The sequence below is a fragment of the Salmo salar genome, chromosome 21 (assembly GCF_965601325.2).
Source record: "Salmo salar chromosome 21, fSalSal1, whole genome shotgun sequence".
In the NCBI taxonomy this organism is placed as follows: domain Eukaryota; kingdom Metazoa; phylum Chordata; class Actinopteri; order Salmoniformes; family Salmonidae; genus Salmo; species Salmo salar.
In genome coordinates, this window is record NC_138311.1 from 19832781 (window position 1) to 19904869 (window position 72089).

Genomic DNA, 72089 nt, shown 5'->3' on the forward strand with positions numbered 1-72089 from the left:
AACCAAAACATGAATGTACTGTTGTTGTGGTGAATATCAGTTGTAAAGACAAAACAAACTTTATTTGTTTGTCCAAGTGATTGACCTGATGCATTTTTTTGGCACATGTCAAGGCTGACCTTGGGCTGATTTAAATGTGTTAAGGTACAGCCATTACCAGTAGGTTAATCTAGATCGTTAACAGGTATGCCAGTCCATCATTGTTTACATTGTCTTTGTTTGTATTTTATTTCACACTGGAAGCAAACAAACATCTGAGGTAGTATCCCAGTAAAATCATGTTTTTATTTATTTATTTTATTTTAATTTCACCTTTATTTAACCAGGTAGGCAAGTTGAGAACAAGTTCTCATTTACAATTGCGACCTGGCCAAGATAAAGCAAAGCAGTTCGACAACATACAAAAACAGAGTTACACATGGAGTAAAACAACATACAATCAATGATACAGTAGAAAAAAATAAGACTATATACAATGTGAGCAAATGATGTGAGATAAGGGAGGTAAAGGCAAAAAAGGCCATGGTGGCAGAGTAAATAAAGTATAGCAAGTAAAACACTGGAATGGTAGATTTGTTATTTGAAGAAAGTTCAAAGTTAAAATATAAATAATATGGTGCAATGGAGCAAAATAAATAAAATAAATAAATAAATACAGTAGGGGAAGAGGTAGTAGTTTGGCCTAAATTATAGATGGGCTATGTACTGGTGCAGTGATCTGGGAGCTGCTCTGATAGCTGGTGCTTAAAGCTAGTGAGGGAGATAAGTGTTTCCAGTTTCATAGATTTTTGTAGTTCGTTCCAGTCATTGGCAGCAGAGAACTGGAAGGAGAGATGACCAAAGGAGGAGTTGGCTTTAGGGGTGACCAGAGAGATATACCTGCTGGAGCGTGTACTACAGGTGGGTGCTGCTATGGTGACCAGTGAGCGGAGATAAGGGGGGACTTTACCTAGCAGGGTCTTGTAGATGACCTGGAGCCAATGTGTTTGGCGACGATTATGAAGCGAAGGCCAGCCAACGAGAGCGTACAGGTCGCAGTGGTGGGATGTTGCTAGAGGTTTCAGAGGAAGGCCCTAAAAGAATTGTCAAAGACCCCAGCCAACCCAGTCATAGACTGTTCTCTCTACTACCGCATGGCAAGCGGTACCGGAGTGCCAAGTCTAGGACAAAAAGGCTTCTCAACAGTTTTTACCCCCAAGCCATAAGACTTCTGAACAGGTAATCAAATGGCTACCTGGACTATTTGCATTGTGTGCCCCCCCCCCCCCCCCAACCCCTCTTTTTACGCTGCTGCTACTCTCTGTTTATCATATATGCATAGTCACTTTAACTATACATTCATGTACATACTACCTCAATTGGGCCGACTAACCAGTGCTCCCGCACATTGGCTAACCGGGCTATCTGCATTGTGTCCCACCCACCACCCGCCAACCCCTCTTTTTACGCTACTGCTACTCTCTGTTCATCATATATCCATAGTCACTTTAACCATATCTACATGTACATACTACCTCAATCAGCCTGACTAACCGGTGTCTGTATGTAGCCTCGCTACTTTTATAGCCTCGCTACTGTATATAGCCTGTCTTTTTACTGTTGTTTTATTTCTTTACTTACCTATTGTTCACCTAATACCTTTTTTGCCCTATTGGTTAGAGCCTGTAAGTAAGCATTTCACTGTAAGGTCTACACCTGTTGTATTCAGCGTACATGACAAATAAACTTTGAATTGATTTGATTTATAGTACTCAAATTATGCATACCTTCCAACGATTTTCATAAACCCACCCTGGTCACAATCAATCCATATAGGTTTCCCTCTTGGACTTTGGGTTTTGGACTAATTCATGGATCATAACCCATCTCTCCAAATGGTAATTTGTGAGAAAATACAAGCGATGTATTATTTGGACTTTGTCTTATTAGAAACTTCAATGTTTAGCATTCCACAAAACATAACAAGCATGCTAGACATTATTTTCCGGCAAATTATTACAAAGGGAGAAGCACCACACACATTCAGTAAATGTGCAACAGTACAATTTGGACCAGCACTCCAGATATTCTTGTATTTTATGTTTCTTGTGTAAGGTCAAAAGACACCAATGTAATATAAAACCCTGTATCCCCATCTCGCTTTATTGATCTCCAGCAGTTGGCAATGAGAGGTTGACCTAGTGACTGAGTAATCTGTCATTCAGGGGTAAACTCCAAAAAAGGACATTGGGCACAGCTTATATTTTACTCTCGAGATTCTCTATAGAGATCATCTCTACACTCTTAGGGGGGGAAAAAAAGGTGCTATCTAGAACCTTTTTGGTTCCATGCAGAACCCTTTACGCCCACCTGCCTACTCCATCCCCTGATACCTCCTCCCTCCGGGTTCTACCTGGATCCCAAAAAGGGTTCTACCTGGAACCCAAAAGGGTTGTTCTATGGGGACAGCCGAAGAACCCTTTTGAAACCCTTTTTTCTAAGAGTGTATAGAATCTACAAACATTGACACAGCAGGAGTTATATATTTTTATGAGTTATGTAATGATGGCCTTTACAGAATATCTACCAGTGAGCAAGTACAGTCCTGTGAGTCAGATTCAAACATTGATATTACTCCATTTCATTATTTTCCCAATCATCTTGAGGGTAAATAAAGCCTTTCCTGTTTTCACATTTCTGAAGAAAACATCCTCTTTCACAGAATCGTAGAAAGAGGATGTTTACTGGTAGAAGATTACTCAAAGCTGCACTATGTAACTCTTGGAAGACCTGACCAAATTCACATAGAAATGTGACAGATCTGTCATTCTCATTGAAAGCAAGTCTAACATGCTGACCACACTGCTCGCGTGTTGCAAAATAAATGTACGTATACATGTTATTCAATCATTGCACCCACACTGCTCGCGTGTGTCAACGAGCGTCTGCATAGCCAAGCGCTAAAATAGAACTTAGTTCTATTTGTGATGCTTGACATGCAGCAAGTCCCGCCTCTCCCATCTCCTCATTGGTTTTTAGGCACATAAACCCATGAGCGGTGTGGTCAGCATGTAAGCGGTAGATCTGTTCCATGTATGCTATTTCTATGCTTCCTTTTCTAAAGTTTTGTTTTTGCAACTTTTACTTTTGGGCACCAGCATCAAACAACATTTTGGGGTTATGGAAAATATATTTCACAGTGGTTTAAATGGTAGAATGATTCTCTACACTATACTTTCTTGTTTTGTCACAAACTGAAATTAGGTGAACTATTACAATTATAGCAACCAGGAAATGGCGGAGAGATTTCTGCATAGTGCAGCTTTAAAGCAAACCGTATGAGTCCAAATCAGCAAAGTAATTTCACAGTTGGATGCAGTGAAAACAGGACAGACTTCACAACCATTGCTTCAGAGACTTCAAAACGGCAATGTGTGATATTATAGAATCATTTGTGAAGGAAATGCTACCTGTAAATGTACTAGCCACTGATCTCCTCCACATTTACAGTTTATGCTCTCAAAATTGCAGTCAGTGCAAGAAAGTCATCTATAGCCAGGGTTAAAAAAATGAATATTTGAACCAAGTCATATTTCTGAAAGAGGCATCAAAGAATTCACTTCACTACAAGCATCCCACATACTGCTAAACTTGATTGAAAAGCAACACATAGAGGCTTATTACTTATGATTAATGTTTTCCATTCTTGTTCTGAAAATTTTATTAAACTGTGTAATGTTAGACTTGTAGCCTTGTTTTCTCTTGTAATACAGTGAGAGCTCAAAAATTCAAGCCCGCTGGTGTGCTGCCATAGAGTTACACTAGAAGTGCACATCCAAGAAGGCTCAAGGTCATTGGCCACAGATAAAATGTGTCAAATCACTTTTTATCTACCGTAGCTTTGATTGGACTGATCAAGTCAACATCATACTTTCAAAATCTTAGCTAGCAAGCTAGCAGTCCTCATTATGAATGAAGTCGACATTCTACTGGCAAGTTCTTTTCAAATTTTGTCACATGAAAATAAATTATAGATTCATATAATTATAGAGAAATGATACATAAAATGTATCGGTGCTCATCGGCCATTGGACATAAACATTTGCACAACAAGTTGGAAATCACAAATTCAACAATGAGTAGTTTGGAAGGAATCAGTGGCTAACTGCAAGCGTTGCAAAGCAATCAGTAGCCTGCTATTCAGTGGAGTGGGTGTGTGGTCCAAGTCTGGGTTTAAGGGTCGCTTTTCAAAGCTTAAAACGATAAACCTTCAACATTGGCCATGCTGTCAATCCACCATGACTTCTGCCGCTTTCAAAACAACTGGATACTCAGAACTGGGAAGTCTCAGTGAGTTCAAGACAACTGGGAACTCAGGAAAAAACGAGCTCCGAACGGTCATCCGACTCAGAATTCCAAGTCAGGAACTCGGGCCTCTTTCTAGAGCTCCAACCTGAAGATCCCTGACGTCATGATTCAACCTTGTTTTTTCTGAGTTCCCAGTTCTCTTGAAAGCATCATAAATCCAGAGAATGCCAGACTTTGATGACAAAATTTGATGACAAAGTTTTCCCACGAAGAACCGCCGCACCATCTTCCTGTTCATGTGAGAACAGCACAACAAGGTGAGTCCAAAAATGTCTTGTATGCTGCTGCATAAATTCTGTAATATGCCAGGGAGATAATGTATACTGTAGCTAAGAAAGTAATACAAATTGTATGTTGTGTAGTAAGCTGTTAGCTGTTGGTGGTGCACATGTAGCCTATAGCCTGTTTTAAAGAAACGTCATCATTGAATATTGTAAGAGCTTTCATTGTCTGCTTATGCCCCCTTTATTTATCCTACGGTTTTGACTTGGTGTACAGGGAGAATACTGTAAGAACGGCCCATGTTCTGAATTCTGTCGCTGTACATTTCAAAAGTGCTGAACAAATAGTTATATTGACTATGTCCTAATCGAAATTGTCTTAATCGAAATTACGGATTGCCTCTTATCCGCTTGTCGTCCCCTTATGCCATAGTTTGTACATCTCAATTGTCAGTAGAAACCACATTTGTTTAAGCAAGTCAGCCATATCACCTATGTTTTTTAAAAAGACAGTAAATGAGGCTGAATTAACTGTTTCGCTGCAAAGGTTCACAAGATTCTGCTGATAGCCAGATGTAGCAGTGGTAAGGATTCACTCCATGGTGAAAAGAAAGCTCTGCTGTTGGGACAGCTTTATGAAAGCCCTAAAAGATTGACGGGCACCGTTTGTCACCGTTATCGTGCAATGAATGTATTGTTTAGTGTTGTGTAGTGGCTTTGCTGGCATGCATCCCACATTTTTATTTTTTATTTTTTTTACCAAGATTTACATGCTAAAATCGCCTTTTGTTGTTGTGTGTATCAATTTCAGGCACAGGGATCGTACCAGGTCATTTAAAGCTGTGTTGATGAAAATGTACGAACTAGTCTCCCTCCAAAACTAACCACATTTGGTTAGAAGAGACCCTACTGAGTATTTCCCACCCCACTTTAGCTGAGACAGATAGAAAAGTTATTTCTACAAGCCAATATGTATCCCATGCACAGTCTATAACAGTGTATTGCATTGGGCGCTATAAAGAGGGCAGAGTGAAAAGCCATCAGCAGGCCATGTGACACAGTCCCCCTCCAAAACTACACATATTTGGTTAGTAGAGAACCTACTGAGTATTTCCCACCCCACTAGCTGAGACGGGTAGAATAGTTCTCTACAAGCCAACTTCAATTTGCTTACCGCCCCCAATAGATCCACAGACAATGCAATCGCCATCGCAAAGATCATCAAGGACAACAACCACCCGAGCTACTGCCTGTTCACCCCGTTATCATCCAGAAGGCGAGGTCAGTACAGGTGCATCAAAGCTGGGACCGAGAGACTGAAAAACAGCTTCTATCTCAAGGCCATCAGACTGTTAAGTAAACATCACTAGGTGGTTTCCACCAGGTTACGTAACCCTGCACCTTAGAGGCTGCTACCCCATATACTTAGACTTGAAATCACAGGCAATTTTAATAAAGGAACATTAGTCACTTTAATAATGTTTACATATTTTCCTTTACTCATCTCATATGTATATACTGTATTCTATTCTACTGTATTTAGTCTATGCCCCTCTGACATTGCTCATCCTAATATTTATATATTCCATTCCATTATTTTCCTTTTAGGTTGTGTGTATTGTTGTGAATTGCTAGATATTACTGCACGTTGGAGCTAGAAACACAAGCATTTCACAATACCGTGTATGTGAGAATTAAATTTGATTTGATTTTAAGTATCCCATATACCGTGTATTGTATTGCAGTGAATGGAGTGGGTGGAGTAAGAAGTCATTACTCTGTATTAAACCCCTTGCCCAGCACAAGAGACTAATTTAGGTCTTGCAGTAAGTCTTGAGTAATTCCAATAACATATATTAGTATTGTATTAAAAGTGTATTAATTTAAATATAGCCTACACAATAGCTTTCAACATACCAGTATTTGTGTGAACTTTTTATTTTTTTCAAAGGTGGTCGCAATGCTGTGAAAAACAGCTGTACTACATTAGTGTTAAAAAAAAAAAGATATTCCCAAAGTTTAGCGTGTTTTTGCAGTGAGACTCTTATTTTGAAGAAAACAAATCTGCCATGTGTTGCCAGCATAATATCCTGCTGCTGGAAGAACGGTAAAGTAGACCTAGGCAGCAATCACAACAACTGGTGAAATGAACGATTTGTGAAGGCAGCTTGAGCAAACGTACGGTTGGATTCCTTGCTAAATAATAATTATTCATCATGAACGTGGGTTTTGCTCTCGTTCTCATCTGGTCTCTCACAATAACCAATGGTAAGTAGCTAGCTAATGCTTGCTCCATATTGTCGTGTCTTGCTTTCTAATAGGTAACGTTAGCTAGCTATAGTAGCTAAATATTCCGTTTTGGTGATGGCGTGAACTATTATGTAGTGGAAACCAAGACTGGTTTTAGGGCAGTTATGGACAATTTTAGCTAACCCTTTAGCTAACTTTAACCTAATTCTCGTAACCTGCCACGAAAAGTCACTTCTGCTTGTCAAAACCGACAGACCTGCCCTGAGAGCAGTGTAAGTATCCACTAATGTGATACAGCACTAGCTAGGCCTTTTTTTTATTTATTTTTTTAACATAAAAAAAATTAAAGAAATCAGTATACATACAAGAAGTATACAAACAGACAATGATAACATATGCTAGGGGGTACACCAAATTACAGATTATACAAAGATCTTAAAAGATGCACACATATTGATTGTTTTAACAGCTTTCTTATTAGAAGAATGCAGAATGGTCTTAATATATTGCTCGAATTCCTTATAGAAAACACAAGTGTTTTTTTATTAGCGAACATACATTTATGAATATGACATTTTGCCGTTAGCACAATCAGATTTATGGAGGTAAAATTGTTTTTCTTTATGGTTAAGGAAACCGAGCAGCACATTCTCCCATAAAAAACAAAAGTCATCAAGAATATTAACAATTGTGAATATCTTTCCAAAATTGTTTTACGTGTAGACAATGCCAAAATAAATGTGAAACGATTTCTGGATGCTCAACACAAAAAGTACAATCAATGTTAATGTATTTTTTGAGTTTCTTCAGGTAATGATTTGCAGGGTAATACTTATGGATCATTCTGAAAGAGACCTCTTTGACCTTGTTAAGAAGCAAGTATTTGTGTGGTAATAACCAGACTTTTTTCCAACAGATATTAGTGACCAATGTATTCCAGTAACTTGTGACATAAGGAATGGATACAATATCCCTTTGAAATAAAGCATGTATAGATCTGTTGTTCTGAGGGACCAAGGAGAAACATATTTTCCCTATTGGAGAGTCAACTGGATTATGCGAGGGTAGGTCAAGAAGGTGAGGTCTGGCTACACCTCTAAATAACATACATGAGAGTTCCAGATGAAATAGCATCAAAGACTATGGCGAACTCTCTAGGTGTTACAGGGATATTGTAACGAGATAAAAATTCCTCATAATTGAGTAACAATCCTTCTGCATTTAAAAAGTTGACTCACCAGTAGGATATGATTATTGAACCAGTTCTTAAAAAATAAAGACTTGTTTCTATACAAAATGTCCTTATTGTTCCAAGTGAAATACCTATGCGGGGAAAAATTATGTTTATATATTAACGACCACGCTAAGAATACTTGTCTATGAAAAGCAGATCATTTTGCAGGAATCTTATCAATGTTATAGTTAGTTACAAAGTAACAAAATTGAGGCCACCAAAACAGAAGATATGAGGGAGGAAATTCCAAATTGAAGTAGGATTCTTTAAAAAATGTTTAGTCCAATTTATCTTAAGTATTATTCAAAGTAGGAAAATCCAAAAAAAGAAAATTGAGACCACCATATTCATATGAGTTCATAACGACAGATGTCCTAATATAATGTGTACGATTTTTCCAGATGAAGTTGAAAAGCACCTGGTCAACCGCTTTACCTATTTTGTTGTCAAGATATATCTTGACAACAAAATGGGTAAAGCGGTTGACCAGGTGCTTTTCAACTTCATCTGGAAAAATCGTGGGCTGCATAAGTAGGCCAGGAGATACCTTCAGCTTTAGAAAGCAATACTCGACCTTTCAAGGATAAATCCCTCTGCAACCAATGGTTCAACTTCTCTTTGTTTTTTTCAATAATAGGTATAACATTTAATGAGCATCTTTCCTTAGATATGGTAATCCCAAGGTATGTTACTTTTTTCTTGACTGGAATATTGCATATAGAGGGTATCACACGGTCTTTAACAGCAAACAATGTACACTTATTAAGGTTCAGGCAAAGACCAGATTGCTTTGGAAAATATATTTATCACATCGACTGCTCTAGGAATCTGGTCAGCATCTTTCAAAAAGAGGGTTGTGTCATCTGCAAGCTGACTTATGATATCTCTGTCAGCAATAGAGATCCTTTTTATATCACTAGATTTAACAGAACTTGTAAGAAGTTGGGTTGCAAGCAAGAAGACGTAATGTGAAATTGGGCAACCTTGCCTAATTCCTCTTTTCAAATCAAATCTAGAAGTGCCATGCTTTAATTTAATAGTACTACAAAATAATTCCCCAAAAACAAATTTCTCAAGGGAGAGAAATAGAAACTCATGTTCCACTGTATCGAAGTTTTGTCTTCTGTTAAAGTTACGACAGTTCGTTTCTGGTATCAGAACAAAATAGTCAGCACATAGTAACTTCTGATTTATTTGTACTTTAATTAATGCAAACACGTGTGTAGTAAATGGGTGGTTCGTATATATACGGTCTCGCTGTTTTACCTCGCAGGGCAAACAGAGAAGAGAGCGTCACATTCTATTGTTCTCTCTTTTATACTCTGACAGAGATAGTTCCCGCTCAATGCTGGCCTGTCAGAGGGAGGAGGAGCGTAGTTTAAACTTGCTCCTCCTAACGTCGGCGTGCAGGCTGGTCCCAGCGTCGTGACGCACTTCCTGTTGCCGGTTGTAGTTCTTCTTGTCTTCAGCAGTTGATTTATCCATAGTTTATATACTTAACATTGTAGCATAGCTTCCCCAGTATATTATATAAGTTATGCATACAAATAGCCAGTTCAACCCTAACACTTCTTAGGCTTTTATAAAAGTCTATCTTCGAAGATTAAATCAGAATAGTCAATAAGGTCTAACACCAGTCATTGTAAATAATAATGTGTTCTTAACTGACTTAACTAGTTAAATAAAATAAAAAAAGAAGCTGTGTCAACTTCAGTCTAGCTAAATGAGGAGGAGCTAACATTAAAAAAATAAATATGTCAACAAAATGTATTACAGTACTTGACTATCTGAGGTGGAAGCTAGCTACAGTAACTACCTAATAACAGGGGTACACGGAGAAACTGTGTTGCAATTTTAGTTGCAGTTGAGTTGCTTGCTGGTGTTATTTGCTGGGGGTGTTACACAATTAGCTAGTTACCTTGAACTTGAGTTGCAACATAGTTGTTAAGTGTCTAATGCTAGCCTAGTCAACAACAGTCATGACCGGTTAGCGTTACCTCAGGCTCCATTGCATTGACTCGCGTTGCCTCCTCCGTTCAGTCGTTCTTACGATGTTGATGATGGTCGGTCGGTAACCCCTACACCATAACCCTCAATGTCAAATGGAGGCGCAAGAAGAGGGCTTCAACGTAGGCCTATGACTCGTTTCCATTCGGAAACTCCCAGTCTGCCTCCGCGAAGTGCTGTCTGCAGATCCTACTAGCTCGAGCTGGCACGTCCTTCTACATTTACATTTAAGTCATTTAGCAGACGCTCTTATCCAGAGCGACTTACAAATTGGTGGATTCACCTTATGATATCCAGTGGAGCTTCTAAAGGACGTGGAGCCACTTCTTCAAAAGTTGTGCATCCTTGGGCATCCGATGGATTTTTTTGGGAGCCAATTCATACAGCCTGGCGCTATACAGTTCATGTTTGAATTACTGCTTGTTGCCATCTTCGTTGTCCACACTTGACCTCACTCTCTTCGATTCACTGTCTGCGCGAAAACTCAATACCACAGACAATTTGCTGATTCCAGCCAGTGACGCACTGGCGTCAGTCGTTACTATGGCATTTTAAAATGGCGCTGACCAAACCTCCAAATAAACCTTGTCGACGATCAAAATACAAAATATAGATGTTGTGTTAAATACACGTTTAGTATTAGTGGCTTGAATACATCTCTTTGCTTAGCTTTACTTACTAAAGTGTATCCCTTTTAAAGCCATGAAGTTTAGGCTTATACAGTAATACCAGATAGCCTAAAATAATGAAAGTAAAACCTCAATGTAGCCTAAATTGCACAATGATCCATTTATGGATTTATTTTAAAGGTATTATTTCTCTTTATTCAACAATATTTAATAACCCTGAACCCGTCCACCGTGTGGTTATCCGCAGAGACTGTGGGTTATGGGTCAACCCGCATATCACTAGTGTGTGTGCCTGCCACCATCAGGAGGTTGGGGTAATTGTGTTCAGCTGGATCAAAGCCCTCCCAATCTAGAAAGAGGGCTAGACATTCTGAGTCACGACTGAGAAAGAGAGTGGAAAAAGAGCGAGATGAACAGATTGAATCATAGGGAAATATTGTGTAATGACCCTTTCAAATCGCAGCCCCATGGGTGCACTGAAGTTTAGCAGACACACACACACAGCTGTTAAGGGAATCATTCTCTAATCTGATAGTTCCTGTTGTGGTATTGTGAGGTCTGAGTCACATGGCAGGCTAAAAACTCTCATCTAGGATTAGTTCTACAGGGTTTTTCCTATTCAAAATGGCTGTGGACAATTGGTATAAAAGCACTGGCTAGCTAGTGAGGTCAATGTCATCGTGGCTAGCCTATTCTTTCTTTCTTTTCTCACCACTGATGTTTTTGCTTCTTTGGTCTTTAGAGTTATTTATATTGGAATTTTAGCCAAAAAAAATTCTGCTAAATATTTCATATTGTAAATAGATGTGAATTTGTGGTTGGCTGTGAAGTAGCGATGAAATACGTAGCCTAATTTATGGAAATATATACCACGTAAACTCTCACTTTTGTACATCGCCTTGGTCCGTACAATTTACCTTATTTTAGCACCTCAAAAACGTAATACTTCCAGATCAACTGTAATGTCAATACCATTGTAAATCACAATTTCTCCCCTTTCCAACAAAATCAATGACATGAGCTCCACGCTGCCCGTTTCTGCATAATTCAACAAGGCAATGAGCTACATCGGGTCTTTTGTAAAAATGGCGGGTGGGGTAGCGAAACTAATGCGTGATAGTGAAAAGGACATATGTCGTGTGGGAAAACTGCTTTTTTTTCACTCGATCTGTCCAACTTATCACCTTATCGCCTCTAAAATGTAAATAAAACACTATAAAGAGTTTATATAATGTATCATTACATACCTATTTGAAGGTTTGTGTTGAATTTGAATTGGGTTTTTAGGGCGGTGCTAAAGTGATCTTCAGAAGTAAACAGCGGCTTTGAGAGTCATGATCGCATGCAGTGATGATGTAAAAAATGACTAGGTATCCCCCCTTACCCCCGTCACTGTCCATTTCTTGTTTTTAAATGATGAGAGAAGTGCTACACCTGGTGGAGAGAGATTGTAAGACAGAAATAGTTGCTTTATGCGTGCTGTACGTTACGGCATGACACGTCACGATGTAACGGAGGGTCCGTTTTTTTCAACTTTTCTCCAATACTATAGAGCCATTACCATGTCGATCAACCCTTGAATAGAAACGTAGTTCACACCCCAGATTTTGAAGTCAACAAAGTTGCTACAGTCCCATTAGTTTTCTTTGCAACCTCGTTTGAATGTCGCGGTTGCACACATTTGTACGGAATGGGGTGAGTTTACATTAGGCTACTTTTAACTTCAATGGATTGGTGCCTAATCTGTTGATTATCCAACTCAGGTCTGAGCAAGGGCAATTCCATGGTATTGAAGTTACGCTGAGACTCAGGTTTTTCACTTTAAAATGTATTCCAAACAAAAACCATGAATTTCAAAGTTTAGCTAACCATACAACTCTGGACTACTTTGAACAATTTACACACATTTCACAAAAACACATTTACTGGAAGAACTGTGCAGATGAAATGTTTGGTAACAGAAATATAGTAATCTGTTTTTTTTATGCGACCATGTTTTCTTAAAACTCTGAAATATCTGCTCTGAATTATGATTCAAAGATGCCTGCAGACGGAATGGGGTGTCGCCTATGACATGACACCTTGAGTTTGAAAAAATCTATTTTTGATATTGAACTACAGTAAGTGAAGTGGATTTACACCCGGTAACATAATTAAGGTAACGGAATTACATCAGAGGTCCATGATCTGTACTAAACAGAAATGCATTAATTATGGATATGAATATCATTCTCTTCATGGTGATGTATCCTGAATATCATCATTTGCATACGTTACATTTAGAAAGTTTTCAGACTGCTTGACTTTTTCCACATTTTGTTACGTTACGGTCTTATTCAAAATAAATTAAATCATTTTTCCCTCATCGATCTACATACAATACCCCATAATGACAAAGCAAAAACAGGTTTTTAGAATGTTTTGCAAATTCATTTTGAAAGAAAATATGAAAAAAAGATCACATTTTACATACAGTCGCTTGTGAAAGTATTCCCCCCTTGGCATTTTTCCTATTTTGTTGCCTTACAACCTGGAATTAAAATATATTTTTGGGGGTGTTGTATCATTTGATTTACACAACATGCCTACCACTTTGAAGATGCAAAATATTTTATATTGTGAAAGAAATAAGACAAAAAAACGACTTGAGTGTGCGTAACTTCACCCCCCCAAGTCAATACTTTGTTGAGCCACCTTTTGCAGCAATTACAGCTGCAAGTCTCTTGGGGTATGTCTCCATAAGCTTGACACATCTAGCCATTGGAACTTTTGCCCATTCTTGAAGGCAAAACTGCTCCAGCTCCTTCAAGTTGGATGGGTTCCGTTGGTGTACCGCAATCTTTAAGTCATACCACAGATTCTCAATTGGATTGAGGTCTTGGCTTTGACTAGGCCATTCCAAGCCATTTAAATGTTTCCCCTTAAACCACTTGAGTGTTGCTTCAACAGTATGCTTAGTGTCATTGTCCTGCTGGAAGGTGAACCTCCGTCCCAGTCTCAAATCTCTGGAAAACTGAAACAGGTTTCCCTCAAGATTTTCCCTGTATTTAGCACCATCCGTCATTCCTTCAATTCGGACCAGTTTCCCAGTCCCTGTCGATGGAAAAACATCCTCACAGCATGATGCTGCCACCACCATGCTACACTGTGGGGATTGTGTTCTCGGGGTGATAAGAGGTGTTGGGTTTGTGCCAGACATAGCGTTTTCCATGATGGCCAAAAAGCTACATTTTAGTCTTATCTGACCAGAGTACCTTCTTCCATATGTTTGGGGAGTCTCCCACATGCCTTTTGGTGAACACCAAATGTGTTTACTTATTTTTTTCTTTAAGCAATGGCTTTTTTTCTGGCCACTCTTCCGTAAAGCCCAGCTCTGTGGAGTGTATGGCTTAGTGGACAGATGCTCCAATCTCAGCTGAGGAGCTTTGCAGCTCCTTCAAGGTTATCTTTGGTCTCTTTGATCCCTCTGATTTATTCCTTCCTTGCCTGGTCCATGAGTTTTAGTGGGTGGCCCTCTCTTGGCAGGTTTGTTGTGGTGCCATATTCTTAAATTTTTTTTTATAATGGAGCTCTGTGGGATGTTCAAAGTTTCTGATATTTTTTTATAACCCAACCCTGATCTGTACTTCGCCACAACTTTGTCCCTGACCTTTTTATAGAGATCCTTGGTCTTCATGGTGCTGTTTACTTGATGCTTCCCATTGCTTAGTGGTGTTGCAGACTCTGGGGCCTTTCAGAACAGGTGTGTGTGTGGTGTGTGTGTGTGTGTGTGTGTGTGTGTGTACTGAAATCATGTGACACTTAGATTGCACACAGGTGGACTTAATTAATTCATTCATGTGAATTCTGAAGGTAATTTGTTTTACCAGATCTTATTTAGCGGCTTCATAGCAAAGGCGGTGAATACATATGCACAAACCACTTTTCTGTTATTTATTATTTTTGATTTTTTGAAACAAGTTATTTTTTTTATTTTTTTCACTTCACCAATTTGGACTATTTTGTGTATGTCCATTACATGAAATCCAAATAAAAATTAATTTAAATTACAGGTTGTAATGCAACAAAATAGGAAAAACGCCAAGGGGAATGAATAATTTTGCAGGGGACTGTAAGTATTCAGACCCTTTACGCAGTACTTTGTTGGGCCTTTGGCAGCGATTACAGCCTCAAGTCTTCTTGGGTATAACGCTACAAGTTTGGCACACCTGTATTTGGGGAGTTTCTTCCATTCTTCTCTGCTGATCCCCTCAAGCTCTGCCAGGTAGGATGGAGAGCGGCGCTGCACAGCTACTTTCAGCCCTCTCCAGAGATGTTCGATCTGGTTCAAGTCCGGGCTTTGGCTGGGCCACTCAAGGACATTTGGAGACTTGTCCCAAAGTCACTCCTGTGTTGTCTTGGCTGTGTGCTTAGGGTCGTTGTCCTGTTAGAAGGTGAACCTTCACCCCTGTCTGAGGTCCTGAGCACTCTGGAGCAGGTTTTCATCAAGGATCTCTGTTTTTTGCTCTGTTCATCTTTCTCTCGATCCTGACTAGCCTCCCAGTCCCTGCCGCTGAAAAGCATCCCCACACCATGATGCTGCCACCACCATGCTTCACCATGGGGGTGGTGCCAGGTTTCCTCCAGACATGACACTTGGCATTCAGGCCAAAGAGTTCAATCTTGGTTTCGTCAGACCAGAGAATCTTGTTTCTCATGGACTGAGAGTCCTTTGGGTGTCTTTTGGCAAACTCCAAGCGGGTTGTCATGTTCCTTTTACTGAGTGGCTTCCGTCTGGCCACTCTACAATAAAGCCCTGCTTGGTGGAGTGCTGTAGAAATGTTGGTCCTTCTGGAAGGTTCTCCCAACTCCACAGAGTAACTTTGGAGCTCAGTCAGAGTGACCATCGGGTTCTTGGTCACCTCCCTGACCAAGGGCTTTCTCCCCCGATGTCTCAGTTTGGCTGGGCGGCCAGCTCTAGGAAGAGTCTCTTGGTGGTTCCAAACTTCTTCTATTTAAGAATGATGGAGGCCACTGTGTTCTTGGGGACCTTCAATGCTCCCGAATGGCGCAGCGGTCTAAGGCACTGCATCTCAGTGCTAGAGGCGTCACTAGACACCCTGGTTCGAATCCAGGCTGTATCACAACCGGCCGTGATTGGGAGGCCCATAGGGCGCGCACAATTGGCCCAGTGTCGTCTGGGTTTGGCTGATGTAGGCCGTCATTGTAAATAAGAATTTGTTCTTAACTGACTTCCCTAGTTAAATAAAGGTTTAAAAAACAAAACAATGCTGTAGACATTTTTTGGTACCCTTCCCCAGATCTGTGCCTCGACACAATCCTGTCTTGGGGATCTATGGACAATTCCTTCGACCTCATGGCTTGGTTTTTGCTCTGACATGCACTGTCAAATCTGGGACCTTTTTATATAGACCGGTGTGTACCTTTCCAAATCAAATTTTATTTGTCACATGCGCCGAATACAACAGGTGTAGACCTTACAGTGAAATGCTTACTTATAAGCCCTTATACAACAGTTAACTGCATTGTTGGTTTCGGCGCATGTGACAAATAAAATTTACCTGCCATATCAGTTTTGTTATACTCACAGACATTATTTTAACAGTTTTAGAAACTTTAGAGTGTTTTCTATCCCAATCTACCAATTATATGCATATCCTAGCTTCTGGGCCTGAGTAACAGGCAGTTTACTTTGGGCACAGTTTTCATCCGGATGTGAAAATAAGTGATAAGTAAAAAATAACAAATAATTTAAGAGCAGCAGTAAAATCACAGTAGCGAGGCTATATACAGGGGGCACAGGTCGTGTCCAATCAATTGAATTTACCACAGATGGACTCCCAAGTTGTAGAAACATCTCAAGGATGATCAATGGAAACAGGATGCACCTGAGCTCAATTTTGAGTCTCATAGCAAAGGGTCTGAATACTTATGTAAATACGTTTTTTTCTGTTATACATTTTAGCAAATTTATTTAAAAAAAATAGGTTTTTGCTTTGTCATTATGGGGTATTGTGTGTAGATTGCTGAGGATTTTTTTTTAATCCCTTTTACAATAAGGCTATAACGTAACAAAATGTGTAAAAAGTCAAGGTGTCTGAATACTTTGCGAAGGCACTGTATGTTCTCAATTTAAAATGATACCAGTAGATAATGTATATGCGGCTAACCCATAAACCAGAAATATTTCCTACATTATTTTTGTGACATGAAATTGTTTAGTACAAATTAAACTCTTGTATTGTAGGTACAGTAATGTTAATCAAAATAAGGAGTTGGCAATTATTAGGCTAATAAAAAAAAATGTCAAAAAGGAAAATAGGTTTGGGGAGCGTTGTAATTCTACATTTTTTTTAAATTTGCTGAACATGATTTTTACAATACAGAGACAACCAAGAAGGTCATAGAGGATTGCAGACATTGGTGATGGGTGAAGAGAGATCTGCACAACAATGTTTGCAAGTCAAAGCCACTATTGCCTTTACCCAAAGTACACATTCATGTGCATTTTATATGTAGCCCTATGTGTTTTACAGGAAGTGAGCTATAATCAGGTCCCGTGTGGCTCAGTTGGTAGAGCATGGTGTTTGCAACGCCAGGGTTGTGGGTTCGATTCCCACGGGGGACCAGTACGGAGAAAAAAAATGTATGAAATGTATGCATTCACTACTGTAAATCGCTCTGGATAAGAGCGTCTGCTAAATGACTAAAAATGTAAAATCATAAATGTCACGACACAGGTATAATGAAAGAGCCATAAGCTGTAATATATGAGAATCATAATGTTAAGATACCATTTGTTAAGTGATATTGGCAATAAACTGTTTCTTCTCCCCTAATGTGACATGACCTGACCTCGACCCCCTTCATCACTAATCCACAGCTCTCTACCCATATCAGTGCCTGCCACATGTGATCGTCTTCCCTGCACTCAGTACATTCCAAGCTTAATTGCATACACCATATACATTCCTCCTACAGATAACCATTAACTTCTGGTGTAAACCCTAGAATATGGCACCCCTCATTTCTCTAGCATAACTATGAATTCATAATATTCAAAGTTTAGAACCCATCACCATAATCCAATTGGTAGCATGTTACATGGGAAATTCATGTTTCGTTTACAATGTAATAGTGTGTGTTACTGGCGACTTCTATCCTTTGGTGGGTGAATTTCACAATTTAATTTAGTCAGCACATTCACAAATGGTAGCTTTGTCACAGTTTTGAGGTTTAGGTTGATTGTGGTTCATAGCTAGCTTGTAGTGATGGGAAGTTTCGGCTATTTTTACTGACTGAGAATGAATTGCTGGCAGCCAGCAAGTCAAACGAATGACTAAAATGAACAAGTCACTGAGGGAAAAAAAGAGTTGTTCAGAAATAACAAATCTTTCGCAATACTGCACATCACTACTGTCGCAGCACAAGCAAACATTGTTGTGTAAATTTCTCTTCATCATCAAAAATCTCTGCAATCCTCCTCCATGCCATTGGCCTTCTGATTTTGTCTCTGTATTCTAGCAAAGCGACCTCATATAGAGTTGGAAAACCAGACACAGCAATGATTGATTTGCTGTCCTCCATCATACTTTGTTTTTATTTGCCCGGCACTAATGACAGGCAGAACTGTGTTTCATGAACGGATGATTTTCAATCAAATATTTGCTCCTTACCTGATTGGTTAACGACAGTGGTGGCCACGTGCAATTTGCATAAAGTAGAGCAGAGCTAGAACTCCACTAGCAGGGTTCTCACCACTCACCTTCCCACAATCCCCTGCGCATTGCTCCGCTTACCCCTGTTGAAAATGAATGGGAGCAGAACTTTATCTGACTAGTTCGGAAGTGGTGAAAAGGTTTCTAATGGAGATTTTCATATTTGTCACATGGAACCGCTCACATTGTTCAGTTTAGAACTGTTTTTCCCTGTGAATTGCATTTTGGCAAATGTTTGAATTGTTTTATTGTTTTATTAGTTGCTTCATTACAGGAGTTACATGTTCAATAATGATCTATAGCCTTTTGAACTGTAAGACGATATAATAGGCTTGCTATGTTACCACGAAGCTCTTAATGAAAAACGGCCATTCCATATATGCATACGTAGTGTTTTCTGTTGGTCACGTCATTTTACTGTTTGGAAAAAATGGAACCGTTTGTTGACCGGTTAGTGAGGGTCGGTTAGTCGGCAGCAAAATCGATCGAAATTTGAATCCCTAGTATTGTACTCTACTTTGCTGTGCTGTCCAAATTTGTAAAACCATAGATGTCTGTGATTTGGTCCGGTCACTAATCATGGACGTATATGTTTGGCCCAAATCATGGCCAGTCTGGACCGGACCAAAAACCAATGTCTGTAGATGTTGGAATCAAGGCAGTGTACGGCCCAAAAAACGACATCTGTGTACATTTAAATCAGGGCCATGGCGGACTGACCAAATTTGAACTACTTTTCGACGTCTGATGTTGGTCTGTGCTCAGGGGGTGTGGATGCTGGTTACAGTAAATAGAAAGAGGGGGCTCATGGGTAGGTGTCAGTAAGAGCTGGGAGAGGTGACAGAGAGAGGGAGGGGTTGTCCAGACTGTTTTCACACTCTTGCTTTGACCATGTGACAAAGAGAAATAAAACATTGAGGATGAACATAACTGTATGTCAGTGGAAGGGAGGACAGTAGCAGGAGACACTATGAGCTGAACATAACTGTATGCCAGTGGAAGGGAGGACAGTAGCAGGAGACACTATGAGCTGAACATAACTGTATGCCAGTGGAAGGGAGGACAGTAGCAGGAGACACTATGAGCTGAACATAACTGTATGCCAGTGGAAGGGAGGACAGTAGCAGGAGACACTATGAGCTGAACATAACTGTATACCAGTGGAAGGGAGGACAGTAGCAGGAGACACTATGAGCTGAACATAACTGTATACCAGTGGAAGGGAGGACAGTAGCAGGAGACACTATGAGCTGAACATAACTGTATACCAGTGGAAGGGAGGACAGTAGCAGGAGACACTATGAGCTGAACATAACTGTATACCAGTGGAAGGGAGGACAGTAGCAGGAGACACTATGAGCTGAACATAACTGTATACCAGTGGAAGGGAGGACAGTAGCAGGAGACACTATGAGCTGAACATAACTGTATGCCAGTGGAAGGGAGGACAGTAGCAGGAGACACTATGAGCTGAACATAACTGTATACCAGTGGAAGGGAGGACAGTAGCAGGAGACACTATGAGCTGAACATAACTGTATACCAGTGGAAGGGAGGACAGTAGCAGGAGACACTATGAGCTGAACATAACTGTATGCCAGTGGAAGGGAGGACAGTAGCAGGAGACACTATGAGCTGAACATAACTGTATACCAGTGGAAGGGAGGACAGTAGCAGGAGACACTATGAGCTGAACATAACTGTATACCAGTGGAAGGGAGGACAGTAGCAGGAGACACTATGAGCTGAACATAACTGTATACCAGTGGAAGGGAGGACAGTAGCAGGAGACACTATGAGCTGAACATAACTGTATACCAGTGGAAGGGAGGACAGTAGCAGGAGACACTATGAGCTGAACATAACTGTATACCAGTGGAAGGGAGGACAGTAGCAGGAGACACTATGAGCTGAACATAACTGTATGCCAGTGGAAGGGAGGACAGTAGCAGGTGACCCAACCGTAGTTTGTGACTACTGTCTTCCTATTGCAGTCAGTTAAATACATAATGGATGTGTTGTAATTGTTTGGTAACAGAATTATGAGTTTTAATCACTTAATAATTCATAAACAAAAATGTATTTAAGTAAAAACAATAATTGGTAGGTCTACCTTGTTACTTCTGTGAACTTTAATTATACTACCTCATGAGGGAGAGAAATTGGAGAATATGTGTGATGTGGGTTTACAAGGCAATGTTTCTTAAACTTACAGAAGGCAAATAATTTATCCAAATGCTAAATGTGGTTATTAGTTGGCAGGGGTCTGTTTTGATGTACACTGCTCAAAAAAATAAAGGGAACACTTAAACAACACAATGTAACTCCAAGTCAATCACACTTCTGTGAAATCAAACTGTTCACTTAGGAAGCAACACTGACTGACAATACATTTCACATGCTGTTGTGCAAATGGAATAGACAACAGGTGGAAATGATAGGCAATTAGCAAGACAACCCCAATAAAGGAGTGGTTCTGCAGGTGGGGACCACAGACCACTACTCAGTTCCTATGCTTCCTGGCTGATGTTTTGGTCACTTTTGAATGCTGGCGGTGCTTTCACTCTAGTGGTAGCATGAGACGGAGTCTACAACCCACACAAGTGGCTCAGGTAGTGCAGCTCATCCAGGATGGCACATCAATGCGAGCTGTGGCAAGAAGGTTTGCTGTGTCTGTCAGCGTAGTGTCCAGAGCATGTAGGCGCTACCAGGAGACAGGCCAGTACATCAGGAGACGTGGAGGAGGCCGTAGGAGGGCAACAACCCAGCAGCAGGACCGCTACCTCCGCCTTTGTGCAAGGAGAAGCACTGCCAGAGCCCTGCAAAATGACCTCCAGCAGGCCACAAATGTGCATGTGTCTGCTCAAACGGTCAGAAACAGACTCCATGAGGGTGGTATGAGGGCCCGACGTCCACAGGTGGGGGTTGTGCTTACAGCCCAACACCGTGCAGGACGTTTGGCATTTGCCAGAGAACACCAAGATTGGCAAATTCGCCACTGGTGCCCTGTGCTCTTCACAGATGAAAGCAGCTTCACACTGAGCATGTGACAGACGTGACAGAGTCTGGAGACGCCGTGGAGAACGTTCTGCTGCCTGCAACTTCCTCCAGCATGACCGGTTTGGCGGTGGGTCAGTCATGGTGTGGGGTGGCATTTCTTTGGGGGGCCGCACAGCCCTCCATGTGCTCGCCAGAGGTAGCCTGACTGCCATTAGGTACCAAGATGAGATCCTCAGACCCCTTGTGAGACCATATGCTGGTGCGGTTGGCCCTGGGTTCCTCCTAATGCAAGACAATGCTAGACCTCATGTGGCTGGAGTGTGTCAGCAGTTCCTGCAAGAGGAAGGCATTGATGCTATGGACTGGCCTGCCCGTTCCCCAGACCTGAATCCAATTGAGCACATCTGGGACATCATGTCTCGCTCCATCCACCAACGCCACGTTGCACCACAGACTGTCCAGGAGTTGGCGGATGCTTTAGTCCAGGTCTGGGAGGAGATCCCTCAGGAGACCATCCGCCACCTCATCAGGAGCATGCCCAGGCGTTGTAGGGAGGTCATACAGGCACGTGGAGGCCACACACACTACTGAGCCTCATTTTGACTTGCTTTAAGGACATTACATCAAAGTTGGATCAGCCTGTAGTGTGGTTTTCCACTTTAATTTTGAGTGTGACTCCAAATCCAGACCTCCATGGGTTGATAAATTGGATTTCCATTGATTATTTTTGTGTGATTTTGTTGTCAACACATTCAACTATGTAAAGAAAAAAGTATTTAATAAGATTATTTCTTTCATTCAGATCTAGGATGTGTTGTTTAAGTGTTCCCTTTATTTTTTTGAGCAGTATATTTCTAATACCTTTCACAATTTTTCTGGAAGATGTTTTCTAAAATCTGTTTGACCAGAAATCAAAGGTGTACTTGTGCCAAATTTGTAAGATGTAAAATGTATCGATCCTGTCATCCCAAAAATATAATCTCTTTGCTTTCGTTTGGCACCCAATTTGATATTCTCCTATGAACTTCACATGTTGGTGCTCATGGATCCTTTTACATGGAAGTGACCCCAATTCACATCCTATAGCATACCATACCAAATGAGGACAATCGTGAATAATGAAATCAGTCCTAAGCTCTCTTGGGTATGTGGGACACACTATTCAACAGCCAGTGAAATAGCAGGGCGCCAAATTCAAAACACAAAATCTCATAATTCAAATTTCTCAAACATACAACTATTATATCCCATTTTAAAGATAAGATTCTCGTTAATCCAACCACATTGTCCGATTTCAAAAAGGCTTTACGGCGAAATCATAGCATTAGATTATGTTAGCACATCACCTTGACAAGAAAAACCACACAGCCATTTTCCAAGCAAGGAGAGGCGTCACAAAAACCAGAAATACAGCTAAAATGAATCACTAACCTTTGATGATCTTCATCAGATGGCACTCATAGGACTTCATGTTACACAATACATGTATGTTTTGCTCGATAAAGTTCATATTTATATATATAAAAAAAAAAAAAAATTTTACATTGGCGTGTAATGTTCAGAAATGTTTTGCCTCCCAAAACTTCCGGTGAATGAGCACATCAATTTACAGAAATACTCATCATAAACGTTGATAAAATATTAAACTGTTATTCAAAGAATTATAGATACACCTCTCCTTAATGCAATCGCTGTGTCAGATTTCAAAAAAACTTTACAGCGAAAGCACACTTTGCAATAATCTGAGTACAGCGTTCAGACACGAAACCAAACCCGCCATTTTGTGCAGGCAATAAGACTCAGAAATAATATTATAAATATTCACTTACCTTTGATCTTCATCAGAATGCACTTCCAGGAATCCCAGGTCCACAATAAATGTTTGTTTTGTTCGATAAAGTCCATAATTTATGTCCAAATACCTCCCTTTTGTTCGCGCGTTCAGTCCACTACTCCAAATGCAGGAAGCGTGCAAAAATGTCACGACAAAAAGTCAAAAAAAGTTATATTTACATTCGTAGAAATATGTCAAACGATGTATAGCATCAATCTTTAGCATGTTTTTAACATAAATCTTCAGTAATATTCCAACCATACAATTCCAATGTCTTCAGAAAAGAAAAGGAACACAGCTCACACTCATGTGAGCGCGCACCTCTGAGCTCATGTCATTTCCTCACTCATCTGACTCCAGGCCCTCTCGTTCGCTCAATATTCACAGTAAAAGTCTGTAACAACGTTCTAAAGACTGACATGTAGTGGAAGCCTTAGGAAGTGCAAAACGAACCCTAAGTCACTGTGTAGGCAATCACTTGAAAAAACTACAACCCTCAGATTTCCCACTTCCTGGTTGGATTTTTCTCAGGTTTTTGCCTGCCATATGAGTTGTGTTATACTCAGACATCATTCAAACAGTTTTAGAAACTTCAGAGTGTTTTCCATCCAAATCTACTAATAATATGCATATCCCACCTTCTGAGCCTGAGTAGCAGGCAGTTTAATTTGGGCACGCCTTTCATCCTGACGTTCAAAATACTGCCCCCTACCCTAGAGAAGCTCTGCAAGACATATGCCAAGACCCTTTAATAACCCTGTCTTCCTTTGTGTGTTTCAGTGCTTGCAGAGCTGCCTGTACCTCAGAACCTGACTCTGATCACCTTGAACACAGAGTACCTACTAACATGGGACTGGGACCGGGACCAGATGACCACAGGCAACACTGTTACCTTCACTGCAGAGTACATGGGGTAAGTCACCACACACACACACACACACACACACACACAGTATCACACTCTAGGACACATCCTCCACCCCTACAATGTCACATTATAATACATCTCACATGCTACAGTACACCCAAACTGTGGCTGGTCTAATTTTTCTTGCGGTACAATATGAGTATCATGATCTGGTATTTGGCCAAGACTGCCTCTCATCAGTAGCAGGTAGCCTAGCAGTTGAGCACATTGGGCCAGTAACCAAAAGGTTGCTGGTTAGAATCCCAGAGTCGACTAGGTGAAAAATCTGTCTGTGCCCTTGAGCTAGGCGGTTAACCCTAATTACTCTTATCCAGAGCAATGTCTGCTAAAGGACTAAAATGTAAATCAGTGACCCTCTCTCTCCCCGATAGGAAGTATGCGTTGAAGAGGAAGAAGAAGAACTGGAGCCGTGTATGTGAGAGGACCATACATACCCACTGTAACTTCACAGGCTCTGATCTGCACTACCTGGGCATGTATGTGCTCAGGGTCCGAGCCAGTGCAGACGGACTGAACTCAGACTGGGTCCTTAAAGACTTCTGCCCCGATAAAGACGGTGAGAGAGAGGAAATGGGGAAGCCTGACTTTGGCACCGATTTAAAAACAAACTAAAGAGCTGTAAATTTGAGAAGATAACAAAATAATAAACACAGTTGCAAAAAGGCAGTTACGTATCTGAGCACAACCACACACCAACATACATTATCAGTCAAAAGTTTGGACACCTACTCATTCTAGGATTTTTCTTTTATTTTTACTCTTTTCTACATTGTAGAATAATAGTGACGACATCAAAACTATGAAATAACACATGGTATCATGTAGTAACCAAAAAAGTGTTAAGCAAATCAAAATATATTTCAGATTCTTCAAAGTAACCACCCTTTGCACACTCTTGCCATTCTCTCAACCAGCTTCACCTGGAATGCTTTTCAACAGTCTTGAATCAGTTCCCACATACACTACCGTTCAAAAGTTTGGGGTCACTTAGAAATGTCCTTGTTTTTGAAAGAAAAGCAAAAAAAATGTGTCCATTAAAATAACATCAAATTGATCAGTAATACAGTGTAGACATTGTTCATTTTGTAAATGACTTTTGTAGCTGGAAACGGCAGATTTTTTATGGAATATCTACATAGGTATACAGAGGCCCATTATCAGCAACCATCACTCCTGTGTTCCAATGGGACGTTGTGTTAGCTAATCCAAGTTTATAATTTTAAAAGGCTAATTGATCATTAGAAAACCCTTTTGCAATTGTTAGCACAGCTTAAAACTGTTGTTCTGATTTAAAGAAGTAATAAAACTGGCCTTCTTTAGACTAGTTGAGTATCTGGAGCATCAGCATTTGTGGGTTTGATTACAGGCTCAAAATGGCCAGAAACAAAACTTTCTTCTGAAACTCGTCAGTCTATTCTTGTTCTGAGAAGGCTATTCCATGCGATACATTTTCAAGAAACTGTAGATCTCGTGCAATGCTGTGTACTACTCCCTTCACAGAACAGAGCAAACTGACACTCACCAGAATAGAAAGAGGGGTGGGAGGCCCCGGTGCACAACTGAGCAAGAGGACAAGTACATTAGTGTCTAGTTTGAGAAACGGACCCCTCACAAGTCCTTAACCTCTATGGGCTAGGTGGGACGCTAGCGTGCCACCCGTGGTGCACTCCATCAACAGCAGGTGCATTTCAAGAGCGGCAAATCTGAATCCAAATAAATGTCAAAATTCAAATTTTTCAAACATACAACTATTTTACACCCTTTGAAAGATAAACATCTCCTTAATCTAACCACGTTTTACGATTTCAAAAAGGTTTTACGGCGAAAGCATAAATTTAGAGTATGTTAGGACAGTACATTTACAAGAGTTGTGTGTAATGTTTTGTCAAGTCAAAGACAGGGTCACCAAAACCATAAAACCAGCTAAAATGATGCACTAACCTTTTACAATCTCCATCAGATGACACTCCTAGGACATTATGTTAGACAATGCATGCATTTTTAGTTCTATCAAGTTCATATTTATATCCAAAAACAGCGTTTTACTATGGCATTGATGTTGAGGAAATCGTTTCCCTCCAATAACCGGCAGTCAAGTCAGCGTCACAAATTAAATAATTAAAATTAGAAAACATTGGTAAAATATTATATTGTCATTTAAAGAATTATAGATTTACATCTCTTGAACGCAATCAACTTGCCAGATTTAAAAATAACCTTACTGGGAAATCACACTTTGCAATAATCTGAGCACTGCGCCCAGAAAAATACGCGTTGCGATACAGACTAGACGTCATGTTGGGGAGATCTAAAATCGAAAATACTATGTAAATAATCCATTACCTTTGATTCTCTTCATCAGATGTCACTTCCAGGTATCACAGGTCCATAACGAATGTAGTTTTGTTCAAAAAAGCTAATCATTTATGTCCAAAAATCTCCGTCTTGTTAGCACATGATCTAAGCCAGCCGGACTTCTCGTCATGAACGAGGGGAAAAAATATATTTACGTTCGTTCAAACATGTCAAACGTTGTATAGCATAAATCATTAGGGCCTTTTTTAACCAGAACATGAATAATATTCAAGGTGGACGAATGCATACTCTTTTATAACGTATTGGAACGAGGGTACCCAACATGAACTCGCGCGCCAGGTGTCTAATGGGACATCATCGTTCCATGGCTCTTGTTCGGTCAGATCTCCCTCCAGAAGACTCAAAACACTTTGTAAAGGCTGGTGACATCTAGTGGAAGCAATAGGAAGTGCCAAAATATTCCTCAGCCCCTGTGCTTTTCAATGGGATAGGTTTAAAGGTAATACAACACATCAGGTATCCACTTCCTGTCAGAAAATGTCTCAGGGTTTTGCCTGCCAAATGAGTTCTGTTATACTCACAGACACCATTCAAACAGTTTTAGAAACTTTAGAGTGTTTTCTATCCATATATAATAAGTATATGCATATTCTAGTTACTGGGTAGGATTAGTAACCAGATTAAATCGGGTACATTTTTTTTACCCAGACGTGCAAATGCTGCCCCCTAGCCCTAACAGGTTAACTGGCAGCTTCATAAAATAGTACCCGCAAAACACCAGTCTCAACGTCAACAGTGAAGAGGCGACTCCGGGATGCTGGCCTTCTAGGCAGAGTTGCAAAGAAAAATACATATCTCAAACTGGCCAATAAAAAGAAAAGATTAAGATGGGCAAAATAACACTGGACAGAGGAACTCTGCCTAGAAGGCCAGCATCCCGGAGTTGCCTCTTCACTGTTGACATTGAGACTGGTATTTTGCGGGTAGTCTTTAATGAAGCTGCCAGTTGAGGACTTGTGAAACATCTGTTTCTCAAATGTCTGGAATATGTTCCAGGATTCATCCAATGGCATTGAGGAGTATACCACCTCCGTCATCGGCTTCATCAATAAGTGCATTGACGACGTCATCCCCACAGTTACCGTACATACATATCCCAACCAGAAGCCATGGACTACAGGCAACATCCGCATCGAGCTAAAGGCTAGAGCTGCCGCTTACATGGAGTGGGACACTAATCCGGACGCTTATAAGAAATCCCGCTACACCCTCAGTCGAACCATTTAAACAGGCAAAGTGTCAATACAGGATTAAGATTGAATCTTACTACACCGGCTTTGACGCTCATCGGATGTGGCAGGGCTTGAAAACTATTACAGAGTACAAAGGGAAATCCAGCCGCGAGCTGCCCAGTGACGTAAATGCCTTTCATGCTCGCTTCGAGGCAAGTAACACTGAAGCATGCATGAGCTCACCAGTTGTTACGGCCGACTGTGTGATAACGCTCTCGGTAGCCGATGTGAGCAAGACCTTTTAAGCAGGTCAACATTCACAAAGCCACGGGGCCGGACGGATTACCAGGACGTGTACTCAAATCATGCGCGGACCAACTGGAAAGTGTCTTCACTGACATTTTCAACCTCTCCCTGACTGAGTCTGTAAACCGAAATGTTTCAAGCAGACCTGCCTAAAATGATTACCGCCCCGTAGCACTCACGTCAGTAGCCATGAAGTGCTCACATCAGCAGCATCATCCCGGATACACTAGACCAGGTATTCTCAAACAAAATGCCGTCGGGGGTACGCCTAATAAAACTGTGATTCACGTTTAAAAAAAAGTGTGTTGATTTATTTATTTTTTTTCACATTTTAAAACGGTCCATTTATAATTTCCAACGGGGCTATACATTTGGGTGAGGTTTTGTTTTCTCTCGCCTGAGTAGGCTCATTTCACTGCCAAAAATAAAATGAAACCATCTAGTGTTCAGCGAAATAACACTATGTCAAATAAGGGTAGCCTAGTCAAATAATTAACATCCAATCACATTAACTGTTAATCTCTCGCGGGAATTCCATTAACGGTCCATATGTAGCCAAACGTAGCTGCGGCTCATGTTGATATCTGTAATTGTGGTGCAAAAGCCATGACAGGGAGACGTAGTTGAGTGGTTAACGCCCGTGCAAGCTGTTGGTCCCGACGCCACTTGGGTACACTGTAGCATCCACCGAGAGGCTCTTGCTGCGAAGGGAATGCCTGACAGCTTGAAAGACGTTTCGGACACTACAGTGAAAAATGGTTAACTTTGTTAAAGCAAGGTCCCTGAACTCTCATGTATTTTCTGCACTATGCAATGATATGGGCAGCAACCATGTAACGCTTTTACAACATACAGAAGTGTGCTGGTTATCATGGGGCAAAGTGTTGACACGTTTTTTTTTTAATTGAGAAAAAATCGTAGTTTTTTTTGCTGACCATAATTTTCACTTGTCTGACCGCTTGCATGAGTTTCTCACTCGACTGGCCTATCTGGGTGATGTTTTTTCTCGCCTGAATGATCTGAATCTAGGATTACAGGGACTCTCCGCAACTATATTCAATGTGCGGGACAAAATTTAGCCTATAATTAAGAAGTTGGAGCTCTTCTCTGTTTGCATTAACAAGGACAACACACAGGTCTTTCCATCATTGTATGATTTTTTTTTTTTGTGGGCAAATGAACTCAAGCTTACGGACAATGTTAAATGTGATATAGCAAAGCACCTGAGTTTGTTGCGCAATTACGCAGGTACTTTCCCGAAACAGATGACACAAACAACTGGATTCATTATCCCTTTCATGCTTCCAGTCCACTTACCATTATCTGAACAAGAGAGCCTCATTGAAATTGCAACAAGCGGCTCTGTGGAAATTAAATTTAATCAGAAGCCACTGCCAGATTTCTGGATTGGGCTGCACTCAGAGTATCCTTCCTTGGCAAATCGCACTGTTAAGACACTGATGCCCTTTGCAACCACGTACCTATGTGGGAGTGGATTCTCGGCCTTCACTTGCATGAAAACTAAATACAGGCACAGACTGTGTGGAAAATGATTTAAAACAATATAACTCAACATTGCAGAGTTAGGTGCATCCTTTCAAGCATACCCTTCTCATTAACCTGTGGTGAGTTATTCACAATTTTCGATGAACAAATAAGGTTTTATATGCAAGATGGTTAAATAAAGAGCAAAATTATTGATTATTATATGTGCCCTGGTCCTATAAGAGCTCGTTGTCCCACGAGCCAGGTTGTGACACAAACTCTCACTCATTCTTATGTTTAATAAATGTGTCGTATAGTGTGTGTGTGTGTGTGTGGGGGGGGGGGGGGTGGGGCTTACAATAATGGCAAGTGCGCTGACCCTGGTGCTGGAGGAGGTACGCTGCTGGAGGTTGAATATTTGAAGGGGTACAGGACTATAAAAAGTTTGGGAACCACTGCCCTAGACCAACTCCAATTCGCATACCGCCCCAACAGATCCACAGATGACACGATGTCAATCGCACTCTACACTGCCCTTTCCCACCTGGACAAAAGAAACCGCTATGTGAGAATGACTACAGCTCAGCGTTCAACACCATAGTGTCCATAAAGCACATCACTAAGCTAAGGACCCTGGAACTAAACACCTCTCTCTGCAACTGGATCCTGGACTTCCTGACGGGCCGCCCCCAGGTGGTAAGGGTAGGCAACAACACATCTGCCACGCTGATCCTCAACACTGGGGCCTCTCAGGGGTGCGTGCTTAGTCCCCTCCTGTACTCCGTTCACCCACGACTCCCAACACCACCATTAGGTTTGCTGACGACACTACAGTGGTAGGTCTGATTACCAACAACGATGACGGCCTATAGGGAGGAGGTCAGAGACCTGGCAGTGTGGTGCCAGGATAACAACCTCTCCCTCAATGTGAGCAAGACCAAAGGAGCTGATCGTTGACTACAAGAAAAAGCGGGCCGAACAGGCCCCTATTAACATCGACGGGACTGTAGTGGAGCGGGCCGAGAGTTTCAAGTTCCTTGGAGTCCACATCACCAACGAACTATCATGGTCCAAAAACACCAAGACAATCGTGAAGAGGGCACAACAACAACCTTTCCCCCTCAGGAGACTGAAAAGATTTTGCATGGGTCCTCAGATCCTCAAAAAGTTCTACAGCTGCACCATCGAGAGCATCCTGACCGGTTGCATCACCATCTTGTATGGCAACTGTTTAGCATCTGACCGTAAGGCGCTACAGAGGGTAGTACATATGGCCCAGTACGTCACTGGGGCCAAGCTTCCTGCCATCCAGGACCTATATACTAGGCAGTGTCAGAGGAAAGCCCCAAAAATTGTCAGACTCCAGTCACCCAAGTCATAGACAGTTCTCTCTGCTACAACACGGCAAGCGGTACTGGAGCCTGGACTAATTAACAGCTTCTACCCCCAAGCCATAAGACTGCTGAACAATTAATCAAATGGCCACCCGGACTATTTACACCCCCCCCATTGCTACTCACTATTTTATCTATGCATAGTCACTTTACCCCTACCTACATGTACAAATTACCTCTACTAACCTGTATCCCCGCTCATTGACTTGTTACTTTTTTTTAAGGGCTTGTAAGTAAGCATTTCACAGTAAGGTCTACACTTGTTGTATTCGGTACATGTGACAAAGTTTGATTTGAATGAGTAGGTGTGTCCAAACTTTTGACTGGTACTGTACGTAGACACCCTAACACACAACTAGCACAGGAAGACCGCTATCGATCACCAATAATCGTTCTCTGGAGTTGGCTCGGCTGGATTCTGACTTGATGACTACTGAGAGTTTATTTATGCTTCTTATTTTTCTGTTCTTCCCCCTGTCTAGCTGCTTTGGGCCCACCGTCCAGGGTGGAGCTGGCTCCTGTGGGGAACCTGCTGGACGTGACCATCTCTGACCCCCTGACCAGCACCCAGGGCTCCATGAAGGAACACATCCTCTCCCTGTCCTACCACATCCTGTACTGGAGCCTGTCCGATGACCCTCGGGTACTGTCTTTTCTTTACTAGCACTGACAGCTACTTTATTGGTGGAAAATGTACTGTCTGTGATATGTGGTGGCTCACCTAGCTACCTTAAAATGGATGTACTAAGTCACTTCTTCTAAATGACAAAAATGTAAATGTTTACTTTTTTTGGTTTCTAGCTGAAACTAGGACAGATTGATTATTTTTCTGGAACAACTAGAAATGCTCAGAGAGAAGTTTTAAAAATATCTTTGTTTCTCCAGCTCACACTTCCCTTTTCTATGGTCCCTTAAGGCACCTGGGCCTCCCCTCAGTAACCCTGTGACTGCTATAAAACCCCACACACCAGAAGCCACAACATGTAACACTCTAAACCAAAACCTTAAAAAGAACACACCTGTGTTCCAACTCTGGTTTTCTATGCAGGGTTTCTATGTAGGTTTTCTATGTAACACAACACAATAATGCCCCTTTCAGACGTATGGAATGTGGCTCCTTGAAAGCACTACGGCATGTATGTTTGTCTGAAAGGGTACATTACGGCTTTTTAAATGCCGCAACAAAACCTTTTCTGGAGGTAGTTTCGAAGCGCCACTGAACAGGCATTTAACTTGTCTGTTAAGGAATGCCGGGACTAACATCCATTTCTAGGCAACCAGAACTGTCAATCAAATGATCATCAGCATCATCTGGATATGTGTGCAACAAAAGTTCAACATTCACCTTCTGCTACCATTTCTGTCAAGCCGTCTACACATAGTTTGACGCGTATGTTCGATAAATCCAACGTATGCACCACACAGAACGCACTGCAACTGCCTCTGCAACTCAATGCTGCGAGGCAAACGCAGTGTTCCATTGGAAATGAATGTACTTCTGGTGTACCAAAATGCAATGATGCTGTTGGTGTGGTCGAGGCGTAAGAAAAGTTCTTTGAAGTTCATAAAATATACATTTTGTAGGAAAATAAGAAATCTACCCTACGATAAAAACAACAGCACATCAATCGGCAACATTTATTGTTTTCAGGTAAACAATACCAAATATTCTATGCTGGAGCAGAATTCTACTGTCTGAAAAGGTACATCAGGTTATCAATTGTTGCTATCGACCTGTTACTGTAGTGGCATCCTATGTAAGGGACTGTGCACTTGAGGTGTGTGGCCACTTGGAAACACCAGTTGGACCTCTCACTCAAACCCTTGTAATTTGTTTGTCTTATGTTGCACCTACCTCACATTTTCCAGGAATATTGGCCCAGCGTGGTCCGGGTTAGGGGAGGGTTTGGCCGGGGGGGCTTTACTTGGCTCCTCGACGTTATAGCGACTCCTTGTGGCGGGCTGGGCGCTTGCAGGCTGACTTCGGTCATCAGTTGAACGGTGTTTCCTCCGACACATTGGTGCAGTGGGTGTTTAGAAGCGCGGTTTGGCGGGTCATGTTTCGGAGGACGCATGACTCGACCTTCGCCTCTCCCGAGCCCGTTGGGGAGTTGCAGCGATGAGACAAGATCGCAATTGGATATCACGAAATTGGGGAGGAAAAAGGGGGTAAAAAGAAAAATGTATATGAAGAAATAAAAATATATCAAGTGTAATGTTAGGATTCAGTCTTGTCAGGTGTACTGTTGTGTACTCATGGTTATGCATATACTTTTCATATTTCTTCTGTAAGATTTCAATTTAGCCCTATCCACGTAGGACAATCCCCACGAGTGTGAAGGGTTGAATATAAAAAAAGCGTATTTATTGTAAAAAGTAAAGCCAACACGTTTCAGGTTTTGGCCACCTTCAGGGTTTTTATTCTGTCCGATATCGGACAGGGCATTCAAATGCGCATCAGATTGAATGCAAAGCTCTTATTACATATTCTCTGTAACTCCCCCAGGGCTTCAACATCAATAGTATCTGCTCTTCTGCAGCCATTCCACTTACTTGATATAATCCAGTACTAGCACAGATGGTTCATGTGAAGAAGGGCTTGGTGATCAGTTCACCAGTGGAATCAACTGTGCTAGTACTGCATTACATCAAGTAAGTGGAATGGCTCGAGGTACTCCAGAGAGGTTTGGGAAACACAGCCCTATCTTATTTCATTTTGCAAAAACCTCTTTTAACATGTTTTTATTGTTTGAACAGGGTCTGAAACCTAATTTGGTGAACTCTAGCAACAACCTGGTGACGCTGCCTGAGCTGGAGGCCTGGACGTGGTACTGTGTCAGGGTTCAGTCTCGCTACGACTACTACAACAAGACAAGCGGCTACACAGAACCCCAGTGCATGCAGACAGAAGGTAAAGACTTTGAGATTGGTTTCGAAATAGCATGACGTGTGTGTGTGTGTGTGTGTGTGTGTGTGTGTGTGTGTGTGTGTGTGTGTGTGTGTGTAACCTACCTGTATCTGTGTGAGTAAGTATACTGTATTTTTTTTGTATCTATTTTTTTTTTTACATGAGTATTTACATACTAATGAGGGCACTGTAATGTAGTGTGAAGGACACTTATGTGTGATTGTCTTCATCCACAGGTGACACCCAGAGGTGGCAGATCTTCCTGTACTTCCTGGTCTCCCTGGTAGCATGTTTCCTGCTGGTGCTGCTGGCCTACACCTTCTTTAGGTTCTACAGAGTCCTCAAACACACCTTCTACCCCACCATCCAGCTGCCTGCATACATCCAGGAGGTAGGCTGTACATGGGCTAACGAGCACACACATCCTATGAAATTGTATTTGTCACATGCGCCGAATACAACAAGTGTAGACCTTACCGTGAAATGCTTACTTACAAGCCCTTAACCAACAATGCAGTTTTAAGAAAATAGAGTTAAACAAAACTGACTAAATAAAATAAAGTAACACAATAACAATAACGAAGCTATATACAGGGGGTATCGGTACCGAGTCAATGTGCGGGGATACAGGTTAGTCAAGGTAAATTGTACATGTAGGTAGGGGTAAAGTGACTATACATGTATAATAAACAGCGAGTAGCAGCAGGCCTCACAGTGGCTAGCATGTAAACAAGAGTAATATCTAGGTGTCTGTGGGTGGGTGTGTGTCTTGGGGGGGTTTGGATAAATTGAGTAATCGTATGCTGCTCCCTCTTTCTCCCCCCACCACCAGTACCTCTGTGATTCGTCCCTCGGCTCTGAAATGCCCATTCTCTTCACTCCTGAGTCGGAGCTGTGCTGTGATAATCTGAGCGTGTACGCTGAGGTGGTGCTGCCAGAGATCCACATCCCTCCTCCCTTCACAGCTCCCCCCTCAGGGCTGCAGCATGACAGCAGCAGGCATAGCCGCCAGGGCAGTGAAGGCAGCGGGGACTCTGGGGTCTACTCCACAGAGGGAGGCTCCGGCCAGCAGGGTTCTAGTGGTCGGGGTGAGCCAATCAGGAGAGACAAGGAAGTGGAGAAGGTCAAGCTGGAGGAGATGGGGAAAGAGCCTGGAGACGAAGGAGTTCCGGATGAGGTGATTGTGGATGTGTGCGTCTGAGGAGAGATGGAGAGAGCGAGAGGAGAGCTTGGTGGAAAGACCGTAGGTGATGGTTGAAGAATTGTAGTAGGGAAAGGAGGAGGGTCATACAGAATGTTCTCCGAAGTCTCAGTCTTTCTATCCCTCCTCAAAGGACACTTTAAAGTTGATGACATCTCGCAGATTAAAAGACACATCTCAAAAGTAAGGGTGTAATGGTGAACGTATTCATACCGACTCGTTCGGTATGGGGGACCTCTGTTCAGTCCGCACTGTGAACCCAGATTAAAACATAAACAATTTTACTGTACCAGTCAAACTTATGGCCACCTACTCATTCCAGGATTTTTCTTTATTTTTACTATTTTCTAAATTGTAGAATAATACTGAAGAAATCCAAACTATGAAATAACATACATGGGATCATTAGTATCCAAAAATGTGTTAAACAAATCAAAGTATATATTTTAGATTCTTCAAAGTAGCAACTCTTTGCCTTGATGACAGCTTTGCACACTCTTGGCATCCCTCTCAACCAGATTCATGAGGTACCGTAATTTCCGGACTATTAAGCGCACCTGAATATAAGGCACACCCACTGAATTTTTTTTAAATTATTATTTTGAACATAAATAAGCCGCACATGTCTATAAGCCGCAGGTGCCTACCGGTAAATTGAAACAAATGAACTTTACACAGGCTTTAACGAAACACGGCTTGTAAAAAAAAAAAAAAAAAAAATTGCAGTAAACAGTAGCCTACCAAGAAAGTCATTGGTCACTATCTTCCTCCTCCTGTGCACTGAAACCATCTCCTTCGGTGTCGGAGTTGAATAGCCTCAGAATTGCTTCATCCGATATTGGATCGTTTTCATTGTCGCTCTCATCACTTTCATCCGGAGGCAAATCCCCCACTGAGCCCTCTTCAACACGCAGCAGTCCAGCGTTTCGAAACCCGTTGATGATAGTGGATTTTTTGACAATGCTCCACGCTGTCAGGACCCACAAATTTGAAAGCGGGAAAAATCCATATATTAGCCACGTCATTGTTTAACCTGTCTGGGCCAGACGCTTGCGTCCCACCCTAATCAACAGCCAGTGGAATCGCGTTGCGTGAAATGCAAAACCTCATAAATGCTATAACTTAAATTTCTCAAACATATGACTATTTTACACCGTTTTATAGATACACCTCTCCTGAATCGAACCACGTTGTCCGATTTCAAAAAGGCTTTACAGCAAAAGCAAAACATTAGATTATGTTAGGAGAGAACCCAGACAGAAATAATCACACAGCCATTTTCAATGCAACTAGATGCATCACAAATACCCAAAACACAGCTAAATGAAGCACTAACCTTTGACAATCTTCATCAGATGACAATCCTAGGACATCATGTTACACAATACATGCATTTTTTGTTCGATAAAGTTCATATTTATATATAAAAACAACATTTTACATCGGCGCTGAGTAGGACTTGTCGTCACGAATGTACAAAAAATATATATTTAAGTTCGTTCAAACATGTCAAACGTTGTATAACATAAATCTTTAGGGCCTTTTTCAACCAGAGCTTCAATAATATTCCATGGGGACGTTTGCATTGTCTTTCGAAAGGGGAGGGTAGCCATGGGCGGCCGCGTCATAATGGTAAATGGCCCTCCACCTGTGACCACTTTCCACAGCCTCTCTTTCAGTCAGTTTTGATAGTAGGAGACTCAAACCACTTTGTAAAGACTGGGGACATCTAGTGGAAGCCTTAGGAAGTGCTAAATGATTCATAAGCCCCTGTGTGTTTCAATGGCAAATGTTTGAAGCGATATCCACACATCAGATTTCAGTTTCCTGTCAGGATTTGTCTCAGGGTTTTGACTGCCATATGAGTTCTGTTATACTCAGACACCATTCAAACAGTTTTAGAAACTTTAGGGTGTTTTCTATCCAAATCAAACAATTATATGCATATTCTAGTTACTGGGCAGGAGTAGTAACCAGATTAAATCGGGTACGTTTTTTTATCTGGCCGTGCAAATACTGCCCCCTATCCCCAACAGGTTTTAAGCCGCCAAGTTCAAAGCGTGGGAAAAAAGTTGCGGCTTATAGTCCGGAATTTACGGTAGTCACCTGGAATGCATTTCAATTAACAGGTGTGCCTTAACTTCTTATGGCTGAAATCCCGTTAACGGGATCGGGATCCGGTTTAACCTCTCTAGGGTATGTGGGACGAAATCGTCCCACCTACGTAACAGCCAGTGTAATCCCGTGGCGCGTTATTCAAAAACCTCAAAAATGCAAAAATTTCAATTTTTCAAACATATGACTATTTTACACCATTTTAAAGACAAGACTCGTTAATCTAACCACACTGTCCGATTTCAAAAAGGCTTTACAACGAAAGCAAAACGTTAGATTATGTCAGCAGAGTACCCAGCCAGAAATAATCAGACACCCATTTTTCAAGCTAGCATATAATGTCACATAAACCCAAACCACAGCTAAATGCAGCACTAACCTTTGATGATCTTCATCAGATGACAACCCTAGGACATTATGCTATACAATACATGCATGTTTTGTTCAATCAAGTTCATATTTATATCAAAAAACAGCTTTTTACATTAGCATGTGAAAAGCATGTGACTAGCATTCCCACCGAACACTGCCGGTGAATTTACTAAATTACTCACGATAAACGTTCACAAAAAGCATAACAATTATTTTAAGAATTATAGATACAGAACTCCTCTATGCACTCGATATGTCCGATTTTAAAATAGCTTTTCGGTGAAAGCACTTTTTGCAATATTCTCAGTAGATAGCCCGGCATCACAGGGCTAGCTATTTAGACACCCAGCAAGTTTAGCACTCACCAAAGTCAGATTTACTATAAGAAAAATGTTATTACCTTTGCTGTCTTCGTCAGAATGCACTCCCAGGACTTCTACTTCAATAACAAATGTTGGTTTGGTTCAAAATAATCCATAGTTATATCCAAACAGCGGCGTTTTGTTCGTGCGTTCAAGACACTATCCGAAAGGGTAAATAAGGGTGACGAGCATGGCGCAATTCGCGACAAAAAAATTCTAAATATTCCATTACCGTACTTCGAAGCATGTCAACCGCTGTTTAAAATCAATTTTTATGCAATTTTCCTCATAAAAAAGCGATAATATTCCGACCGGGAATCTGCGTTTAGGTAAACAGACGAAAGGAAATAAAGCACGGGGTCGACTCGTGCACGCGCCTAAGCCCATAGTACTCTGATCGGCCACTTGCCAAAAGCGATAATGTGTTTCAGCCAGAGGCTGCCTCGATATCGTTCAGCTTTTTCCCGGGCTCTGAGAGCCTATGGGAGCCGTAGGAAGTGTCACGTTAGAGCAAAGATCCTCAGTCTTCAATAAAAAGAGCCAAGATGAAACACAACTTGTCAAACAGGCCACTTCCTGCATGGAATCTTCTCAGGTTTTGGCCTGCCATTTGAGTTCTGTTATACTCACAGACACCATTCAAACAGTTTTAGAAACTTTAGGGTGTTTTCTATCCAAAGCCAATAATTATATGCATATTCTAGTTACTGGGCAGGAGTAGTAACCAGATTAAATCGGGTACGTTTTTTATCCGGCTGTGTCAATACTGCCCCCTAGCCCTAACAGGTTAATGGCAGAGCGCCAAATTCAAAGATTATTAAAAATATTTAACTTTAATACATTCACAAGTGCAATACACCAAATTGAAGCTGAACATCTTGTATTTCTAGCCACCGTGTCAGATTTCAACAAGGCTTTACGGCGAAAGCAAATTACGCTATAATCTGAGGATAGCACCCCAACAAACAAACACTGAAAATCATATTTCATCCCGCCAGGCGCGACACAAAACTCAGAAATAACATATAATTCATGCCTTACCTTTGACGAGCTTCTTCTGTTGGCACTCCAATATGTCCCATAAATATCACAAATGGTCCTTATATATCCAAAATGTCTATTTATTTGGCGCATTTGATCCAGAAAAACACCAGTTCCAACTTGCGCAACATGACTACAAAATCTCTAAGTTACCTGTAATCTTTGACAATTTTCAGCAAACAACTTTCCTAATACAACTTTAGGTATTTTTTAACGTAAATAATCGATAAAATTTAAGACGGGATAAACTGTGTTCAATACCGGAGGAAAACAAAGTGGAGCGTGCTTTCAGGTCGCACGCCTCTATCAAAAAGTACACTTCCCTCAAGCCTCATTCTGAGCAGGGCTACTTCTTCATTACACAAAGGAAAAACATCAACCAATTTCTAAAGACTGTTGACATCCAGTGGAAGCGATAGGAACTACAAGCAACTCGCTTAGAATTCCAGATTCTCAATGAAAACCCATGGAAGAGAGAGTGACCTAAAAAAAAAAGAAATTCCTGGATGGTTTGTCCTCGGGGTTTCGCCTGCCAAATACGTTCTGTTATACTCACAGACATCATTCAAACAGTTTTAGAAACTTCAGAACGTTTTCTATCCAAATCGACCAATTATATGCATATCCTAGCTTCTGAGCCTGAATAGCATGGAGTATACTTTGGGCACACTTTTCATCCGGACGTGAAAATAGCGCCCTCAAGCCATAAGAAGTTAAGTTAATTTGTGGAATTCCTTTCCTTCTTAATGTGTTTGAGCCAATCAGTTGTGTTGTGACAAGGTAGGGGTGGTATACAGAAGATAGCCCTATTTGGTAAAAGACCAAGTCCATATTATGGCAAGAACAGCTCAAATAAGCGAAGACAAACGACAGTCCATCATTACTTTAAGACATGAAGGTCAGTCAATCCGGAAAATGACGACAACTTTGAAAGTTTCTTCAATTGAAGTCGCAAAAACCATCAAGCGCTATGATGAAACCAGCTCTCATGAGGACCGCCACAGGAAAGGAAGACCCAGAGTTACCGCTGCTGCAGAAATTGCTACCCAAATAAATGCTTCAGAGTTCAAGTAACAGACACATCTCAACATCAACTGTTCAGAGGAGACTGCGTGAATCAGGCCTTCATGGTTGAATTGCTGCAAAGAAACCACTACTGAAGGACACCAATGATAAGAAGAGACTTGCTTGGGCCAAGAAACACGAGCATTGCACATTAGACCATGTGGAAATCTGTCCTTTGGTCTGAGGAGTCCAAATTTAAGATTTTTGGTTCCAAACGATGTGTCTTTGAGGCGGAGAGTAGGTGAATGGATGATCGCATGTGTAGTTCCCACCGTAAAGCATTGAGGAGAAGGTGTGATGGTGTGGGGGTGCTTTGCTGGTGACACCGTCTGTGATTTATTTAGAATTCAAGGCACACTTAACCAGCATGGCTACAACAGCATTCTGCAGCGATACGCCATCCCATCGGTTTGCACTTAGTGGGACTATCATTCATTTTTCAACATGACAATGACCCAAAACACACCTCCAGGCTGTGTAAGGGCTATTTGACCAAGAAGGAGAGTGATGGAATGCTGCATCAGATGACTTGGCCTCCACAGTCACCCGACCTCAACCCAATTGAGATGGTTTCAGATTAGTTGGACCGCAGAGTGAAGGAAAAGCAGCCAAGTGCTCAGCATATGTGGGAACTCCTTCAAGACTGTTGAAAAAGCATTTCTCATGAAGGTGGTTGAGAATGCCAAGAATGTGCAAAGCTGTCATCAAGGCAAAGGGTGGCTACTTAGAATATCAAATATTTTGATTTAACACTTGTTTGGTTACTACTTGATTCCATATCTGTTATTTCATAGTTTTTATTCTACAATGTAGAAAATAGTAAAAATCAAGAAATCCTGGAATGAGTAGGTGTGTTCAAACTTTTGACTGGTACTGTACGTGGATATCTCACTAGGCCTATAGGCTACATCTACACTGCATTGTATGCCTCTTGGGTAAATCTGAGCAACAACAAAAAAAAAACATTTCAGGCTATCCTGTTAAAACAACTAGAGACTATAGAATGTGCACGTTGTAATTACAATTTGAATCTTAATTGACGGATTTCTAACTGTCCTTTTTGTGAGGCACAGCTAGGAAATAGTTCTGTCCAATGGCGAGTGGTGGGATCGATAAACCAGGAGGATTCTCCATCACCAGTTTGGGAACATTTTGGCTTCCCAGTAAGATTATTGCGGGGATGGACACAGAGTATGTTGCCAGTGCTGAAAGAGAATAGCCTATGCAGCTGCCAACACCTCAAACATGTTGACACAGTTACGCCGACATCCACCCCAGTATTCCTACCACCAGAACAAGACGGCAACGCAAAAAAACAACGCAACTTCGTCTCCCCACTGCATTCAAGCAGCCCTTCGCAGCTGATTCTGACCGGGCCAAAATAAATAAATGACAAGCGCGATAGGTATGTTTATTGCCATGGAAACGCGCCCATTCTCGGTGGTTGAGAAGAATAAGGCGTTTCAGCACTTCCTGAAAGTGCTTGAGCCACGTTACGAACTTCACCCACTCGCACCCATTTCAGCAGATGGGTAGTACCCACTCTATATAAGCAAGCTGAAACAGAAGTTGTCAATAAATAGGCCAATGCACCCTGTGTTGTGCTTACTACAGATGGCTACGGAGAGCTACTTAAGTGACAGCCCTTCACATTACCCTCAACTGGGAAATGAAAAGTACCGCGCTACAGACATGCCCCCTTTATGAGAGTCACACAAGTGCACATATTTTTCTCTTTGTAAGAAAACCTTATAGCATAGGCTTATACAATGTCTGAGCCATGTTTACATGTTGATTTCACACGCATATTGCACTTTATTTTAGTGTTGTTGAGTAATCATGTGTTTTCATTTAAGAAAATACAAAGTGTGGGTATTCCTGATACCCACACTTTGTATTTTCTTAAATAAACAAAAATGAACTACAGTAACTGTTGACATTTTCCCGCTGTACCAAATCCGAACCGTAGCGTGACCCCAAAACTAGGTTCTGTGAACCGTTATACCCCTACTCAAGGTACCATCCATAGCCAACTTGTGACAGGATGGTATGTTATTAATGTGATTCCTGTTTGTCTTTATTCTACCTGTTCACCGTGACAGTTGTGAATTTGTGCCTGGGTTGTTCTGGAAATCCCATGTTGCTCGGTGTTTAAGGGCATAGAAACAATATTAAAGGTGGGAGAGGAAGGAGCATCTATCAGATTAAGAAAATCAACAAGACCCCAGCCCACCTTTCTTTTCTATGGCCATGCTGGAAGAGTGTAGTGGCATGGTGTCGTGAGATGGGCGTGCTCCAAACTACATGTCAGACAGTGCTGGTCACTCCCAATGGCATGCCTTCTTTTTCCAGCAAATTCTGTGACTGTTGGTCCATTGGCATGCATGACTGCTGCTGTTGCAAGATGTTGTGTGTTCCCCTATACTGTAACTAAAGCGGTAATCCCCATTAAAAATAAATGAAGGAATTCATGGGGAAACAGGGTAGCTCGTCAGTTTAAACGGGGTTAAATTTGAACATTTTCAATCACAAGTATGGTGCAGATAGTCAACCTCAAGTTTGTCCAGTCAAGACATCTTCGAAACGAAGCCCATCGTGCATGTTGGTTTTTATGCAAATGTTAAATGCATTAGTTTGTCCTTTTTTATGATTCTTATAGAATCTGAAATCAAGAATAGTGTCATGTTTTCTCTCTGTGACCTCATTTATTTGACTTCCTCTTTGTCATGAAAGGTGCTTTGCTCCAACTGTTGCTGGTTGGACCCCTGAGTCTTAAAGAAGAACTGAATCTCCTTGTGTGTGATTTATTTAAAGGGCTATGTTTATTGATGCATTTGTTCGCTGAGGTGAAAACTCCCCTGTCGAACAAATACCTCCTAGAGGTTTTTCATTATAAATACAACAACATTTTGTCAAAGTTACACAAGTGGAAATGATCAGCGTCACTTAAGTTGATAAAAGTGGCATAAAATATTTCCAACAAATAACCATAATGTATATCAGCTAAAGCCTCAAAACCGAAGCCAATACACATGTGAATTTCCTATGCTTTATTATAACCAGCTACAAACAGCTCTTTGTATTACATGCCTGTACAGTTGAAGTCAGAAGTTTATGTACACCTTAGCCAAATGCATTTAAACTCAATTGAGATTTACAAACTATGGCCATGCTGTCAATGAAGCATGCCAATGTTGAATGTTTTATCATTTTAAGTTTGGAAAGGACACCCTTAATCCCAGACTTGGGACCACACAGCCACTCCACTGAATAGCAGGCTAGTGATTGCTTTGCAATGCTTGCAGTTAGGATTTGCCAGTAGATTGTCGACTTGATTCATAATGATGACTGCTAGCTAAGATTTTGAAAGTATGATGTTGACATGATACGTCCAATCAAAGCTACTTTAGATAAAGTTACGTCAGATCACATACGTGTTGCCAATGACCTCGAGCCTTCTTGGATGGGCACTTCTAATGTAACTCTATGGCAGCACCCAAGGGGCTTGAATTTTAGAGCTTTACCCTACCCTGACTACACCACTCGCGTGGCGTGCACGAGCATTGCAAAATCAATTTAGAAATCTATGTTATTCAATTATTGCACCCACACTGCTCGCGCGCATCAACGAGCGTCTGCGTTGCCAAGGGCTAAAATAGAAGTCCTTTCTATTTCTTTTTATTTTCCCTTTTTTTTTCTCCCCAATTTCGTGATATCCAATTGGTAGTTATAGTCTTGTCTCATCGCTGCAACTCCTGTACGGACTCAGGAGAGGCGAAGGTCGAGACCCATGCATCCTCCTGGAAGGAGGAGAGATGACGACCGTTTTATGTGTGGATTAATTGTCGGAGTAGAGGACCTTGTGCATTTCGGGTAAAATAACAACTCAATGTTTATATCCCAGGACAAATTAGCTAGCAACAGCAAGCTAGCTAAATAGGACAAATTAGCTAGCAAGTGCAAGCTAACTAGCTAAATTGCCATACATGTTTAATGCTTTTCGACCTGTCCCCAAATTAATGTCATTGGTTCAGAGTTTGTTTTGATATTTCAACCTGCGTGTCTTGATCACGTTTGGTGTAGTGTGATAGTGCATTTCGTGTATTGTTTAGAGTTTTGTAGTGCCTTCGCTGGCATGCATCTAAAATAACATGTTTGCCTCACCAAGATTGACATGCTAAAATGGCCACTGAAAGTAGTCCTGGTGAATAGTGTGCACAAAACAATGGTTGTCTTCATTTATATCTTTGGTCATGCTGTACAATACTGAACATGCTGTATTATTGCATCCAAATTGAGTTTCATTCATATTAAAGTAATTAACTCTCACCTCATACGTCTTGCCTAAGTGTTTGATTGCATACTGATTAATTGATGTTGCATGCTGTGAACTTGACCTCTGTTACATTTGTGATTTCACTTTATTATATATTTAAATGAGTATCGGCCAAGTGGGTCATTGAGAATGCGTGCTGCTACTTCCAGACAGTGACTAACTTTTAGCACTGTACTTTTTTGATTTCCTGTGTGTGTGGTTGGTTTCTAGATGAGTTATACTGGGGCAGGAAGTTTCGATCGTGAACACACGCTTCCACGTGCGTAGGGTATAATGAGAACAACACAATGCCGGGTATCCTTGAGAGGTCTTGTCGCCGTGACTGAAGGACCGACGTGGAAATAGAGGGGAGGGAAGCGATCAAGACCAGGGATTTAAGATATGATATTACGCCTATTTGCATGGCAAGTTTTTCTCCTTGCATACACCGGTAAGTCTTTTGATTCAAAATGAAAGCGAAACGACAGACCGCTCCACTCGGCTTATTTTTGCAATGATTGAGCGGTGAATAGACATTTTGATTAAAATAAATCACACCTAAACAAGTGTTACAGGTTAATCTAAAAGCTTGCAATATGAATCGTGTATAGTCATTGTGTATTCTCTGTACTGTACCGATCTTTGCAGATTTAGGATAAGCAGCCACACGGGTTTAAAAATGATGTACATAACAGAATAAAACAAGACGTCTTGGTTTCCTTTTCTTAACATCCTGTGCTACATGTCAGTTAACTGTCTCGTCCAAGCAAAGGTGTGTTATGAGTGGTTCATATCTTGACCACATTAATTCGAATTCTATTCATTTCAGACTCCTTCCACGCCAGCTTTATAATGTCTTAGAGTGATACTGCTCCAGCAGACTAAAAAGTCTCAGTAGGGCTAGACGTTGGTGTAATGTCGTCATTGTCCGCCACCTCTGCTATAACGTTACTATAACATCAAGACTGCTGTGATACTAAAGAACATCTGAATTCTGACATGATTCTGGCGTTGTTTCCCTCAGTGTTTGCTGCACTGCCTATACCTTATAATGTGAGGATGGATGCAGTGAACACTCGATACATTATGATATGGGACCGGAATCACTCCATGGCCAATCACAACATCACGTTCACCGCTCAATACAAATTGTGAGTACCAAGAGCCTTTCTTACTCCAGGACAATAAAAGGTACATATTTATTTCAGTAAAAAATATGTTTACTTTCCATTTTTACTCTGCTTCAAGCATGCTGTCTGGTACTTGAATGAACCCCACCAACAAGCTAGACATTTTTCCTCTCTGTCTCATAGTTCTCATACACAGTCGGACGAGGGGACCTACACAGGGGTGTGTGTCAGGATAACTGAGGAGAGATGCGACTTCTCTAAGGAGCTGGGCTTCAACAATGAATACATACTGAGAGTGAGGGCCGAGGGCAGGGGTCAGATGTCAAACTGGTACTGGCTGAAGTTCATTCCTGATGAACATGGTGAGGCCAACAACATCCGTAACTGGACATGCACACTTTGTGGCTGTGTGCAAGCTTTTGTTTCAGCCCAGCTCCAACACATTTTTTGTAATTTAGCAGATGCTCTTATCCAGGCAAAACTTAGTGGTAGGTGTATACATTTTCATACATTTTCATACTGGTCCACTGTGGGAATTGAACCTACAACCATGGCGTTGCAAGTGCTATGCTCTAACTGACCTACACAGGAATCAAAAACACTCCTGATTCACATTACTGTGGTCTAAAATGTGAGTTTGTTGATAATTTTAATCATGTCTGTAAGTGGAACAATGCTAGCCTACAGACTAAAAACAGCATGTGCTCAAGTGCCATATGTTGTTGTAGTGAAGGCTGTGATGTAGCCATTGACAGCAGTGTTTGTTCCTGTGTTACAGCGGCCCTAGGCCCCCCGTCCAATGTGACGTTCGATCCAGGGGACGCCATGTTAACAGTGAGCTTCAGGGAGCCAATGGCGGAGGACAACACCCCCATGAGCTCTATGTTGGTCATGTCCTTCAGTCTGCAGTATTGGGAGAAACATTCACCCAGCAAGGTCAGGACTCACTTCAACAGCCAGGCTTTTATGGTTAAGTAGTAGTGATGATTCACAAGTAGAGTGATGGTAGGAGTTTTGTTAAGATGGGAATAAACGGCAAACCGCAGTGAACAGCTCTTTCGGAAGCACCGGCGGAGTGCCAGACAAATGTCATCTCATGTGCACAAGCAAATAACGCCACTCCACTGACCTTTCTCATAACATAATATCCTCCAAACCAGTTATAAAACAAACTGTGCTGTCCTTTCTTTGAAGTCTAGCAGCTGGATATGCTGTGATAAGAGACCGGGGGGGTGTGGTGTAACATGTTCTCTGTCTAAAAGGGACGCACTGCATTGCCTTTTCAAAGGTTTCCAGATCAAACAAGTTTTTGGTATATTTGAAGCCTGCAAAGATGAAGAAAAGGTTTCCATTTCTTCTTTGTTCACTCTTCAATGCCTATCCTCAAGTGACTCACTTGTGTTATTGTCCCCTGTTGTGTGGTTGGGCCATGTGACCCAGAAAAGCACGAGAAGGGCAGGAAACAGGAAGTGAAGGAGCTTTAGTGGTTTTCTCTCTTAATCCATCTGTTACATACATACTGTCGTGTCTTTACTATGGATTACATTATATATGACATGCTATTTTATCAAATCAATTCTCTAATATTACCTGATTAAACTAATCATGTAAATGTAATTAACTAGGAAGTCGGGGCACCACGAAAGAATGTTTATAGAGCTGTTATCTTCCAAATAAACTCTAACAGATCTTTAAATCTTTTATTTCAATAGCAGTCAAGTATTAATCGTCACCTTATTCAGTCTCATCTGAACGTCGTAAAATTCTTGGTTATCTTCACGAACCCTGGCTAACAAGTTGAATCAGCAATACAAAATTTGGTTGAATTATTTATTTACTAATACCTAAATAATCACACAGGATGGATCATACATTGATTACTAAATATATCATAAAAGAAAACGTCCCTAGCGTACAAAACCGATATGACGGCTGGTTACACAAAGAAAGGGGGTTGGGTTTGAATGAAAGAGCGGGAAGACTGAGGAACAAAAGGATTGTGTCTCTATCGGACCTTATGAAGCTATGCTATCGTAAATACAGAATGTTATGCATTCTAAATAACCGCCCATTTGAAAAAGGAAAATGCAAGAAATATATTTACTCTGAGCTGCGCTTCGATAGATTGTTCGAAGATGGAAGGCTGGGTTGCCCAGCAGAGATCTCCCATGTCCTTTGAAGAATACTTCTGGTCGTAGGGCGGATACATTGTAGTCTGTCGTCGTGTGGTAGAACGGATACGTTGTAGTACCCTGTCATTCTGAAGAGAATGTCTGTCCTTTCCTAGGCCACGCACGTTTACAGCTGCTGATGATAACTCGACTTCTTGGATGTATCACTTCTTTAGTGAATAAGAGTTCAAAGTTGATACCAAGTTGCCATACTCAGCTCGTGCTGTATTCTGGCTGGTATAGTCAAAATGTATCCTTCCAGCGTGGTGAATGTCACCTCCACATCGAAATTGTGGGGTGGGAGGGGGGAGGGGTTGGGAGGCATGATCTACACCCAGAAAGGTCCACGTCATGAATGTTGGAATCGGCTAAACTTTGAACATTGAGATATTAACCTCTTGGGGCTAGGTGGGACGCTAGCGTGCCACCCGTGGTGCACTCCATCAACAGCAGGTGCATTTCAAGAGCGGCAAATTTGAATCCAAATAAATGTCAAAATTCAAATTTTTCAAACATACAACTATTTTACACCATTTGAAAGATAAACATCTCCTTAATCTAACCACGTTTTACGATTTCAAAAAGGTTTTACGGCGAAAGCATAAATTTAGAGTATGTTAGGACAGTACATTTACAAGAGTTGTGTGTAATGTTTTGTCAAGTCAAAGACAGGGTCACCAAAACCATAAAACCAGCTAAAATGATGCACTAACCTTTTACAATCTCCATCAGATGACACTCCTAGGACATTATGTTAGACAATGCATGCATTTTTAGTTCTATCAAGTTCATATTTATATCCAAAAACAGCGTTTTACTATGGCATTGATGTTGAGGAAATCGTTTCCCTCCAATAACCGGCAGTCAAGTCAGCGTCACAAATTAAATAATTAAAATTAGAAAACATTGGTAAAATATTATATTGTCATTTAAAGAATTATAGATTTACATCTCTTGAACGCAATCAACTTGCCAGATTTAAAAATAACCTTACTGGGAAATCACACTTTGCAATAATCTGAGCACTGCGCCCAGAAAAATACGCGTTGCGATACAGACTAGACGTCATGTTGGGGAGATCTAAAATCGAAAATACTATGTAAATAATCCATTACCTTTGATTCTCTTCATCAGATGTCACTTCCAGGTATCACAGGTCCATAACGAATGTAGTTTTGTTCAAAAAAGCTAATCATTTATGTCCAAAAATCTCCGTCTTGTTAGCACATGATCTAAGCCAGCCGGACTTCTCGTCATGAACGAGGGGAAAAAATATATTTCCGTTCGTTCAAACATGTCAAACGTTGTATAGCATAAATCATTAGGGCCTTTTTTAACCAGAACATGAATAATATTCAAGGTGGACGAATGCATACTCTTTTATAACGTATTGGAACGAGGGTACCCAACATGAACTCGCGCGCCAGGTGTCTAATGGGACATCATCGTTCCATGGCTCTTGTTCGGTCAGATCTCCCTCCAGAAGACTCAAAACACTTTGTAAAGGCTGGTGACATCTAGTGGAAGCAATAGGAAGTGCCAAAATATTCCTAAGCCCCTGTGTTTTTCAATGGGATAGGTTTAAAGTCAATACAACACATCAGGTATCCACTTCCTGTCAGAAAATATCTCAGGGTTTTGCCTGCCAAATGAGTTCTGTTATACTCACAGACACCATTCAAACAGTTTTAGAAACTTTAGAGTGTTTTCTATCCATATATAATAAGTATATGCATATTCTAGTTACTGGGTAGGATTAGTAACCAGATTAAATCGGGTAAAGTTTTTTTATCCAGACGTGCAAATGCTGCCCCCTAGCCCTAACAGGTTAAATAAATGATAACTCAGAAGCATAGAATATAAGGGGTGAAAGAGACTGGGTTTTATGCCAGAAGTTAATGGTTCTCTGTAGAAAGACAGATTGCTTTGGAATGTGTTGGGTGGACGGGAGGAGATCAAAGGATTGCTATAGGGAAGCAGATGGACATCTGTGGATTAGGTGAAGGAGGGGTTGAGGTCAGGAGGTCAGGTCAGATCCCCTGAAGGGAGTAATAAGGGTTTACTACCCTCTTCCTGTGGAACCATAAGATGTAAGGATTGGAGAGAAAGAGTGTCTTAAGTGGGATATATATACCAGTGATTGTGAGAAATGCTTTTTTGTCTGAATACCCTTTGGGAAGAATTAAACTTGGTTAAGCTTCTCTAGTGTCCGTGAGTTATATACTCTGAAAAATAAGACCCTAACATGACAATACATACAGTTGAAGTCGGAAGTTTACATACACTTAGGTTGGAGTCATTAAAACTCGTTTTTCAGCCACTCCACAAATTTCTTGTTAACAAATTATAGTTTTGGCTAGTCAGTTAGGACATCTACTTTGTACATGACACAAGTAATTTTTCCAACAATTGTTTACAGACAGATTATTTCACTTATCCTTCACTGTATCACAATTCTTCTGGCAACTCTGGTCAGAAGTTTACATACACAAAGTTGACTGTGCCTTTAAACAATTGGAGGTGTACCTCAAGGCCTACCTTCAAATTCAGGGCCTCTTTGCTTCATATCATGGGAAAATCAGAAGAAATCAGCCAAGACCTCAGAAAAAAGATTGTAGATCTCCACAAGTCTTGTTCATCCTTGGGAGCAATTTCCAAACGCCTGAAGGTACCACGTTCATCTGTACAAACAATAGTACGCAAGTATAAACACCATGGGACCACGCAGCTGTCATACCGCTCCGGAAGGAGACGCGTTCTGTCTCCTAGAGATGAAAATCTTCCCTGTGGCTCAGTTGGTAGAGCATTATGTTTGCAACGCCAGCATGGTGTGTGCAACGCCAGGGTTTTGGGTTCGATTCCCACGGGGGGCCAGTACAAAAAAAATAAAAAATGCATGAAATGAAATTGTGTATGCATTCACTACTGTAAGTTGCTCTGGATAAGAGCGTCTGCTAAATGACTACAATGTAAACATACTTTGGTGCGAAAAGTGCAAATCATTCCCAGAACAATAGCAAAGGACCTTGTGAAGATGCTGGAGGAAACCGGTACAAAAGTATCTATATCCACAGTAAAACGAGTCCTATATCGACATAACCTGAAAGGCCACTCAACAATGAAGAAGCCACTGCTCCAAAATAGCCATAAAAAAAATCAGAGTACGGTTTGCAACTGCACATGGGGACAAAGATCATACTTTTTGGAGAAATGTCCTCTGGTCGGATGAAACAATAATAGAACTGTTTGGACATAGTGACCATCATTATATTTGGAGGAAAAAGGGGGAGGCTTGCAAGCCGAAGACCACCATCCCAACCGTGAAGCACGGGGGTGGCAGCATCATGTTGTGGGGGTGCTTTGCTGCAGGAGGGACTGGTGCACTTCACAAAATAGATGCCATCATGAGGGAGGAAATTTATGTGGATATATTGAAGCAACATGTCAAGACATCAGTCAGGAAGTTAAAGCTTGGTCGCAAATGGGTCTTCCAAATGGACAATGACCCCAAGCATACTTCCAAAGTTGTCAAAATGGCTTAAGGACAACAAAGTCAAGGTATTGGAGTGGCTATCACAAAGCCTTGACCTCAATCCTGTAGAAAATGTGTGGGCAGAACTGGGAAGGCGTGTGCGAGCAAGAAGGCCTACAAACCTGACTCAGTTACACCAGCTCTGTCAGGAGGAATGGGCCAGAATTCACCCAACTTATTGTGGGAAGCTTGTGGGAGGCTACCCGAAACGTTTGACCCAAGTTCAACAATTTAAAGGCAATGCTACCAAATACTAATTGAGTGTATGTACACTTCCGACCCACTGGGAATGTGATGAAAGAAATAAAATCTGAAATAAATCATTCTCTCTACTATTATTCTGACATTTCACATTCTTAAAATAAAGTGGTTGTCACGTCCTGACCAGTAAAAGGGGTTATTTGTTATTGTAGTTTGGTCAGGGCATGGCAGGGGGTGTTTGTTTTGTGTGTTTCGTTTTTTTTCTTCTGTTATTCTATTTCTATGTGTTTTATCTAGTTTTTCTATTTCTATTTTGGGGTTTTGGAACAACCTCCAATTAGAGGAAGCTGGTTGTCGTTGCCTCTAATTGGAGGCCATATTTAAGTGGGTTAGTTTTCTCTTGTGTTTGTGGGTGGTTCCTAGTATAGTCTGTGCACCTTATTGGGCTGTTTTCGTCGTTTGTTTTGTTCAAGTGTTTTTCTTCAATAAATAAGAAGATGATAAATATACCCGCTGCGTTTTGGTCTACCTACAACGACGCTTGTGACAGTGGTGAACCAAACTGACCTAAAACAGGGACTTTTTACTGGGATTAAATGTCAGGCATTGTGAAAAACTGAGTTTAAATGTATTTGGCTAAGGTGTATGTAAACTTCCGACTTCAACTGTACATACAGTATTTGCCAATTATTACCATATAATAAGCTCCCTCATATTTGATGTATGCTTAAGTCTAGGGTCCTTCAACTTGATTTTGATCTTTGGAGTAGAGACATTTTTTGTTGTTGAGATATCTGAAAAATGTAGAGCTCACTGCTTTATCAATCAATGTCACACCTTTTGTTTTTTCAAACCATTCAATTCAAGTACTCACACTATTCATATGTCTTATTGGTGTGCTTTTGTCTCCATCATACAGAAACAAGAGAGAGTTTTTGACACCACAGAGGGAACACTGTTCCCGCTGAAGCCCTGGACAGAGTACTGCCTGCAGGTCAACGCATTCAGCAAACCGTACAATAAGACCAGCCCATACACGCAGCAACAGTGTGTGAGGACCCTGGGTAAAATTGAGAACCATTTACACACCATTACATTTAAATCCACATTGTCCCTGAAAAAGGGATCTTTCAGATTTGAGCTTAATATCTATATTGACGCCTGCTCTGTTTGTCCCTCTAAGGACAACCTCCGGTGTGGAAGGTGTTGCTGGCTCTGCTGGGCTGTGTCGGTCTGATGACAATAGTGCCTGTCTACAGATGCCACAAAAAGAGAAAAAGTCTTGTCTCAAAGCACACATTTCCCAGCGGTATACTGCATAACACACAGGATCCAATATCCCTTCTCCTCCTGCCTCGGGAGGAGAGCTGTGCGGTCACAGTTGTGATGGCTGTACAGGTAGAGCAGACAAGCCAGGGTCAACAGCAACAGGTCAAGGGTCAGGGAGATGTTGAGGCGGAGCAGGACAGTGGCTCCTCCTCCATCCAGAGAGGACAAGGCAGCTCCAGTCAGGACTCTGGGATCTACTCAGGAGAAGACAGTGGAAAGAGGAGCGCAGGGTCAACAACAACAAGTCAACCTGAAGAGAGACATTAAGAAGAAAAAAAATGGATCCCCATAGCAAACTGCTGTAGAGGGATTAGTGGAGTTTTGGGGAGCAGCTTGGATTCACTTTCAAGAGGAGAGCTCTTGGGGAAATTCTCTTTTAGTCAAATGACTTTTTAAGACTTTTTTAGACTAGCTATAAGACCTGATGCATTTCTCTAGTTGAGTTTATTGAGTTGCCTGGGAATAATGGCCAATAATGCAGGTTATGGGATGCAGGTTATGGAATGTGCTGTATATGTTATCATTTTTATGTTATTCCCATGCAATAGGAGATATGAAATATGTTTTCCTCAGATAATTCACAGGCCAGTTAGAGTTCCTCTGTCCAGTGTTCTTTTGCCCATCTTAAACTTTTCTTTTTATTGGCCTGTCTGAGATATGGCTTTTTCTTTGCAACTCTACCTGGATGGCCAGCATTCCGAAGTCGCCTGTTGACGTTGAGACTGAAGTTTTGCGAGGACTATTTAATGAAGCTGCCAGTTGAGGACTTGTGAGGCATCTGTTTCTCAAACTAGACACTCTAATGTACTTGTGCACCGTGGCCTCCCACTCCTTTCTATTCTGGTTAGAGCCAGTTTGCGCTGTTCTGTGAAGGGAGTAGTACACAGCGTTGTACAAGATATTCAGTTTCTTGGCAATTTCTCGCATGGAATAGCCGTCATTTCTCAGAACAAGAATAGACTGACAAGTTTCAGAAGAAAGTCTTTGTTTCTGGCCATTTTGAGCCTGTAATCGATCCCACAAATGCTGATGCTCCAGATACTCAACTAGTCTAAAGAAGGCACATTTTATTGCTTCTTTAAGCAGGACAACAGTTTTCATCTGTGCTAACATAATTGCAAAAGCGTTTTCTAATGATCAATTAGCCTTTTAAAATGGTAAACTTGGATTAGCAAACACAACGTGCCATTGGAACACAGGAGTGATGGTTGCTGATAGTGGGCCTCTGTCCATTCAAAATCAGCCGTTTCGATCTACACTAGTGATTTACAACATTAACAATGTCTACACTGTATTTCGGATCAATTTTATGTTATTTTAATGGATAAAAAATGTGCTTTTCTTTCAAAAACAAGGACATTTCTAAGTGACCCCAAACTTTTTAACGGTAGTATAAGAATATTTAGAAAATAAATACACAACGCAGAGGATGAGAGGATTAAAAACTGGAGTACTAATGGTCAATAGTGAATTGTAAATAAGAGTTGGGTTTCAGTTCAACATATGTTAGAATCTGTGGAATGTCACTCCTCAACTCAGTGATGTGTGCTACGTGTGCCAGGTTTTCATTGACTCCAGAGCAGGATACTTGTTATTTGGCTATTGGCCAAGTTGTACTGCAAGGACTTCTGATTGGGCAACCCCAGGCTAGGGTGGGATGTTATAAATGGCATCATATTCCTTTGTTCAGTGGGGACTGAACATCTACCTTCCAGCATAACATCTTGATTTGTCCTTTCTGAATAAACCAATTTTTCTCCCCCTAATTTGCTTTGGAGTTTGTGTTATTGAAGAATAACATAAATTGCTAACAGTAGTGTACCTAAAAAAAATCTATAATAAAAAAAATGGAATGAATGAATGAATGAATGAATGAATGAATGAAGAGATCCCAGTAGAGGGAGACAGGCTCAATTCCAACATCCACATTAGCATTACCACCGGTGCACCACTTGAACAATTCAAATGTTTACTGTCACGTGTCCTTGGGTATCTTGAAAAATGCTTCAAGTTGTTATTATGTAAGTGATATGGTACTGTACTGTAAATAAGAATCACTTAGGCTCCTTTTTGAATGCTGGTCAAGATATTAATAAACCACTCAAATAAAATACCGACTCGAGATTTCATCTTTACCCACAATGGCCGTCATTAAGGGCAGGTGGGGCAGAACCTGTTTTGAATGTTATATTGGCATTAATGCTTTTTACATATCAGTTTGCAAACAAATAATACATTTTTATCATTGAGTTAATAAAGCTGCGAATGACCATGGTCTCTTTTTGTTTTCTTGAGTAAGGCAGCACCAAAATACAGGTGTTTCAGCCTAGCTCAGTGCTTTCTGTGGTAGTGAGGCATCCAGCGGACAACACAGAGCGTAGGGGTTGGTAATGTTCTCTAATTGCGCTGTGATTGGCTCAGTGTTCTGTCACTCATGGGGACACAACGTCACCGCAAAATCTATGGGGAGAGCTCGAAAATTCAAGCACCTTGGGTGCTGCCATAGAGTTACATTAGAAGTGCCCATCCAAGAAGGCTCAAGGTCATTGGCCATAGCCAAAAATAACATCAATGACATAAAATCACGTTATATTGACATTAGATTTGATTGGACTGATCATGTTAACATCATACTTTCAAAATCTTAGCTAGCAGTCATCATCATGAATAAAGTCGACAATCTACTGGCAGTCCAGCATGACTTCTGCTGCGCTCAAAACAACTTGAAACTCAGAACTGGGAAATCTCAGACTTCAGTGAGTTCAAGACAACTGGGAACTCTGAAAAAAACAAGCTCCAACTTGGAAAATATGTTTTGAACGGTCATCCAACTCTGAATTGCAAGTCGGGAACTCTGATCTCTTTCTAGAGCTCCGACCTGAAGATCTGGTCAATTTTCCCCACAGAATTTAGCCTACTATTCTGACTTGGTGGTACACATGTAGCCTATAACCTGTTTTAGAGAAATGTAATTATCTAATTTTGTAAGAGCTTTCATTGTCTGCTTATATGCCCACTTTATTTATCCTACGGTTCTAACTTGGTGTACAGGGAGAATACTGTAAGTACGGCCCATGTTCTGAATTCTTTTGCTGTATATTTAAGAAGTGCTGAACAAATAGTTATATTGACTACGTCCAGACTAGCTCGCTCATTAATGTCTTAATCAAAATTACGGATTGCCTCCTCTCCGCTCGTCATCCCCTATGTCATAGTTTGTACATCTCAATTGTCAGTAGAAACAACGATTGTTTAAGCAAGTCAGCCATAACAGCAAAGGCAATAAATGAGGCTGAATGAACTGTTTCGCTGCCAGACAAGGCTCCGCTGATAGCCAGGTGCAGCAGTGGTAAGGTGTTGGAACTGCTGTTGGGACAGCTTTATGTAGACCCCAACAGTTTGTGGCTACCGTTTGTCATCGTTATAGTGCAATTTAATGAATTGTGGTGTATTGGCTTTGCTGGCATGCATCAAAATATATTGTTTTGATTTTTCCCCACCAAGATTTCACCTAGACGATGAAAACCAGATGTTTATGTAACTGCGGTTTGTTTGCCACACATCTGTGCTCTATTAGCTAAGAAGCCTCTTTGTACCTGGCCAACTAACTGCTTGATTGCCTGTTGTCCATCAGAATCTTGGCCTTGAATAGTGGGTAAGCGCTGCTTAATATGTACGATGCCACACACAGACAGCTTTGGCTTCCACAGGGTTATGTGCTGTTGTCTTCTAGTAATTATCCTTTCGGATCAGATATGCCGTTTCAATTGGCATTGTTTTTCTGTTAACAGGTGGAAGAATTTCAGCATTAGTAAACGGAGACGACAGATGTAGATGAGCTGTTAGCTAAATCAGGTGCAAAGCATTTCTCAGTGCTCTGAAACATATGTTTTTGCTGTACTGTACATTGTCCCTATCCAAATAAATGTATAAATAAAAATGGATGCTCTATGCAGGTATTCCCAAACTGGGGTACGCACAATGCCGTCGGGGGTCTGCCAAATAAGAATGTGATTCACATTTTAAATAAAAATAAAATCTTCACATTTTCAAACAGTCCATTTATATTTTCCAACGGGCTATACATTTGGGTGAGGTTTTTTTCTCGCCTAAGTAGCCTCGTTTCACTGCCAAAAATAAAATTAAACCATCTAGTGTTTAGCGAAATAACACAATGTCAAATACAGGTAGCCTAGTCAAATAATTAACATCCAATCACATTAACCGTTACTCTCTCGCAGGAATTCCACTAACGGTCCGTATGTAGCCAAGCGTAGCTGCTGCTCATTCCGTTTGCTCGAAAATAGATAAATGGTTTAAAAAAGTAAGGCCCGCATCCATAGAGACATACCAGGTGCAGGTTGCAGGTTGACCTCGGTCGTCAGTTGAAGGGTGTTTCCTCCGACACATTGGTGCGGCTGGCTTACGGGTTAAGCAGGCGGGTGTTAAAAAGCGCTGTTTGGCGGGTCATGTTTTGGAGGATGCATGACTTGACCTTCACCTCCCGAGCCCGTTGGGAAGATGAGACAAGATTGAAAAAGTGGGTAAAATACCAAAAAAGAGCCAAACCTGCACAAACCATTTGCTTTATGGTGGTCTCTCATATACAGTTTGTAGGCTGACACATTACGTTTGTAGAGCTTAGTTTTATTTTGAGGGACAGCTTGACCCTGGGCCAGTTTTCTTCTTTCATTCCCTAACCAATTCTAGAGGAAACAATAGGAAGACAACACAATAGTAAAGAATAGTGCATCACATTTTCAAATCAGAGTAATTGTATGTAATACTTTATTAAAAGGTTAGACAAAAATATTGCTCCACCAACTCAGCTTTTTATCTTGCAGATGATTGAAAAAGGAGCCCTTATATACAATGAATTATCTATATTGAATCCAATAGCCCGACAACAATGGATGAAGGAATACTTAATTGTTCCATAGCGGCATTTGTTTGGGAATAATGGCACACGTAACACATCACAGGACATTCAACACTTCACTTAAATACTACATAAATATCACAGAAAGTATACTGTAAGTGGTGGGTTACGGTTTAATCTTCCTGGATTTAGGAACCTGATGCTGGTTGATATGAATGACTTGTGTGCCCTGTTTGTTCTACAGAGCGGGGTTTTGAACCTTCAACCTGACACCAGCAGTTAGTACTGGTCATATAGTGGGTGTGTCCTTGTAACATTGTTTGGATTTATGGATGGTTCTTGATTTGAGAGTGATAGGATGCTTTGAGACTTGACACTGCCGAACCATACCACTCAAGGAAGCAGGTTAGGATACTTTCAATTAATGTCTTATATAAAAGGAGAATCATCAGTAAGGCCATAGGAAGTAGTCCTAAACCAAATGTTTTGCACAGAACCCAGGTAGATATTACAAAAACACAAAACCATTTCTTATGTTCACAGAATACAAAACAGAACATTAATGACCCTCACCTCCACCACACTCTCCGACAGACCAGGTCTGGTGGCAGCCAGCAGAGGTGATCCTCTCCTGGTCAATCCCTGGTCAAATAAGGCTTTCAACACCTCTCTTTGATCAGGAAAAATGTACGATCTTCTTTGTCCTAAGAACAGAATGACACTTGTTAAGACATATCCTAATCCAGTGTTATATATGGATCAGTATACTTACCACAGACTTCATATGAGAAGTGGGCCATAATCAGCTAAGAAATCACTAAGGCATAATACAAGATGACACGCAAGGTAAGTCCATGTTACGCCCTGACCATAGAGAGCCTTTCTATTTCTCTATTTGGTCAGGTCAGGGAGTGATTTGGGTGGGCAATCTAGTTTTCTTATTTCTTTGTTTGGCCGGGTATCGTCCCCAATCAGAGGCAGCTGTCTATCGTTGTCTCTGATTGGGGATCATACTTAGGCAGCCCTTTTCCCACCTGTGTATGTGGGATCTTGTTTTTGTGTAGCTGCCTGTGAGCAGCCCAGAACGTCACGTTTCGTTTCCTTCTGTATTGTTTTTTGGTTTCACTTCATTAAAGGGATGTGGAATGCTATGCACGCTTCGCCTTGGCTTATTTTCGATAGGGAGTTTGAAGACAGTGATCGTGACAGAAGATCCCACCACAAAAAGACCAAGCAGCGTGCGCCTATGGGGAAGACGAGCTGGACCGGGGAGAATCAACCACGACGCAAGCACGAGAGGCAGCACACGGGGTGGTTGGTGGAGCAAGGTTTCAGACCAGAGCCAACTCCCCGCACTCGCTGTAAGGAGCGTGTGACCGTACAGGCACCATGCTTTGCGGTTACACGTACTGTGTCTCCAGTACGCATCCACAGCCCGGTGCGCTCTGTGCCAGCTCCCCGCATTTGCCGTGCTAGAGTGGGCATTCAGCCAGGACAGATTGTGCCGGCTCAGCGCTCCTGGTCTCCGGTGCGTCTCCTTCGGCCTAGGATATCCTGCGCTGGCTCTGCGCACTGTGTCTCCGGTGCGCCTTCACAGCCCAGTGCGTCCTGTGCCAGCGCCCCGCAGTTGCCGGGCTAGGGTGAGCATCCAGCCCAGACGCGTTGTGCCAGCTCTTCGCTCCAGACATCCAGTGCGCCTCCTTGGTCCAGGATATCTTGCGCCGGCCCTGCGCACTGTGTCTCCGGTGCACCTTTACAGCCCAGTGCGTCCTGTGCCAGCGCCCCGCAGTTGCGGGGCTAGGGTGAGCATCCATCCAGGACGGGTTGTGCCAGCTCTGCGCTCCAGACCTCCGTTGCGTCTCCATGGTCCAGTATATCCTGTACCAGCTCCACGTATGAAACCTCCAGTGATGATCCATGGCACGAAGCCTGCAGTGATGATCCATGGCACGAAGCCTCCAGTGGTGATCCATGCCCGAAGCCTCCAGTGGTGATCCATGGCCCGAAGCCTGCAGTGATGATCCATGGCCCGAAGCCTGCAGTGATGATCCATGGCCCGAAGCCTGCAGTGATGATCCATGGCCCGAAGCCTGTAGTGATGATCCATGGCACAAAGCCTCCAGTGGTGATCCATGGCACGAAGCCTCCAGTGGTGATCCATGGCACGAAGCCTCCAGTGATGATCCATGGCACGAAGCCTCCAGTGATGATCCATGGCCCGAAGCCTCCAGTGATGATCCATGGCCCGGAGCCTCCAGCAACGGTCTGCAGTCCAGTGACGATCCATGGCCCGAAGCCTCCAGTGATGATCCATGGCCGAAGCCTCCAGTGATGATCCATGGCCTGACGCCTCCAGTGATGATCCATGGCCCGAAGCCTCCACTGATGATCCATGGCCCGAAGCGTCCAGTGATGATCCATGGCACGAAGCCTCCAGTGATGATCCATGGCACGAAGCCTCCAGTGATGATCCATGGCACGAAGCCTCCAGTGATGATCCATGGCCCGAAGCCTGCAGTGATGATCCATGGCCCGAAGCCTGCAGTGATGATCCATGGCCCGAAGCCTGCAGTGATGATCCATGGCCCGAAGCCTGTAGTGATGATCCATGGCACGAAGCCTCCAGTGATGATCCATGGCCCGAAGCCTCCATGATGATCCATGGCCCGAAGCCTCCAGTGATGATCCATGGCACGAAGCCTCCAGTGATGATCCATGGCACGAAGCCTCCAGTGATGATCCATGGCACGAAGCCTCCAGTGATGATCCATGGCACGAAGCCTCCAGTGATGATCCATTGCACGAAGCCTCCAGTGATGATCCATTGCACGAATCCTCCAGTGATGATCCATGGCCCGAAGCCTCCAGTGATGATCCATGGCCCGAAGCCTCCAGTGAGGATCCATGGCCCGACGCCTCCAGTGATGATCCTTGGCCCGAAGCCTCCATGATGATCCATGTCCCGAAGCCTCCAGTGATGATCCATGGCACGAAGCCTCCAGTGATGATCCATGGCACGAAGCCTCCAGTGATGATCCATGGCACAAAGCCTCCAGTGATGATCCATGGCACGAAGCCTCCAGTGATGATCCATAGCCCGAAGCCTCCAGTGATGATCCATGGCTCGGAGCCTCCAGCGACGGTCTGCAGTCCAGTGATGATCCATGGCCCGAAGCCTCCAGTGATGATCCATGGCCCGAAGCCTCCAGTGATGATCCATGGCCCGAAGCCTCCAGTGATGATCCATGGCACGAAGCCTCCAGTGATGATCCATGGCACGAAGCCTCCAGTGATGATCCATTGCACGAAGCCTCCAGTGATGATCCATTGCACGAATCCTCCAGTGATGATCCATGGCCCGAAGCCTCCAGTGATGATCCATGGCCCGGAGCCTCCAGCGACGGTCTGCAGTCCAGTGATGATCCATGGCCCGAAGCCTCCAGTGATGATCCATGGCCGAAGCCTCCAGTGATGATCCATGGCACGAAGCCTCCAGTGATGATCCATGGCCCGAAGCCTCCAGTGATGATCCATGGCCCGAAGCCTCCAGTGATGATCCATGGCCCGAAGCCTCCAGTGATGATCCATGGCACGAAGCCTCCAGTGATGATCCATGGCACGAAGCCTCCAGTGATGATCCATGGCCCGAAGCCTCCAGTGATGATCCATGGCCCGGAGCCTCCAGCAACGGTCTGCAGTCCAGTGACGATCCATGGCCCGAAGCCTCCAGTGACGATCCATGGCCGAAGCCTCCAGTGATGATCCATGGCCTGACGCCTCCAGTGATGATCCATGGCCCGAAGCCTCCACTGATGATCCATGGCCCGAAGCGTCCAGTGATGATCCATGGCACGAAGCCTCCAGTGATGATCCATGGCACGAAGCCTCCAGTGATGATCCATGGCACGAAGCCTCCAGTGATGATCCATGGCCCGAAGCCTCCAGTGATGATCCATGGCCCGACGCCTCCAGTGATGATCCATGGCACGAAGCCTCCAGTGATGATCCATGGCACGAAGCCTCCAGTGATGATCCATGGCCCGAAGCCTGCAGTGATGATCCATGGCCCGAAGCCTGCAGTGATGATCCATGGCCCGAAGCCTGCAGTGATGATCCATGGCCCGAAGCCTGTAGTGATGATCCATGGCACAAAGCCTCCAGTGGTGATCCATGGCACGAAGCCTCCAGTGGTGATCCATGGCACGAAGCCTCCAGTGATGATCCATGGCACGAAGCCTCCAGTGATGATCCATGGCCCGAAGCCTCCAGTGATGATCCATGGCCCGGAGCCTCCAGCAACGGTCTGCAGTCCAGTGACGATCCATGGCCCGAAGCCTCCAGTGATGATCCATGGCCGAAGCCTCCAGTGATGATCCATGGCCTGACGCCTCCAGTGATGATCCATGGCCCGAAGCCTCCACTGATGATCCATGGCCCGAAGCGTCCAGTGATGATCCATGGCACGAAGCCTCCAGTGATGATCCATGGCACGAAGCCTCCAGTGATGATCCATGGCACGAAGCCTCCAGTGATGATCCATGGCCGAAGCCTCCAGTGATGATCCATGGCCTGACGCCTCCAGTGATGATCCATGGCCCGAAGCCTCCACTGATGATCCATGGCCCGAAGCGTCCAGTGATGATCCATGGCACGAAGCCTCCAGTGATGATCCATGGCACGAAGCCTCCAGTGATGATCCATGGCACGAAGCCTCCAGTGATGATCCATGGCACGAAGCCTCCAGTGATGATCCATTGCCCGAAGCCTGCAGTGATGATCCATGGCCCGAAGCCTGCAGTGATGATCCATGGCCCGAAGCCTGCAGTGATGATCCATGGCCCGAAGCCTGTAGTGATGATCCATGGCACGAAGCCTCCAGTGATGATCCATGGCACGAAGCCTCCAGTGATGATCCATGGCACGAAGCCTCCAATGATTATCCATGGCCCGAAGCCTCCAGTGATGATCCATGGCCCGACGCCTCCAGTGATGATCCATGGCCCGAAGCCTCCATGATGATCCATGGCCCGAAGCCTCCAGTGATGATCCATGGCACGAAGCCTCCAGTGATGATCCATGGCACGAAGCCTCCAGTGATGATCCATGGCACGAAGCCTCCAGTGATGATCCATGGCACGAAGCCTCCAGTGATGATCCATTGCACGAAGCCTCCAGTGATGATCCATTGCACGAATCCTCCAGTGATGATCAATGGCCCGAAGCCTCCAGTGATGATCCATGGCCCGAAGCCTCCAGTGAGGATCCATGGCCCGACGCCTCCAGTGATGATCCATGGCCCGAAGCCTCCATGATGATCCATGTCCCGAAGCCTCCAGTGATGATCCATGGCACGAAGCCTCCAGTGATGATCCATGGCACGATGCCTCCAGTGATGATCCATGGCACAAAGCCTCCAGTGATGATCCATGGCACGAAGCCTCCAGTGATGATCCATAGCCCGAAGCCTCCAGTGATGATCCATGGCTCGGAGCCTCCAGCGACGGTCTGCAGTCCAGTGATGATCCATGGCCCGAAGCCTCCAGTGATGATCCATGGCCCGAAGCCTCCAGTGATGATCCATGGCCCGAAGCCTCCAGTGATGATCCATGGCACGAAGCCTCCAGTGATGATCCATGGCACGAAGCCTCCAGTGATGATCCATTGCACGAAGCCTCCAGTGATGATCCATTGCACGAATCCTCCAGTGATGATCCATGGCCCGAAGCCTCCAGTGATGATCCATGGCCCGGAGCCTCCAGCGACGGTCTGCAGTCCAGTGATGATCCATGGCCCGAAGCCTCCAGTGATGATCCATGGCCGAAGCCTCCAGTGATGATCCATGGCACGAAGCCTCCAGTGATGATCCATGGCCCGAAGCCTCCAGTGATGATCCATGGCCCGGAGCCTCCAGCAACGGTCTGCAGTCCAGTGACGATCCATGGCCCGAAGCCTCCAGTGACGATCCATGGCCGAAGCCTCCAGTGATGATCCATGGCCTGACGCCTCCAGTGATGATCCATGGCCGAAGCCTCCAGTGATGATCCATGGCACGAAGCCTCCAGTGATGATCCATGGCCCGAAGCCTCCAGTGATGATCCATGGCCCGGAGCCTCCAGCAACGGTCTGCAGTCCAGTGACGATCCATGGCCCGAAGCCTCCAGTGACGATCCATGGCCGAAGCCTCCAGTGATGATCCATGGCCTGACGCCTCCAGTGATGATCCATGGCCCGAAGCCTCCACTGATGATCCATGGCCCGAAGCGTCCAGTGATGATCCATGGCACGAAGCCTCCAGTGATGATCCATGGCACGAAGCCTCCAGTGATGATCCATGGCACGAAGCCTCCAGTGATGATCCATGGCCCGAAGCCTCCAGTGATGATCCATGGCCCGACGCCTCCAGTGATGATCCATGGCACGAAGCCTCCAGTGATGATCCATGGCACGAAGCCTCCAGTGATGATCCATGGCCCGAAGCCTGCAGTGATGATCCATGGCCCGAAGCCTGCAGTGATGATCCATGGCCCGAAGCCTGCAGTGATGATCCATGGCCCGAAGCCTGCAGTGATGATCCATGGCCCGAAGCCTGTAGTGATGATCCATGGCACAAAGCCTCCAGTGGTGATCCATGGCACGAAGCCTCCAGTGATGATCCATGGCCCGAAGCCTCCAGTGATGATCCATGGCCCGGAGCCTCCAGCAACGGTCTGCAGTCCAGTGACGATCCATGGCTTGAAGCCTCCAGTGATGATCCATGGCCGAAGCCTCCAGTGATGATCCATGGCCTGACGCCTCCAGTGATGATCCATGGCCCGAAGCCTCCACTGATGATCCATGGCCCGAAGTGTCCAGTGATGATCCATGGCACGAAGCCTCCAGTGATGATCCATGGCACGAAGCCTCCAGTGATGATCCATGGCACGAAGCCTCCAGTGATGATCCATGGCCCGAAGCCTCCAGTGATGATCCATGGCCCGACGCCTCCAGTGATGATCCATGGCCCGAAGCCTCCATGATGATCCATGGCCCGAAGCCTCCAGTGATGATCCATGGCACGAAGCCTCCAGTGATGATCCATGGCACGAAGCCTCCAGTGATGATCCATGGCACGAAGCCTCCAGTGATGATCCATGGCCCGAAGCCTCCAGTGATGATCCATGGCCCGACGCCTCCAGTGATGATCCATGGCACGAAGCCTCCAGTGATGATCCATGGCACGAAGCCTCCAGTGATTATCCATGGCCCGAAGCCTGCAGTGATGATCCATGGCCCGAAGCCTGCAGTGATGATCCATGGCCCGAAGCCTGCAGTGATGATCCATGGCCCGAAGCCTGTAGTGATGATCCATGGCACAAAGCCTCCAGTGGTGATCCATGGCACGAAGCCTCCAGTGGTGATCCATGGCACGAAGCCTCCAGTGATGATCCATGGCACGAAGCCTCCAGTGATGATCCATGGCCCGAAGCCTCCAGTGATGATCCATGGCCCGGAGCCTCCAGCAACGGTCTGCAGTCCAGTGACGATCCATGGCCCGAAGCCTCCAGTGATGATCCATGGCCGAAGCCTCCAGTGATGATCCATGGCCTGACGCCTCCAGTGATGATCCATGGCCCGAAGCCTCCACTGATGATCCATGGCACAAAGCCTCCAGTGATGATCCATGGCACGAAGCCTCCAGTGATGATCCATAGCCCGAAGCCTCCAGTGATGATCCATGGCTCGGAGCCTCCAGCGACGGTCTGCAGTCCAGTGATGATCCATGGCCCGAAGCCTCCAGTGATGATCCATGGCCCGAAGCCTCCAGTGATGATCCATGGCCCGAAGCCTCCAGTGATGATCCATGGCACGAAGCCTCCAGTGATGATCCATGGCACGAAGCCTCCAGTGATGATCCATTGCACGAAGCCTCCAGTGATGATCCATTGCACGAATCCTCCAGTGATGATCCATGGCCCGAAGCCTCCAGTGATGATCCATGGCCCGGAGCCTCCAGCGACGGTCTGCAGTCCAGTGATGATCCATGGCCCGAAGCCTCCAGTGATGATCCATGGCCGAAGCCTCCAGTGATGATCCATGGCACGAAGCCTCCAGTGATGATCCATGGCCCGAAGCCTCCAGTGATGATCCATGGCCCGGAGCCTCCAGCAACGGTCTGCAGTCCAGTGACGATCCATGGCCCGAAGCCTCCAGTGACGATCCATGGCCGAAGCCTCCAGTGATGATCCATGGCCTGACGCCTCCAGTGATGATCCATGGCCCGAAGCCTCCACTGATGATCCATGGCCCGAAGCGTCCAGTGATGATCCATGGCACGAAGCCTCCAGTGATGATCCATGGCACGAAGCCTCCAGTGATGATCCATGGCACGAAGCCTCCAGTGATGATCCATGGCCCGAAGCCTCCAGTGATGATCCATGGCCCGACGCCTCCAGTGATGATCCATGGCACGAAGCCTCCAGTGATGATCCATGGCACGAAGCCTCCAGTGATGATCCATGGCCCGAAGCCTGCAGTGATGATCCATGGCCCGAAGCCTGCAGTGATGATCCATGGCCCGAAGCCTGCAGTGATGATCCATGGCCCGAAGCCTGCAGTGATGATCCATGGCCCGAAGCCTGTAGTGATGATCCATGGCACAAAGCCTCCAGTGGTGATCCATGGCACGAAGCCTCCAGTGGTGATCCATGGCACGAAGCCTCCAGTGATGATCCATGGCCCGAAGCCTCCAGTGATGATCCATGGCCCGGAGCCTCCAGCAACGGTCTGCAGTCCAGTGACGATCCATGGCTTGAAGCCTCCAGTGATGATCCATGGCCGAAGCCTCCAGTGATGATCCATGGCCTGACGCCTCCAGTGATGATCCATGGCCCGAAGCCTCCACTGATGATCCATGGCCCGAAGTGTCCAGTGATGATCCATGGCACGAAGCCTCCAGTGATGATCCATGGCACGAAGCCTCCAGTGATGATCCATGGCACGAAGCCTCCAGTGATGATCCATGGCCCGAAGCCTCCAGTGATGATCCATGGCCCGACGCCTCCAGTGATGATCCATGGCCCGAAGCCTCCATGATGATCCATGGCCCGAAGCCTCCAGTGATGATCCATGGCACGAAGCCTCCAGTGATGATCCATGGCACGAAGCCTCCAGTGATGATCCATGGCACGAAGCCTCCAGTGATGATCCATGGCCCGAAGCCTCCAGTGATGATCCATGGCCCGACGCCTCCAGTGATGATCCATGGCACGAAGCCTCCAGTGATGATCCATGGCACGAAGCCTCCAGTGATGATCCATGGCCCGAAGCCTGCAGTGATGATCCATGGCCCGAAGCCTGCAGTGATGATCCATGGCCCGAAGCCTGCAGTGATGATCCATGGCCCGAAGCCTGTAGTGATGATCCATGGCACAAAGCCTCCAGTGGTGATCCATGGCACGAAGCCTCCAGTGGTGATCCATGGCACGAAGCCTCCAGTGATGATCCATGGCACGAAGCCTCCAGTGATGATCCATGGCCCGAAGCCTCCAGTGATGATCCATGGCCCGGAGCCTCCAGCAACGGTCTGCAGTCCAGTGACGATCCATGGCCCGAAGCCTCCAGTGATGATCCATGGCCGAAGCCTCCAGTGATGATCCATGGCCTGACGCCTCCAGTGATGATCCATGGCCCGAAGCCTCCACTGATGATCCATGGCCCGAAGCGTCCAGTGATGATCCATGGCACGAAGCCTCCAGTGATGATCCATGGCACGAAGCCTCCAGTGATGATCCATGGCACGAAGCCTCCAATGATTATCCATGGCCCGAAGCCTCCAGTGATGATCCATGGCCCGACGCCTCCAGTGATGATCCATGGCCCGAAGCCTCCATGATGATCCATGGCCCGAAGCCTCCAGTGATGATCCATGGCACGAAGCCTCCAGTGATGATCCATGGCACGAAGCCTCCAGTGATGATCCATGGCACGAAGCCTCCAGTGATGATCCATGGCACGAAGCCTCCAGTGATTATCCATTGCACGAAGCCTCCAGTGATGATCCATTGCACGAATCCTCCAGTGATGATCCATGGCCCGAAGCCTCCAGTGATGATCCATGGCCCGAAGCCTCCAGTGAGGATCCATGGCCCGACGCCTCCAGTGATGATCCATGGCCCGAAGCCTCCATGATGATCCATGTCCCGAAGCCTCCAGTGATGATCCATGGCACGAAGCCTCCAGTGATGATCCATGGCACGAAGCCTCCAGTGATGATCCATGGCACAAAGCCTCCAGTGATGATCCATGGCACGAAGCCTCCAGTGATGATCCATAGCCCGAAGCCTCCAGTGATGATCCATGGCTCGGAGCCTCCAGCGACGGTCTGCAGTCCAGTGATGATCCATGGCCCGAAGCCTCCAGTGATGATCCATGGCCCGAAGCCTCCAGTGATGATCCATGGCCCGAAGCCTCCAGTGATGATCCATGGCACGAAGCCTCCAGTGATGATCCATGGCCCGGAGCCTCCAGCGACGGTCTGCAGTCCAGTGATGATCCATGGCCCGAAGCCTCCAGTGATGATCCATGGCCGAAGCCTCCAGTGATGATCCATGGCACGAAGCCTCCAGTGATGATCCATGGCCCGAAGCCTCCAGTGATGATCCATGGCCCGAAGCCTCCAGTGATGATCCATGGCCCGAAGCCTCCAGTGATGATCCATGGCACGAAGCCTCCAGTGATGATCCATGGCACGAAGCCTCCAGTGATGATCCATGGCCCGAAGCCTCCAGTGATGATCCATTGCACGAAGCCTCCAGTGACGATCCATGGCCCGGAGCCTCCAGCGACGGTCTGCGGTCCGGAGCCTCCAGCGACGGTCTGCGGTCCAGAGCCTCCAGCGGCGGTCTGCGGTCCAGAGCCTCCAGCGACGTCTGCGGTCCAGAGCCTCTAGCGACGGTCTGCGGTCCAGAGCCTCCAGCGACAGTCTGCGGTCCAGAGCCTCCAGCGACAGTCTGCGGTCCAGAGCCTCCAGCGACAGTCTGCGGTCCAGAGCCTCCGGCGACGATCCACGGCCCGAAGTCCCCGGCGACGATCCACGGTCCGGTTCCTCCGGCAACGATCCACGGTCCGAAGCCTCCGCCGACGATCCACGGCCCGGTTCCACGGAAGCGGAAGGATCAGGTAGCAGAGCGGGGTCTACGTCCCGAACCGGAGCCACCACCGAGGCTAGATGCCCACCCGGACCCTCCCCCATAGAGTCAGGTTTTGCGGCCGGAGTTCGCACCTTTGGGGGGGTACTGTCACGCCCTGACCATAGAGAGCCTTTCTATTTCTCTATTTGGTCAGGTCAGGGTGTGATTTGGGTGGGCAATCTAGTTTTCTTATTTCTTTGTTTGGCCGGGTATCGGCCCCAATCAGAGGCAGCTGTCTATCGTTGTCTCTGATTGGGGATCATACTTAGGCAGCCCTTTTCCCACCTGTGATTGTGGGATCTTGTTTTTGTGTAGCTGCCTGTGAGCAGCCCAGAACGTCATGTTTCGTTTCCTTCTGTATTGTTTTTTGGTTTCACTTCATTAAAGGATGTGGAATTCCATGCACGCTGCGCCTTGGCTTATTTACGATAGGGAGTTTGAAGACAGTGAACGTGACAGCCCATGGTAGGTAATACTGACTTCACATTATTCACATCGAGCCATAGATACTGTAGGGTGCAATAAGCCATGTTTCAGTATAAGCTTTGTGCCTTTTTCCATTAACACACTAAGAACCTACTCCACTGATTATTGCTAGGACTTACTAGTTTCCATGATATGTTGGCTGATGCGGTACACTATTGTTATGTTACTGTGTTGTTATTGTAATGTTGATTTTGCTTCTGTTTCTAAATCATTTTGTAACAATGGGCTGTAAAATAAGAACAAGCTTAACCAAGAACATTTACATGTACCAGGAATTTGACCTGGTGACATGGTGCTGATATACAGTATATGGAGTATAAGAATATTATAACAATATTACAAAGGCTCATGTATTCAAGTATGCTGTGCTGGAGTATGGTGATGTTCAGCTTGTCAGTTGCCCCAAAGAGTTAGAGAAGGAGCTTGAGCGAGTTATTTTGCCACCCTGTTCCCCAGCTCTACCCTCACGTTTTTGGCCATGGATGGTGACTTTAATGCAATGCAGATAGGAAGCCATCATTTTACTCCTCAAAGACATGAGTGATCCATCGCACCCCCTTCATGACCTCCCTCCACTCAGAGAGCACTGACAGTTGACAGATTCTCAGTTCTACCTGCTAGGACAAAGCCATTCCCACTATTTCCTACATTATGCTATCAGACTTTGCACATCATCATCTGCACATCTATCCCTCCAGTGTTCATTTGCTAAATTGTAATTACTTTGCTACTATGGCCTATTTATTGTCTTACCTCCTCACGCCATTTGCACACATTGTATACAGACTTTATTTTTTTCTATTGTGTTATTGACTGTACACTTGTTTATTCCATGTGTAACTCTCTGTTGTTGTTTGTGTCGCACTGCTTTGCTTTATCTTGGCCAGGTCGCAGTTGTAAATGAGAACTTGTTCTCAACTAGCCTACCTGGTTAAATAAAGTTTAAATAAAAATGTTAAAAAGACTCTTTACTGGTAGAGACACATTTAACATCTACATGGTACTATGATATATTCAAATAAATTTGTGTTAGTTGCATACACATATTTTGCAGATGTTATTGCGAGTGTAGCGAAATGTTTGTTTCACAACAGTGCTATAGTAGCTAACAATTCACAACAATACACACATTTAAAAGCAAAATAATGGAATTAAAAAATATATAAATATTAGGATGCGCATTGTCGTAGTGGCATTGACTAGAATACAGTATATATATATGAAATGAGTAAAACAGTATGTAAACATTATTAAAGTGACCAGTGATTCCATATATATGTACATAGGGAAGCAGCCTCTAAGGTACAGGGTTGAGTAACCGGGTGGTAGTCGACTAGTGAAAGTGACTAAGTTCAGGGCAGGGTACTGGGTAGTGATGGCTATTTAACAGTCTGATGGCCTTGAGATAGAAGCTGTTTTCCAGTCTCTAGGTCCCAGTTTTGATGCACCTGTACTGACCTCGCCTTCTGGAGGATAGCGGAGTGAACAGGCCGTGGCTCTGTTGTTTGATGTCCTTGATGATCTTTCTGGCCTTCCTGTGACATTGGGTGCTGTAGGTGTCCTGGAGGGCAGGCAGTGTGTCCCCGGTGATGCGTTGGGCAGACCTCACTACCCTCTGGAGAGCCCTGCGGTTGTGGGCGGTGCAGTTGCTGTACCAGGCCGACAGGATGCTCTCAATTGTGCATCTGTAAAAGTTTGTGAGGGTCTTAGGGGCCAAGACAAATTTCTTCAGCCTCCTGAGGTTGAAGAGGCACTGTTGCGCCTTCTTCACCACACTGTCTATGAGGGTGGACCATTTTAGATTGTCAGTGATGTGTACACAGAGGAACTTGAAGCTTTTCACCTTCTCTACTGTGGTCTCGTCGATGTGGATGGAGGCGTGCTCCCTCTGCTGTCTCCTGAAGTCCACTATCAGCTCTTTCGTTTTATTGACATTGAGGGAGAGGTTATTTTCCTGGGACAGCTGTATAATGTCCGTTTTTTTCATGTATTTTTACTGTTCTATATTATTTTGTCTCTTGCAATTCAAGAGTCAATGCAATTCATACTGTGCCTTAAAATGTTCTTAAATGTTCTAAACTAAACCCTTGTGAGAGCTTTTGCCTATCATGCTGTACCAAAAGCAATTGCCACCAACTCTAATTGTGTGGCAGTAAAGAGTCTTGCTGCGACCAGTGTAACCGACCAATCTAAAGACACTACACACAGATGAAATGGGAGACCACGACCAGTACATCATTCCTTTAGATCTTTCCCGTGAGCAGGGGCAATCTTTCTGAATTCATTAAGTAGAATCTGGGTCGGCCATCGGCCAACGACCAATGCGTGAGACTGCTCTCGACACAAAAACAAAACTGAAACTACAGAAGTGCAAATGAGCCGTCATGGGGCAGTGAGCCCACAAAAGCCTGGGACTTGGTTGGAGGCAGTACATGGTCATATTCAATAGGCACCAAACAGAATGAAAATGGACTGAAACTGCAAGGGACTAGCTGAACTTGTCCTATAAGAAACGCTTGTTTTTAGTTTTACATTGAAAAATAAAATTCTGCTACGGTCCGCACCAATAAATACGACCTTGTACTTACATAGGTTACAACAGATCTACCTAACTCTCTTCCTGGAGATCTACCATCCTGTTGGTATTCAGTCCAACCTTAACAAAACATATCTGACCAAATTGCAGATAATGCATTGTATCAACAAATAGTTGCATAGCACGTAATTTGCATGCCACGCCATTGGCAGTCGGGCATTAGATTGCTATACCGCTCCACTATATCACGTGGGTGGCATTCCTGCCTGACTACATTGCAGAAGGCTGCCAGATCTCACAAAGCTTGGATAGGTGTTTAATAACAAATCAGCTAACCACATCATATGATATAGGAATGTAATGCCCGACAGTCGATG

At 43.7% G+C, this 72089-nt stretch overlaps 2 protein-coding genes across 3 annotated transcripts; both read left to right on the forward strand.

The window, feature by feature from the left end:
* Nucleotides 1-6633: 6633 nt before the first annotated feature.
* Nucleotides 6634-44294, forward strand: LOC106581895 (interferon alpha/beta receptor 1a). The gene is made up of 7 exons (XM_014164331.3): nt 6634-6836; nt 24021-24153; nt 24540-24724; nt 31384-31544; nt 33659-33812; nt 34046-34200; nt 34642-44294. Exons 1-7 carry the CDS (start codon nt 6785-6787, stop codon nt 35008-35010), a joined length of 1209 nt encoding a protein of 402 aa, XP_014019806.3. The 5' UTR covers nt 6634-6784; the 3' UTR covers nt 35011-44294.
* Nucleotides 34857-54913, forward strand: LOC145850157 (interferon alpha/beta receptor 1a). 2 transcript variants are annotated; one of them, XM_082967019.1, is made up of 6 exons: nt 34857-34986; nt 45305-45431; nt 45594-45772; nt 46189-46346; nt 52234-52378; nt 52498-54913. In XM_082967019.1, exons 2-6 carry the CDS (start codon nt 45340-45342, stop codon nt 52908-52910), a joined length of 987 nt encoding a protein of 328 aa, XP_082823145.1. In that variant the 5' UTR covers nt 34857-34986; nt 45305-45339; the 3' UTR covers nt 52911-54913. The 2 variants fall into 2 exon arrangements, with proteins under 2 accessions (XP_082823145.1, XP_014019807.1); XM_014164332.3 differs by lacking the exon at nt 34857-34986 and adding an exon at nt 44447-44731.
* Nucleotides 54914-72089: the final 17176 nt, after the last annotated feature.

What these genes read in the sequence shown, in the direction of transcription:
- LOC106581895 (XM_014164331.3), top strand. Translation starts at nt 6,785, where the DNA reads ATGAACGTGGGTTTTGCTCTCGTTCTCATCTGGTCTCTCACAATAACC. An exon ending in GTCTCTCACAATAACCAATG is followed by an intron (nt 6,837 to 24,020) that starts GTAAGTAGCTAG and finishes TGTGTGTTTCAG; the next exon opens with TGCTTGCAGAGCTGCCTGTA. An exon ending in CCAGTGCATGCAGACAGAAG is followed by an intron (nt 33,813 to 34,045) that starts GTAAAGACTTTG and finishes CTTCATCCACAG; the next exon opens with GTGACACCCAGAGGTGGCAG.
- LOC145850157 (XM_014164332.3), top strand. Translation starts at nt 44,683, where the DNA reads ATGATATTACGCCTATTTGCATGGCAAGTTTTTCTCCTTGCATACACC. An exon ending in TTTTCTCCTTGCATACACCG is followed by an intron (nt 44,732 to 45,304) that starts GTAAGTCTTTTG and finishes TGTTTCCCTCAG; the next exon opens with TGTTTGCTGCACTGCCTATA. An exon ending in ACAGTGTGTGAGGACCCTGG is followed by an intron (nt 52,379 to 52,497) that starts GTAAAATTGAGA and finishes TGTCCCTCTAAG; the next exon opens with GACAACCTCCGGTGTGGAAG.